The 72,089-nt window shown below is 36.8% G+C and overlaps 1 protein-coding gene and 1 long non-coding RNA gene across 3 annotated transcripts; one reads left to right on the top strand and one right to left on the bottom strand.

Annotated features, from left to right (window-relative positions):
* Window positions 1-35,341: 35,341 nt before the first annotated feature.
* On the top strand, window positions 35,342-36,293 carry LOC107825342 (protein VACUOLELESS GAMETOPHYTES-like). The gene has a single exon (XM_016652189.2). It carries the CDS (start codon window positions 35,397-35,399, stop codon window positions 36,138-36,140), a length of 744 nt encoding a protein of 247 aa, XP_016507675.1. The 5' UTR covers window positions 35,342-35,396; the 3' UTR covers window positions 36,141-36,293.
* Window positions 36,294-40,387: 4,094 nt separating this feature from the next.
* LOC142182721 (uncharacterized) lies at window positions 40,388-46,108 on the bottom strand. Of its 2 annotated transcripts, none has more exons than XR_012711714.1 (2): window positions 45,553-46,108; window positions 40,388-40,632 (listed from the first exon to the last, which is right to left on the bottom strand). It is a non-coding gene; the product is annotated as an uncharacterized LOC142182721 (long non-coding RNA). The 2 variants fall into 2 exon arrangements; XR_012711713.1 differs by having other exon boundaries at window positions 41,544-46,108.
* Between the last annotated feature and the right edge of the window lie 25,981 nt (window positions 46,109-72,089).

Here is a 72,089-nt window from a genome sequence, read left to right on the forward strand (position 1 = left end):
AGTCCAACCATACCAATTTTACTAAAATCCGACATCAACTCGACCCTCAAATCTTCAAATTAAACCTAGAGGGTTTTCAAGATTTTCCCAACTAAAATCACCAATTAAATGCCAAAACTAGTAATAGATTCGGGTAATCTAACCAAAATTAAGTTAAAAACACTTATCCCGTTGTTTTCTCTAAAAATCTCCCAAAAATTGCCTCTCCCCGAGCTCCAATTTGGTAAAAATGGCGTCCCATTTTCAGAACTCAACATTATGTCTAGAATTTCCGTGGTACTGTTCATGCATTGTACTGTTCACGGTACTGTTCACGGGTACTGTATACGGGGTACTGTTCATATGTACTGTACACAGATACTGTTCATGTTTACTGTACATGGTACTGTACACGGATACTGTTCACGCATGTGCGGTTACTGTTCACACATGCGAAAAATGCAAAAACTACCCAGAAAATTGCATCAGCTTTTCTTTTCACTAAAAAGGCTCTAACTCCATCATACGAACTCGGAATTCGATGATTCTTGTTCCTCTGAGTCACAAATAATAATACAAATATAGCCCTTCAGTTGAAACTCAATTTGGAGCTCATTTGCTCAGTTCAATACCCATTTCGCTCGTTAAACAATTAACTCATGTTTCGTGTCAAAAACCCAATCGCGACTCGATGAAATTAGACCAAACTTTCCAGATCAGTCCTATAATTCATTATCAAAATTCTGGAAGTGTCAAAATCAAATTTCGATCTCTAGAACTAAAAATGGACCTTTGGATCATTACATGCTTATGCTCAAAACGGCAAAATCATCCAAAAACTCTTCCAAAACATATCCGAGCCTCATGGGACCCCGACCAAACATGCCAACACACCCCATAACATAATTCAAACTTGTTCCAACCTTTGGAATGCTCAAAACAACATCAAAATATCAAATCACCCTCGGATTCAAGCCTAAGAATTCCAAAACTTCCGAAATCCGAATTTGATCAAAAAGTCGACCAAATGACATGAAATTTTGCACACACATCAAAAATGACATAACGAAGCTACAACAACTCTTGGAATTCCATTCTGACCCTCGGATAAAATCTCACCTATCAACCGGAATTCGCCAAAATATTAACTTTGCCAATTCAAGCCAAATCCTTCCACGGACTTTCAAAATGCATTCCGATCGCGCTCCTAAGTCATAAATCACCCAACGAAACTATCCAAATTATAAAATTTCCGATCTGAGCTCATATACAAATAAATCAACTCTTAGTCAAACCTTTCAAATTCAAAGCTTTCAACTGAGACTGTTCCTTCAAATTCATTCTGATTTTTCTTGAAAACCAAAACTAACGATCTACATCAGTCATAATGCGTTACACGGGGCAAGTCATGCCCGGGAACCGGCGATCAAAGTGCAAAAGTTCAAAACGGCCGGTCGGGTCGTTACACTACACATCCTATACTTGTCATGATATTTGATTCTACATAAAATTGTTACCAAGTAATGTAAAACCGAAATGTATAGCCAAAACTAGAAAAAAGCTGACAACATGCCTCCAATCCAACTCATGAAACATGACTCCAAAACAAACTGAAAACCAATAAATACCAAACAAGGTTCAATTACAATTTTTAATGTAAACCTCAAAATTCAAAGTATAACTCTACTTTAAACATACTATACCAAGAAAATTAAACCAAACAAATAAAGTGGAACAAAAATAAAGAAAAGAGACAGCTAGTAAGAAAAAGAAGGCCTTCATTTCTTCAAGATCATATCAACCATCTTACATAGCTAGAATCAGAGATATATACCTGGAAATTGAAAGGAAAAAGAAGTGAGGAAGAAGTAGAAAAGCAGCAAAATAGTGGCCAGCAGTAACAATGGAACAGTAACTCACAGCAGTTCAAAACCAGCTTTAAAATCCAAAATCAGACCATCTTCAATTCAGATAAGTACTTGTGATTTTTCAAAAATTATAGATAAACAAGAGGAGCTAAGAAAACAGAAATCAGGACTCAATTTTGGATCAGTTTTACTAAGAAAAGAAGAGAATTCAATGTTCTTCTTTTGAGCCAGCAGATTTAGTTTTTTAGGAATTTTTCTCTTAAAAAAAATCCCCCTTGAATGTCAAGTAAGGGTGCCTTTATAGGCAAGTCATTAGGGCTGCAGAAATGAACTATGTTTTGCACTTTGCACCTTTTGATATTTTTGTTTTAGCTCCCATACCCTTAATTCAGAAATTGAACTTTCAAATTAACCCCTAACCCAGCTTCCTAGAAGCTTTCTTAGGCTGTTACAAATGATTCTCTTACCTACAATTCCTAATTTACCCCTCGCACCCTGTTTATTAGCCCCCAGGACCTCAAATAGGTCATGGGTCAAATGACCCAATGGTTAAACCAGGCTTGGGCTAAAAAAAATCGATTCGAATTCCTTGGAATAAATTCTGAAACGAATTCAGAGCCCAAACGGCAAAAATGAATCAAACCAAGATGAGCAAATTATGGCCAGCAGTAGGAAAGCGACTAAACAATTCCACCAAACTTAAAACCTAAACTAAAGGACTAAATTATCATATAAACCTAGTTAAACTAAATAGCCAAACAAACAAAGTGAACTCAGAAATTAATTATGCTGTTAACAAACGAATTAAACAGACCAAGCAAGAAAAATCATAGAACAAAACTTGAAAAAGAAAGACTGAAAAGGAACAAAACAGACAATAATCAATCTTAACTAAAAACTTGTCCAAGTTTTAGTTTATGTAACGAGAGAGAAAGAGAAGAAAAGAAGAGGAAAGGAAGCTAAGAAAAATAGAAGAATAAACAAAAGGAAGTAAAGAAACTCACCGACTCAGGCTCGACCTCAAGATTGACCCTCCGATTTAAATCTCCAAATAATGACAATCGCTTGTTCTTTGTCAAGAACAAGCGAATGACGCTATTTCGTGATAAAATCGGCCCTAAAACTCATGAGAAACAGGAGCATTAACCTTGCATGAATGAATTCGGCTTTGACTTCTAGGTCTCGAACCCTAGATTTGAGATTCGAGAAGCTCTAAGCATATTCGAGGGGAACAGAGTGAGGATTTGGAAAGAGGGGAGTGAGGGGATTCTGGAGTGTTAGTTTGGGGTGGTTTAGAGTGGCGCCGCCGCCGGAGATGGCAAGGTTTTTAAGGGCGGCCCTCTAGGGTTTGTCTCTGAGAGGTGATTGAGAGAGACGAGTGAGATTGGGGGGGGGGGGGTAACACTTTCAGACACTTTTATATTGCCAAGTAAAGCAGTTCCCCACCGTTGATTTGATCGAGATCGAACGGCTCAGAGCAGGGATCACCAAAACGGGGTCATTTTACTCCTGGGCGAGATTGGACCGGGTTAGGGGCGGATCTGGGCTGGACTAGACGGGTACTGGTGTTTAAATCCGTTGGGCCTGGAGGAATTGAATTGGAATTAGCCTAAATTGATTTCCCTCATTTGTTTTCCTTTTTCTTTTCATTTTTTTTTCTTTCAAATTAAAATTAAAAATAAACCTAAATTAATTCCTAATCAAATTATCCTATCAAATTAAATTAACTAACTCTAAATAACAATTACCACAAATAATTAAATACCAAATTAAAGGAAAAACTACCAAAATTCAAGACTAAAATTAAAAAGTAAAAATAAACTATTTTTTCCATTTTTTGTAAAGCAACTAAATTAAAAATGCAAAGTTAAATCCTAAATGCAAATGCAACATATTTTTGTATTTTTCATAATTTAAACAAAATTAACATGCGCAGACAAATGCAAACAATTAACAAAAATGCTACAAAAATCTATGGAGTTTGCAAATAATGAAGGAAATTATTTTGTTTTGAATTTGTGAGAGTAATTCATATAGGGAAAAAATCACGTGCTCACAGCTCCGTATCTCCTTGTTTTATTTTGAAGATGTCTTTCATCCTCTTCTCAACTTTTTGAGCTCCCGAGTGTGCTTTTATAAATGAATCTGCAAGCTCAACAAAAGAATCAATAGAATTTTTTAGTAAAAGAGAATACATGTTAGTGCTCCTTTTGTGAGTGTTTCGCCAATTCTTTTGACCAGCTTTGTTGCTTGGATAAATCATTGCCTTTCACACCAGTTGTAAACGTAGTTACATGATCTCATGAGTTGGTTGTTCCATCATACTTCGGAATATCGAGCAATTTAAACTTTTTTAGAATCGGCAAGGGAGCGGCACTTGGCTTCTAGGGCTGTTGTAAATAATTGTCAATCTCCACTCCTTTAATCATGGGAGGCACACCAGGTATTTGTTCTATGCGATAATTCTGCTCCTTGAGCTGCTTCTGCAAAGTTAGTACTAAATTTTGTAAATCAAAATTATTTGGGGTACCTGACCTTCCATCGCCAGATTCGTTGGGAGTTCCTCCACCACCCGAATTAGCAAGTCCTGAGCGTGGGTTTTTTATGGTTGCAGTGTTGTTTGGAGGTGGGGTTGGTGGCACAATTGGCAATCCACTGACGAAAGCTTGAAGGGCATTGTTGACGTGTTCTGGAATTAGCTGTTTTAATGTGTCCTCGGTAGTTTGTTTGCCCCCTTGTTGATTATTCGTATGTGATGTTGATCTTTGAGCTGACCCCTCTAGAGAGTGTTGAGGAGAATTTTTAGGTGAAGGGATTGGAGTTCCACCCTCTTGTTGGTTCAATTGGTTCAGTTGGTTGTTGTCGTTGGCAGTCGACATGATTGTTTGACAAAAAAATAAATTTAGAAAGTGAAAAGATTATCAGATTCCCGGTAATGGAACCAATTTGTTTAACGAAAAATATATCTTTCGGTCAAAAACTAATTTTAGAAGAAAACGGGCTTTTGATAACTAAGTTTTACTTCACTTTCTCAACAGTATCAAAGGAAAATAACAAAAAAATAAATAAGGAAGTAATTGATTGCAGGATCAAAGCAGAGAATTTCGAGAAAACAGAAAAGTAAAGTGTATATTTCAATATTATCTCAGATGTGTCTTTACAAATAAACTCTGCCTTTATATAGGAATGTACAATAGTAACGGTTTTCCCCCATAATTTGTGCTAATTATGAGCATTAATGATATTGATTGCCCTCTATTTTGGATTCTCATAACCGATGCATTTATTGCTATAAATACCTTACATCTATTACGATTCCCCCTTCCTTATTTCTTTTTGGTCCATGTATCTTTCCTTCTTTCTATTATTTATTCATTCTTTGCCAGCCATTAGGCCCGGTACTGTCTCATGGGTGTTTCTTCCCATGCCTTTTCTTACTCTATCAAATAAGACTGCCACGTGTTGCTATATTATTGCTCTTACGTGTTATGCCATGTCAGCAGTCTAACATTCTATGTGTAGCTCTTTTTCACTATCAATACATACCCAATTATTGAACAACAACAAAGAAAATATTTAAGAATATAAATATGTGAGATAGAGAAAAAAATAGTTGGTAAGTGTCAATATCACTAATGATTTTACAAACATAAAGATCTAAAAGTGAAATGTCATATCAATCTTTTACTCTTTGAAAACAAAATTTATAGTGTATAAAAATATAATTAAGATTAAATATTCAAAATAAGAGATGAACTAATATTAAGATAATCAACATAAAATAAATTATTTTTTATGTTAAAACCAAATAATTAAATCTTTAAATTGATTATTTAGCAAGAGAATCCAATTCAATTACTTTTCTAAATTCATCATATGAATAAAAAGTTTTATTCAAGTTAAAAAAAAATCTTAGGATACATAAATTTATTCTATAAAAGATTGTTAGAACACAAAGTAAAAAGGTTAGTATATTATTAAAAATCAAAAAGCTATACAAGTGTCTAAGGAAGCACAATCAAAGCTAATCCTAACCAAGAACAAGTTTTCAAGACTATATTATAAAGAGTCGACTCTGGTATAACAAGATTGTTCTTTGTAGATACCTCAGGCGGAATCGAAATAATATTTCAATGTCATACATTACTTGCAAATATCATATCAAGAGGCATGACACTGTTATCAACAACATGGTATACCAACAACAATTTTATTATGCCATCCGCTTTAGATTTGATATACTTCTTCAAACAACTTAAATAACCATCATAAATATATCAAAGCAAAGCAGTGGTGCTAAATTTATAAAAAAGCAAAATTGATAATATGGGATGAAGCACTTATGGTAAAGTTCCAAACGATCAAAATAATTGCCCGGAGTTCTTATTAATGAACTGTTTGGTGGAAAATTAATGGTATGGGAGGTGATTTTGTCAAGTACTACCAGTAGTTCCAAAATCAACAAAAGCAGATACAGTAAAAGCTAGCTTTTCAAAGTTATACTTTTGGCCTCAAATGGAAAAAAATTCAACTGACAAGAAATATAAAGTAAGAACAGATCCAGTATTCAGTGTTTCTTGCTTCGTATCAGAAACGGATAAGAGCATCCAATAAAATATGATCTGGTTTTTTCTGAACACTTGGTTATCAATCCCAATGGTAATAGTAGTGCATTTAATAAGAGAAATACTTCTATTATTAGATTAAAACGCAATTTGTGCAAATTGCATGATAGAATTAAAAAGATATCTTAGCTAGCAGAAATGAATATGTTGATCAACTAAATAAAAGGTTGATTGAAAATTTTATACTAAAAATAAAATATTTTTCAGTTTTTGACTCAGCAGAAAATAATACCAATAATTACTACCAAAAAGAATACTTAAATACTTTAATACCAAATGACCTTTTACCATACATATTTGTTCTCAAGTTTATTATTTCTTACGTATGTTAGTCTCACCGTATATATAATAGACTAAGTTAAAATTGATCTTCCATTGTATATAGGTTAATTTTGAAAAAAAACTATGTCTGTCATGCTACTGAAAAACTTAGATACGCCGAATAGCTTATGTAATAGCACACAAATGATATATAGAAGTTTTAACAATAACATCATACATGCAAAATTTATGATAATGGCCAATGTGCTTCTAAGTATATTCTTATCCCTGAATTCAACTTTCGTCTTCTAAAACTAAGGAATATCCTTTTAAATTCGTGTGAATAATTTTTAGTATGTTTATATTTTGCAAATATAACAAATAAAGCACAACCACAAATATCCTAAATATTGAACTATATTTACCGCAATATATTTTCTTACACGAATAATTATATGTTGCACTTTCAAGAGGGATATCAAGACCGACAACAAGAGTTTTGGTTAAGGCAGAGCAACCAAAGCATTAGGAGGAAACATACACAAAAAAAATATTGTCCACAAAGAAGTGTTCGTTAAGATACCATCACATTAAATACTTTTAAACGATAACACATAATTATCTAACTACCATGACAAAACTGACATTTGCGTAAGTTTTGATGATGTCCTTTTATTTTAAATTCATGGATTATGCTAATGTAAATATTTTTTGACATTTAGATAATTGTTGTATTATTATACATAAAATTTCTCTCATTAATTAAATTTTATTATCACGACCCAAAATCCACTAAGGGTCGTGATGGCGCTGGACACCGCTGTCAGGCAAGACAACCATAAATACTTAATTAAATTCTCGTTTAAATAATTACGAAAACTATAATTTTCCTTCAATTTGGATAGTAAAAGATAATCTTTACAAAATAAATAAAAAAAATATTTAGAAGTTAATACAGAATACCCCATAATTATTCCAGAACCCGGTGTCACAAGTGCATGAGCAATTTTAAGGAAATAATGTAATACAACAACTGTCCGGAATACAAATTGGACAGAAAATAAAATACAATATAATACTCTGAAGGAGACTCTGCTGGCTGCGGGTCGTCTCGAGAGATGCAGCTCACCTAAGTCTTCGTATCAATCATGTCACTGCGCCAAACTAGGCCACTAGACATACATGTGCATGTGCAACAAAAATGCACAACAAGTGTAGTATGAGTACAAAAACAACGTGTACCTAGTAAGTATCCCGTCTAACCTCGAAGAAGTAGAGACGAGAGGTCGATTTCGACACTTACTATGGTCCAATAATAATATATTTATAATGCGAATAATCATGAATTTATTAAAAATGACAGTAAACTCAAGTAAGTCAAGAAACAAGTAAACATTCTTTTTTATATTTAGAAGTTTCCAAATTCATAATCAATTATTTATCAATTTATCTCAGACCAGGGAGGCAATATCAATTTGTAAATATTAAGCAAGCATTACAAGCATGCGCAAATAATGTCGAGGTCGTACCGCCCGATCCAACAAATATTTAAATTGTGCACTGCTAGAGGGTCGAATGGCGCGAACCATAGATGCATTTATTACCCCACTCGCAAATCATATGTGCGACGCAGTCAAATATAAATAATAGAGTTACCCCGCTCGCGAATCATACGTGCGATGCAGGTACTCATAGATACACACATTCAAACAGTCAATTAAAAATTCATCAAGAAACATTTATCCAAGGAAAAGTTAATTCTCTTTTAACGATTTAAGAAAATAAGGTTTAACCCTTTTTAGAAATTCCTTTAACTAATTCGATGTGATTTAGGCAATTTCAGTTGTCAATAAGATTACAAATATTTTAGGTATAGCATGCTTTTGGGTCCTAGATTACCCGGACTTAAACATAATAGTAGCTACGCACGAACTCTCGTCACCTCGTGCGTATGTGCCCCTCACAAGTAGGAGCACATAACTAATTATTTCACCTATGGAGACAATTCCCTCTTAAAAGGTTCGAAAAGAGACTTACCTCGCTCCAAAGTCCAATAACCGGCTTCCAAGCCCCTTCAGACGACTCAAACCGATGCCCCAACGCTCCAAAACTAGCCAAATAACAGGCAAACCAATGAAAATACACCTTAATACTCATAACAATTCAATTTATATAAAATCCCAACTTCGCTCGAAAAGTTGACAAAATCACCCTCGGGCCCACGTGCCCGGATTTCAAAAATTTTCAAAGATAAAGTTTACCCACAACCTCACGAGCTCAAATATATAATTGACTCTCAATTTCATGTCAAAAATCGTGGTCAAAATTCAAGAATATAAATTTCCTAGGTTTTCTTCAAAATCCAAAAAATTCTACTAATTTACATGATTTTCCATGTTAAAATCTAGATATAATCCAAGTAATTAACTTGCAATAGGTGGGAATCACTTACCTTGACATGAATGATGAAAATGGAGCTTCAAAATCGTTCCTAGGTCGGCTCCCATGAAGGAAATGAGATGAAATGAGCCAAACCCATTTCTTTACACTTATACACTGCCCAGACAACTCTTCTTCGCGTTCGCGAGACCCCATCGCATTCGCGAAGAAGAAAATTCCCAAAAAACTGTTTTCCAAACTCTTCTCAGATAGACTCTAGTATAATGGACATAACTTTTTGTACAAAACTCCAAATGACAGATGGTTTAATGTTTTGAAAACTAGACACCAAGATCACAACTTTTATGTTTTGGTCATCTCCCAATTTTTTTTTTATAGATTATGAGATATAAGCTGCCAAAGTCAGCTATGTGCAACACAAATTTCTTCTTTATCTTCCCGGAAAGCCTATAGTATACTAGACATAACCTTTTGTACACAAATCCAAATGCTAAATGATTTACTTTTCTGAAAACTAGATACAAAGGGCTACAACTTTTATTTTTGGATCATCTCCAAATTCCTTATAGATTGCGAGATATAAGCCTCTGAAGTCAGACGTGTGCAACAGAGATTTCCTTTTTCGCGAACGCGAGAATCTCTTCACGAACGCGAAGAACAGAATCCTTGAAGCCAAATCCTTCTTCGCGAACGCGGGAGGATCCTCGCGAATGCGAAGAACAACACCAGACACCAGCATCAGGCAAAACAACCCGAAATGATCCGAAACCACCCTAAACACACCCGAGGCCCCCGGGGCCCTGTCTAATAACAAAAACCAGTCCCATAACATAATACAGACCTGCTCGAGGCCTCAAATCACATCAAACAACATCGAAATCATGAATCGCACCCCAATTCAAGCTTAATGAACTTTAGAAGAACTTTAGAACTTCAAACGTTTACATTCGATGTCGAAACCTATCAAATCATGTCCGATTGATCTCAAATTTTGCACACAAGTCACATTCGACATTACGGACCTACTCCAACTTCCGGAAATGGATTCCGACATCGATATCAAAAAGTCCACTTCTGGTCAAACTCCTCAAAAACCTTCAAATTTCTATCTTTAGCCAAATGACTCCAAAATGACCCACGGGCCTCCGAATTCACTTCCGATCGCGCTCCTAACACCAAAATCACCATACGGAGCTATTCCCTGACTCAGAATCCCAAACAGACATTGATAACACTGAAATGCACTTCAACCCAAACTTATGAAATTCTTCCAAAAATACTAACTTCCACAATAGGTGCCGAAACTTTTTCGGGTCTTCAAAAACCCGATCGGGACATACTCCTAAGTTCGAAATCATCATACGCACCTGCTCGAACCTTCGAATCCTGATTCCGAGGTCGTTTACTCAAAAATCCAATTTTAGTAAATTCTTTCAACTTAAAGCTTCTAAAATGAGAATTCTCTTTCCAAATCAACTACGAACTTCCCGAAATTCAATTCCAATCATGTGTACAAGTCGTAATACCTGAAGTGAAGTTGCTCATGGTCTCAAATTACTGAACGACACGCTAGAGCTCAAAACGGCCGGTCAGATCATTACATTCTCTCCCACTTAAACATACGTTCCTCGAGCGTGCTAAGAACTGTTGGAGTTGTCCGAAATCACTGTTTAACACCTCATGCACCTACCCGTGCTACTACAACCTAGTTAAGCACATTAGTTCGATCAATTCTGAAGATATTCCCTTTTTTCAAGCAAATAATCTTAGAGCCCAATTCCAACATCCGGAATTCTCTGCCAGGCCTGCTTCCAATATATGAACACCGTATCAATTACTACACGAGGTACCAGAACATGACTGCATGCCTTTGCTGAATTCTCACCATGCACCACATCATTCAAATGACCATAATAACATTTTCTAATTATAATAACCGACATTCCCCGAATCTGATGCTCACAATGCACGTCATGATATATATTGGTCTTGTTTCAACTCTCGCAATACTTCCACGACAGAAGAGGTGTATAGAAATTCATAACCAACTGCCGAGTCAACAAATCATTGAGTCTATACTTCTGACAAGAACCATTACCTCATTCTGAACCAAATAATGATCTTTGCTCTTTAATATACTTCATATAATCCGAATGCACTGATCCTAGATCCAATAATCTCATCTCACCAAGTACGAACTCCTCAGGAAATAAGCCACCCCGGTCATGATCAAAAGTCCCATATGATGCTATAACATGCCAATATGCCACAAGCGCGAACATGATACATAAGAAAAACGAACTCTGGAAAGGACTACTCAACTCATGCAACTAATATGAACTTTCCTCAGAAAATGGAAAACAAAACACACAAAAACAGATATAGGGAACTGTACTTAACATCACACTGTCGCGGCGTGCAACCTGATCCACACATAAAATTCACATAAGAAGATACACACCAAGCAAAATCGCTCATTACTACAAAATATCGAACATCGGCCACAAGCACGCTAAGTGCATAATACTATCCCTGGGGAGACAGATAGCGCCATAAGCTAAAAAACTCAAGCACAACTGAACTGCGATATATGATCTGAATCTCAAGAGCCATTCTTCTCACATAACACCATCACTACACGGAACCTCAACACACAAGAAATTTATCAAGCCATTTCGCAACTCACACGACACAATATAGCATTACATAAAATAGCCAACGACAAAATAACATCCAACGTCCGAGTACTCCTCCATAAGGAGCGCTATGCTAAAATAAATACATTCGGCCTGATATAGAGCCCATATTCATATTTAAATTCATTCACAAACCTCAAGCCGATTCTGATTGTACCAAACTAGGCCAATAATCTTTCTTGGGTCCATAATAACCCTTTTTTCCCCATAAAACACAAGAACAACCGTCCAATCCGAAACAACCTTCCACATTCCACAGCCAAATGAACCGAGCGCACTTCAAGCATAAATTCTCAATTAGCTATAATACCACAATCTCCATACTTGGTTTAAATCCTCAATCAATTAAGTGACTACATGTCACACATATACAATCTTTCCGTGGGATGTGCTCCCTTGGCCTTCTGCACCAGGTAACTATTCTGCACATCCATACCACTGGCCATACAAATGCTGCAAAGCGAATCAAGGATCCGCAAGTCAGTACACAATACCTCTTACTCATGACACTGATCTCAGGTGACACTGAAGATAATACCAGCTTACTCTAAACATCTAAATTCTTTTCCTGCTCATCCGAGCCCGTGACCTCCTTGTCAACACCGAACCGCAACCTTGATTCTCAACTTCCAAATCCCACGCTACTCACGATACTTAATTATGACAATGCGCAAGAATACAAGAATTTCATCATAGCTCCTGAACCACTAATAGGGTAAACACTTCATCATATAAAAGCCTTTTACTTAACTCATTTCAAGGGAACCATTACAACCCATGACTAAATTCTCATAACCGTAGAAAATACCAACCTCAAGTAGTGGTCTAAACCACTATAACTCTTCCGGGATCCATCTGCACATAATAGGCCATAGAACTCGAAAGCCTCCAAATAAAATCAATTACGACGACCGTCAAACCTCGCACGCATTACTGTAATCATGTGTATAACTTAACACGCTGAAGGAACTAATTGTTGCCACCATTATACCAATTCAATCATTGCTGACTGATTTTACTTCTTCCAATTTACTCTGGGATTGACTTAGAATAATAGTAGCCCCATTCAAAACATCACGAACCCAAATCCGCACTCATCCTGAGTGACCTTATTTCACGAGACCACGCTGTCTCAATTCTCACGAACGATCTCATACCCTCCTTATGCACATATTTGCATCCTTAACATGTACATTTATTCTGATGATTCATCTATGAATCTGAGGTCATTTTTTCCCATTCCTTTCAATTTATACCGCACACCGAAGATAACATAGAACACTCCAATCTCCTTATCATAATATGCTGCAAAAGCTCAATACTCAACCATACTATGGACTCGAAACCCTTAGGCACCACACCTTAAACTTTGAACCCACTAGGACAGTTATTGAGAGTCACCCACTCTGACTTGGTCGCAAATATAATCAACTGCAAGGCTCCGCTAGCACATGACCACCCTCTCAAAGAAGAACCCGGCCGAATCACATTCCTTGCAACTCACTTCTACGCGAAGCATAATTCCTGAGTCTTCCCAAAGCCTGAACATGAATCGATGATGCCAACTATAGAACACATTCCTTAATTCCTTTGCCCAAATTACCACTAATGTTCTCTTTCCTTAGTCATAGTAACCCATCAATATGCCAATAACTAGAAATATCACAAATAGGCAACCAGGCTACCCAACCGTAGGCGGTGGGACTCTCCCACTTAGCTTGAAGCCACGATTACACAACTTTGGAACCCACCAAGATTCTTTATCTCTTATTGACATGACCTTGCGCAATTAAACCGCCAGATTCCTCGAAATCCTTCCGTTAGCATTTCATGAACACTCTGAATCTCTAGCAACATTCACATATTAGACCTCTTACCGAATAGCCAGTAAAATCCTTTGCAGGAGCTTCACCAATCACGCGATCACTGACCTACTCATATGAGATACACCACCTGAGCCCGTGCTCATTCACCGGTAGCACAAGTCCATTCACTCCTCGTGGACATCAACTAAATGTGCGACAATATCTTCCAATTCAAAGTTATATTGTATCCTTCTTCATATCAAGCAGCTTTTTTCCGTCATAGCAAATCTCCTGCCGGAATGCTAGCCAATATTTCAAATTAAGCTCGTAGACCTAGTCACTGTCCACCATGAATCCCAAATCACTCTAAACTTATCGCAAGGAGTGTAGTCATCCTACCATAGAACCCATATGCTACTCTGTCCCAAAGGCGAATTGAAGAAAACCATAACACCAGCGAACTTAACGTATTCAACAAGGACAATGACACCACATCATAGATGAAAATTCCACCACGCTCGAAAATACCAAGTCTTGTTACTCCATCAAACCAAACTTGAACATTCATAGCCCGATTGCCTCTCCTCTCCTGGAAATAAAATTCTAAATCTCTGATTCTTGCATTGAGTAAACATCCTTCCAAGTCATTCACTACTTTAACGCATAGACAAGCATCCTACCATTACACCAATATTGTGCGATAGCAACGCATGAATCATCATAACAATTAATGCCAAATCTCAAAACCTTAGGTAATACTGATACTGAGCAGAAACAACAGAACGACCTTCTGCAAGGCGACGATAGTAGCCCAATCAAATACGCAGGGAGGAACATCCCGCACCATATCTGTAGTACCATTACAATTTCTCAATTCTCGATCGATATAGCAAGCACTTCACGTTGCATAAGATTGAGTTGGAAATAAAAAAAGGAATAAGCCTCAAAGGAATCAAACCGCACGATGAGGAATCAAGAAGGGAAGTTCTCCTAAAAGCCTTGTAGACTCTCGAAGATATGTACAAACATCTCCGTACTGATCTGCAAGACTCTACTAGACTTGCTCATGACTCGTGAGACCTAAGTGAACCTAGTGCTCTGATACCATGTTGTCACGACCCAAAATCCACGAAGGGTCGTGATGGCGACGGACACCGCTGTCAGGCAAGCCAACCATAAATACTTAATTAAATTCTCATTTAAATAATTATGAAAACTATGATTTTCCTTCAATTTGGCTAGTAAAAGATAATCTTTACAAAATAACTAAAAGAATGTTTAGAAATTAATACATAATTGTTTGGTGTTTGTCCAGATTTTCTTACCATAATTGGTTTTCCTATCTCATGAAGGAAAGGACAAAATATTAACCATTATTGGGTTTTTCTTTTCCTAGAGGGAAAATATAATTCTTCCATATTTGGCTAGTCCCTTTTCTTGTAGGAAAAGGTTTAGAGTACTATAAATTGAAGATCTGTCCTTCTTATTCAGCAGCATCCACAATGTAGCCACATTGAGAGTCGTGTTTAGGGGGGGGAGAACTTTACGGGACAAGTGTTAGTGTGTCACTTGTGTTTGCCTCTTCGTGAGGTTGTTCTTGTCACACCTCCTTTTTTCGCCCCCGCGAGGGTGCGTGGGAGTTTTTTCCAATTAAAGGACAGTCGAAACGGGATTTATTTCTTTATTTCAGAGTCGCTACTTGGGAGATTTAGGGTGTCCCAAGTCACCTATTTTAATCCCGAATCGAGGAAAAGAATGACTCTGTATTACAGTCTGCGCACCAGAAATTCGGATAAGGAATTCTGTTAACCCAGGAGAAGGTGTTAGGCATTCCCGAGTTCCGTGGTTCTAGCACGGTCGCTCAACTGTTATATCTGGCTTGATTATTTGATTTTATACAAATATGGACTCATGTGCAAGTTTTATTTTTTTACCGCTTACATTATTATATTTTTTAAAGAATGTGAACATCGTTAACGTGGTGGTTGGTTGTGATACTCCTACTGGGATGGCTTTTCCTTTTCTCCTTCCTTGCTCTACGCTTCACAACTTGTTGGGGATGATATTATTTGCTGGGGATAATCCCTTTCTGCTAGGGATATCCCTCTTCTTTTGTGGCATAGCTCGGAAGCTGGCATTTCCCCGACCTTTTAGTCTAGTATGAATTTCCCCAAATCATGCTCACTGCTCTCCTTGCTTTGTTCAACGGGCCTTGGCCTTGAGGTTTATAACCTTTGATTTCGGCAAGGGTATCCCTCTTGACACTTGTCAATCCTTTTGTCAATTCCCTTTTGCTGGGGATATCTTTTTTGACACTGGCCTCGCGTTTGTTCCTCGCTGACTATACCACTTGGATGTACTAGTCAGATCTTATCTTGCATAATTGGAAAGCTGATGGCATATTTTGAAGTCAATTCACACTTGTTTTGACCAGACAGACTCTATTGGGGAGTTTTTCTATGAAAGGAAAAAGATAAAAAAAGGAACAGAATAAAAGACAAATGAAAAAGATGACTTTGTAACAAAAGAAACTATAAATAAAAACCTATCAAACACAGACACCGACTCTAATGGTCATGGCATGCATTTGTGGCCTATCTTCCGTCGTCAATCGTCTTACAAGACCTTCAATTGGCAATTCCCCATCTGATTCTCAATCTTATTCGACTTGTAGTGCCCGAAGGGTTTTCACTATCAAGTCTCTCTCATTTTGGTTTTTCTCTCAGCTTTCATCGCCTTATGGTGTCCGTGAAGATTTTCACCGATAAGACTCTCTCATTTGTATCACTTTCCAGCTGGGGATTTGGAGTGTTGCCGGTATGACTCTCTCTGCTGGAGATTAGAGTCCTTTCTACTGTGGGACAGAATGTTATGTTCGCCGGTAAGACTCTCATTTGTCTGACTTGGCATCTTTTGCAGACTGGTCAGAAGGTCTTTCTTTGGACCGTAATGTGGGTTTTTTGGATAGGCTTAGAAAGAAAGGGTATTAAAGGCTAAAAAATAAATCAAATTTGGGGTTCAAAATTACAACCTTCGAAATCATATTTGTTTACAACAAGCGCAACCTTTGCCCCAGTTTCTTGCTTGGGGATTATTTATTATTATTATATATTTTTTTTTAAATTTTTTGTTACACTATGCACACCATGCACACTATGCACACTATGCACCCTATGACCGAGCCGTGAGGTGCCTACGTATTCTATATTCAAAACCATGGTCAGTGTACTAGACTGTGTACCCGAGCGGACAACTCGAGTCGAGGAGGGGGCAACTTACCGGGAACCAAAAGGCCATCCGGCTTCGTAACTTGTCCGACCTCTTTCTTATTTCAGGGTATAACACTAACAGAATAGGGAGTCTCAACCAGTAAGCACATCCCCGGAGGTGAAGAGAGAAGGGTTCGGCACAGTTTATATATACAGTCAAATAATATCAAAGCGGTAAAAGCAGCATTTAGCACATTAGGCTCAAACATGTAAAAATCAGATAAAGCCAAATATAACAATTTATCTAAGCTCGAATTTCTAACCCAAACCAGTGGTTCTGGGTTTTCATAAAAATGTCCCCAACGGAGTCGCCAGAGCTGTCACACCTCCTTTTTCCGCCCCCGCGAGGGTGCGTGGGAGTTTTTTCCAATTAAAGGACAGTCGAAACGGGATTTATTTCTTTATTTCAGAGTCGTCACTTGGGAGATTTAGGGTGTCCCAAGTCACCTATTTTAATCCCGAATCGAGGAAAAGAATGACTCTGTATTACAGTCTGCGCACCAGAAATCCGGATAAGGAATTCTGTTAACCCGGGAGAAGGTGTTAGGCATTCCCGAGTTCCGTGGTTCTAGCACGGTCGCTCAACTGTTATATCTGGCTTGATTGTCTGATTTTATACAAATATGGACTCATGTGCAAGTTTTATCTTTTTACCGCTTACATTATTATATTTTTTAAAGAATGTGAACATCGTTTAAAAACATGTCTTTGGATTGGGTCACATAAAATACATCCACGATCCGGAACGTATTTTTATTCAATGTTTTGGGATTTGGATTTGGGTCGCATAAATGCATACCCGTGTTTAAGAATGTATTATTATTATATCGCGCCTAAAGCAATTAGCGATTTATTACTTTGGGGTAGGGCCGTAAAATTTGCTAAAACGACTCCTCCTTAATTCTAAGCAATTAAATGTACATTTATTGAGGGCCCCGCAGTCTATACATTTTATTAAGCGAGGCTCATCTCATTTATTTTCCTAAATGGATAAATCTTAAAGCGACTACATTTTGCTATTTAAAATTAGTCTCTAAAATGAATAAAGAAAATCCTAATTAATTACGTTTTTTTATTATTATTATTATTTAAGAAAACATGACACGCTAATTGCTTGGTTAATACAAATATTGATGAAAAAGGAATTTTATTCTTAATTTCGAAAATTATAAATTAAATAAAAATTCAACAACTAATATTCAAAATAAACAAATATAGCTAGATTAAAACTCAGCATTGTTATTTTTAAAAAAATATTATTGAGATTAATTATTCACAATCATTTGAAACTAAATTTAACCATAATTACTAAAGCTTATTAGAAAGTTTATTAGACTTAAACGTTCTTCTAATATTGTTTAAGCTCAAGTCATGCCTTAATGCCTAATTTACGATGTTTAATTTAAAATCGTGTCTTAGCTAAATTTAGCTACTTGTTCATGATCAACCTATAATCTTGAAGCCTTCATAACTAGTGAATTAACCTATTTTGCCGAACCGATTTATTACAGACTAACTTATGATATTATTTTCTTATTCCAGTTATTATTTAGTAATTCATAAAATAGCTTAAATACAATCAACAAAAGGAACAAAGAAAAAAACGAAATTAAAACTTCAAATTTTCATTCTTCATATGTATTCACGCTTCATATTTCGGATTACAATAACCAGCTTTTCAGTTGTGTACCTGATATTGGAAGCAAAAGAAAATGAATATGAGAATCAGCAGCAGTAGTAAAATCAGTACAACACAGCAACAATAGCCCAGCAACAGTAACAACCCAGTAACAGACCGGTGGAGTAGTAATCCAAAAAAAAAAAAAGCTTCCAGCTTTGATGAAACAACAATTAATTCTGATTTCAAACAAAGAAAGCAGAATGTTTTTTTTAGGTTTTTTTATTTGAAAGCTTAAATATTTTTCGGAATTTTTATCTCTTAAATGTTCAGCCCTTTTCTCTCTCTTATTTTCAGATTTGTTTCTCTCTCTCGTATCTGTGTATTTTTCTCTTATCTGTTCTCTCTCCCCCTTGTCCTGTGTTCAAGACTTCTTCTTATAACTCATCCTGGCGCTCGTTTCAAGTATATGTGTCAAAAGAAGAAAAGCACCGGAAGAAATGCAAGCAGACAAGGAAGCAAGGCAACAAAAACAAATTGTACTCTAGCCTAGCTTCTTGTTTTCTTTTAAGCAAGGTGTAACAAGGAGATCGGTTAGCAGTAGTAATAGCATGCAACAACAGTAACATTGCAGTCTCACGGTATTCCCAGCTACCAAAATTTCCCGAACTACATTGACCTGATTCCTGTTTAGCCCAGGATATGTAGGAAACCTTTGAAGCAAAGGTTCGGTCAAATCTTTTTCAAAAAAATGCTTCACACGGAGTACTCGGAGGGGCAAAAATCGCTCGCTTTATCTTTGCACGAAAACCCTTCGTGTCTTCGGGCAAAGAGGGGCAGCTGTAAGCACGTGATTTTTGCCCTATATGAGAATTACTCCCAAAAAATTCAAAAATAAAATAATTTTCTTTGGTGTGCAATTTTGTGATATTTTGTGATATTTTGAATAATTATTTGTATTTGTCTATGCGTGTTTATTTGCTAAATTAATAAAAAATACAAAAATATGTCGCATTTTGCATGTAGGATTTAATTCTACAATTGTTAGTAATTAAATTTGTTTTACAAAAATTAAAAAACTACAAAAATAGGCATCGTTTGCATTTTTAGCATTTAATGTCCAAATATACAATTTTATGCTTAATTATTACTTAATTGGGCGTTAATTGATATTGGGAGTTAATTTGCGCTTTTATAACTTAATTTAATTCTTAATAATAGTTTAAGTATTTTTATAATTTAGTTTTAGAGAAATAAAAGAAGAAAAGAGAGCGAAAATATAAAGAAAGTCGGAATTGGGCCTCTTCTTCGATTTCAAGCCACAGGCCCAAAAAATGGCCCAACCTTCCCTACGACCCAGTCCATTTCGAACTGGGTCGACCCAGTCCATAACCCAACACCCCTATTATTTTACAAACAAAATAAAAAAAAAGGAAGAAAAAACCCTAAAAAGACCTAAGTCATCCCCCCACCCACTTTTGCTTCTTCTTCTCCAAAGTTTCTCTTTAGCATCAATGGCTTCCCCCTAAAAGCTCAACCATGGCTGCCCTTTCCCCCTCACCCTCATGCCACACACACACGTCAACACATACACACACATATACAACGGAAAAAGCACACACGCAGCGGCTGCTCTTCTTCGTTCTTCACTCCAAACGACTATCGTCGTCATGCCACTGTTGCTTCGTTTTCTTCCAGCTGCTGCTGGCACGCGTCGACATTGCTGCTGCTCGACACCCCACTGCTGCTGCTGTTCAACGTCGACCAAACGCCATTGCTTCACCATAGTCCGTTGACAAAGCTCCTTCGTCGCCGCTGCTTCTCCTCCTTCCTTCGCCGCTGCTTCTGCTTCTCGATGTCGTGCTGCTGCTGCTCGTCGCAGCAGGTGTTGGACGGACTGCTGCTGCTGCTCGTCGCGGCAGTAGCTGCGGGCTGCTTCTACTTCTTCTTGTCTTCGTCGTCCTTCGTTCGAGCTTTGATTGAGGCTCGGACAGATTTGTTTACAATCAAAGTTCGTCGTTGTTCATCTTAGGTTAGTTGTTCTAAGTTTTATTTTTGTTCATATTTTTGTTGGATATTTTCCGGATCCAAAATCGTTAAATGATAATCCTTGTCTTGTTCGTTGATTCATCGTTGAAATAATTTTCTAGTGTGTTCATGTTGTTTTGTTAAATTAATTTTCAGATTTCAAAATAGAAGTTTAATTAGTTGTTTTCATATTCATTTCATGTTTGTATTATTGTTTAAGTAAATATTTGTTAGTTTGATGTTTGTTAGATTCAAATTGAAATTTAATTAACTATTTTTTCAATTTGTTTCATGAGTTTATGTATTGTTAGAAATTGTTAATATTGTTAAGTTCAAGCTTAAGTTCATAATTGTTTATTCGTCGATCTTGTTATTTGTCTAAAAGAATTTAGTTGTGTTAAAGGAAATATATTGATTTAATCGTTTAATCCGTCATGTTTGTTGTGTTAAAATAGATTCATTCATGTTCATACTTTGTTTGGATGGTCTTGAATCCGAATTTTGTATAGTTTGATTTCTTGTTTATCATTTATGATTATTTCTTGAATTTGTCTCGTAATCTTGTTTAAGTTTAATATAGGAATTGTTTGTTGTAATGTTGTTAGAATTGATTTTAAGTTCAATATGATTGAAGTTAGAAATCTAAATATACTTGTTTGTTGTAGTTGTTGAATCCGAAAATAGGATTGTTTGTTGCTAAAATATTGTTCAATCAAATTTTAGTTGTTCTTTGTTGTTCAATTTGTGTTCATGTGATTTGTTGTTGAAATGTTGTTAAAATCGTGTTCATGTGATATTGTTGTTATGATGTTCATCCGTGTTCATATTGTTGTTTGAACATTGTTAGAAATTGATCATATTGTCTAGCCTAATGTGCTAAATGCTGCTTTTACCGCTTTGATATTATTTGACTGTATATATAAACTGTGCCGAACCCTTCTCTCTTCACCTCCGGGGATGTGCTTACTGGTTGAGACTCCCTATTCTGTTAGTGTTATACCCTGAAATAAGAAAGAGGTCGGACAAGTTACGAAGCCGGATGGCCTTTTGGTTCCCGGTAAGTTGCCCCCTCCTCGACTCGAGTTGTCCGCTTGGGTACACAGTCTAGAACATATACCCAGGTTATAAACCTAGTATAACGAAACCTCATGCCGGATCCCTAGTAGGAACGCTTATTTGCATCACGTTGCATTTGACTTAGGGGACTCAACACAGGGGTTGGGTCCGTCTAGGACTAGCAACCTGAAATGAAAAGACCATTCTGATGCATCCTACTTGCTCTGTACATATATTTGTTTCGAACTTGCATGTTGACCGGTTTCTGAATCTCGGGAATGTTGGAAAATTGAAGGAAAAAAAAAAGAAAAAAAGGGGAAAAAGAATATATCAGTTAGGGAGTTAATTGATTATTTTAGAAAAAATCAATGACCAATTACTGGCGAAACTCTGCCGAAATTTTGAAAAAAAAAGAGGAAAATATTTTATTTTGTTTTACTAAAAAATATAGAAAAAAAGAGTCTTTTATTTTTGGAAAAATAGATTGTTTTATTGAAAATGAAAAAAAAATCGTTATTTTGTCTTTTTCAAAAATAGAAAAGGAAAATAGATTGTCTTGCCAGGAAAAAATAAAAATGGAAAAGAGTCATGTTTTAAAATAGTTCGGTTAATTTACCCGAACTACGCGGGTTTGATTCTCACCGGATGTGAGATACGTAGGCAACCCTCATCGGGTCCAACCCCCTTTTTGCTAAAAAAGCCAAAAACAAAAAAATAAATAAAAAACGTGTCAAAAATTTTTATTTTGTCATAAATAAGTCTAGTGGTGTCCAACCTCCCCTTTTGCTAAAAATAGCCAATAAAAACATGTCAAATTTTAATTTTGTCATAAATAAGTCGGGTGACGCTGTTTTATCAAGACATAGCCGAATGTTCCCGAAAGGGACGCCGGAAGGCTGACTTTGCATAAACAGCCACCTTTTGGGTCATGTTTAGGATTTTTGGTCTAGTTGACCCACACAGCCTTAAAAATCTTCGTCCCCGAGGTGCTGAAGGGCCGTGTTTACAACACCCGGTTTTTATTGTAATTTGAAAAAAAAAAACAACAAAGAGTCAGCGGTTAGGTGAATACCATTTGAATTTTTGGTCAAAATAAAGCCGAGCCAGCTTCGACCGCGTCTTAAAACCGTTCTTGCCGAAATAGCCTTAGAGTATCTTTCAATCGTCAAAAGGTTATTTTCGTAAAAGAACGGACAAGTTTGTAAAGTGTCAAAATAATCCTCCCCGGCCTCAAAATTCATGTGAGATTTGGAAGGGGGCACATTTGCAAAAATAGCCGTTTGGTTGCATTTGTCAAATGGGGAAAGGAAGCTGGCCTTTTTGTTTTGAGGTTATAAATCTTTTGGCTAGAATATATGGGTTGTTTGATTTTTGAGTTTGTTGGTCATCTTTCAACCTTTGAAACCCAGTTTATTTTATTATGAAAATTGATAAATAACCATATCACAACCCACCCCATTTTATTTGGTCCCCCATGCTTCATATAAACAATTACAAAATGTACAATTCCTAAACTACCCCTCTGACCCTATTGCAAATTACTATTTTACCCCCGAAAGTACTATAAATTACCAAACTACCCATCAGCTATAACACATCAATTAATCAAACTTAACCAAAATATAGACAATATGATCAATTTCTAACAATGTTCAAACAACAATATGAACACGGATGAACATCATAACAACAATATCACATGAACACGATTTTAACAACATTTCAACAACAAATCACATGAACACAAATTGAACAACAAAGAACAACTAAAATTTGATTGAACAATATTTTAGCAACAAACAATCCTATTTTCGGATTCAACAACTACAACAAACAAGTATATTTTGATTTCTAACTTCAATCATATTGAACTTAAAATCAATTCTAACAACATTACAACAAACAATTCCTATATTAAACTTAAACAAGATTATGAGACAAATTCGACAGTATCGATGCAAAGCTCAGTGGCTAAGATGCCAGTCTTGATAAAGTGGAAGGACGCTCTGTTCCTTGGTTAACAAGAGAGAAGCTTGTGGTGGCTTATTTTGTTGACATTTATGTTGTTTGGATTATTAGGGTTATAAGTCGGATATTGTCTTGTCCAGTTTGTTTTAGGATTTTGTTCTGGATTGTTTTGTTTGTTTTGTTATTTAAACCATTTCACCGGTAGTCTAATACAAAATCCGGTCTTTCTTTATTTCCAGTCATCTCTTTGTTTGGTCCTTTTATCATTTTTGTTCAGTGCCGATTCTAGTGACATGACATGCGCACACAGTTTGGGCTTAACCTTAAAAGTTAATCATAAAACCCTGGGAAGGTGATCAAAGCATTTAAAGGAAATAAGAACGGTTTGAGATTATTTGAAGCCCGAGTCATGTGGAACTGGGGCAAGTAAAACATAAAGAAAACCGTTAAATGCAAGATTCGCCAAATTGGCATGAGGATCGTTCATGAGAGTGAGAGTGTCACCCAGCAGTGCTTTAGAAATGACAAATGAAAAAGCAAGTGTTTAACATAATTGTCAAGTCCAGCACCATCGGAAGAGACTATAAATCTATGTTCAATTGTGTTGTTTGCACTTGACATGTTTTGAGGACTGGAATGACGAAGGCATTTTGTTCTGCTACCTAAACACTTTATCCTTTGTCACCCCTTTTGAGCCTTATTTATTTTTCTTTCATACCCCTCATTCGGAATCAATAACAACGACTAGGAAATACGAGCTTGGAAGGTAAAGAAAAAAAAATCAAAAAAAAAACGAAAAAAGGAAAAGAAAAGAAAAATGATAACAAAAAAACAAAAGAAAGTCAAATGAAAAAAGAGGAATTGGGAACTACGTTTGACCTGATTCCTCAAAGAGGATACGTAGGCGCCTCACGGCTCGGTCATAGGGTGCATAGTGTGCATGGTGTGCATAGTGTAACAAAAAATTTAAAAAAATATATATAATAATAAATAATCCCCAAGCAAGAAACTGGGGCAAAGGTTGTGCTTGTTGTAAACAAATATGATTTCGAAGGTTGTAATTTTGAACCCCAAATTTGATTTGTTTTTGAGCCTTTAATACCCTTTCTTTCTAAGCCTATCCAAAAAACCCACATTACGGTCCAAAGAAAGACCGTAAAACAGAGGACTGAAATGCCTTTATATTTTCGCTCTCTTTTATTCTTTTATTTCTCTAAAACTAAATTATAAAAATACTTAAACTATTATTAATAATTAAATTAAGTTATAAAAGCGCAAATTAACTCCCAATATCAATTAACGCCCAATTAAGTAATAATTAAGCATAAAATTGTATATTTGGACATTAAATGCTAAAAATGCAAACGATGCCTGTTTTTGTAGTTTTTTAATTTTTGTAAAACAAATTTAATTACCAACAATTGTAGAATTAAATCCTACATGCAAAATGCGACATATTTTTGTATTTTTTTATTAAATTAGCAAATAAACACGCATAGACAAATACAAATAATTATTCAAAATATCACAAAATATCACAAAATTGCACACCAAAGAAAATCATTTTATTTTTGAATTTTTTGGGAGTAATTCTCATATAGGGCAAAAATCACGTGCTTACAGTTCTCTCGATATTTTGTACTCTCTTTTATATAGTGAATTGCTCATCTCCGTCGTGGATGTAGGTCAGTTGACCGAACCACGTTATATGTTTGTGTCTCTTTTGGTATATTTCTCTTTGTTGTATGATTTATCGTCGTTCAAGGTTTGCTTTGCTAGCTTTCGGATGACACCTAAGTTTTTCGGTCCTAACAAGTGGTATCAGAGCAAGGTTCAAGACAGGTTCATCTTGGCGGGTTTAGTTCTACCCGCAACCTATTTGACGATAATCATGATTTTTGTCTGAAAAATTTGACCGGTGTACTACGCACGTTGAGACAAACTTTATAGTGGAGATTTGGAGATGTGACATGCTGAAGGCTATGTGAAGAAGGTGGATCAAGTTTATTTTGTCAGAAAATTCTGACCAAGGGAGAGAATTGTTAGGTGTTTGTCCAGATTTTCTTACCATAATTAGTTTTCCTATATCACGAAGGAAAGGACAACATATTAACCATTATTGGGTTTTTCTTTTCCTAGAGGGAGAATATAATTCTTCCATATTTGGCTAGTCCATTTTCTTGTAGAAAAAGGTTTGGAGTACTATAAATTGAAGATTTGTCCTTCTTATTCAACAGCATCCACAATGTAGCCACATTGAGAGTTGTGTTTAGGGGGGAGAACTTTACGGGACAAGTGTTAGTGTGTCACTAGTGTTTGCCTCTTCGTAAGGTTGTTCTATCGATATTTTGTACTCTCTTTTACATTGTAGATTGCTTATCTCCACCGTGGATGTTGGTCAGTTGACCGAACCACGTTATATGTTTGTCTCTCTTTTGGTATATTTCTCCTTGTTGTATGATTTATCGTCATTCAAGGTTTGCTTTGCTAACTTTCGCATGACACCTGATTTTTTTGGTCCTAACAAGAATACCCCATTATCATCCCAGAACCCGGTGTCACAGGTGCATGAGCAATTTTTAGGAAATAATGTAATACAACAACTGTCCGGAATACAAATTGGGCAGAAAAGAAAATACAGTATAATACTCTGAAGGAGACTTTGCTGGCTGCGGGTTGTCTTAAGAGGTGCAGTCACCTAAGTCTCCGTATCAACCATGTCGCTGCGCCAAACTAGGCCACTAGACATACATGTGCCCGTGCAACAAAAATGCACAGCAAGTGTAGTATGAGTACAAAAACAACGTGTACCCAGTAAGTATCCCGTCTAACCTCGAAGAAGTTAAGACGAGAGGTTGACTTCGACACTTACTAGTGGTCCAATAATAATATATTAATAATGCGAATAATCATGGATTTATTAAAAATGGCAGTAAACTCAAGTAAGTCAAGAAACAAGTAAACATTCATTTTTATATTTAGAAGTCTCCAAATTCATAATCAATTATTTATCAATTTATCTCAGACCAGAGAGGCAATATCAATTTGTAAATCTCAAGTAAGCATTGCAAGCATGCACAAATCATGCCGAGGTCGTACGGCCCGATCCAACAAATATTTAAATTGTGCACTGCCTGAGGGTCGAATGGCGCGAACCATAGATGCATCTGTTACCCCGCTTGCGAATCATACGTGCGAAGCAGGTACTCATAGATAAACACATTCAAACAATCAATTAAGAATTCATCAAGAAACATTAATCCAAGGAGAAGTCAATTCTCTTCTAACGATATAAGAAAATGAGGTTTAACCCTTTTTAGAAATTCTTTTACTAATTCAATATGATTTAGGCAATTTCAGTTATCAATAAGATTACAAATATTTCAGGTATAGCATGTTTTTGGGTCCTAGACTACCCAGACTTAAACGTAATAGTAGATACACACGGACTCTTGTCATCTCGTGCATACGTAGCCCCCACAAATAGGAGCACATAATCAATTATTTTACCTATGGGGACAATTCCCTCTTACAAGGTTAGAAAGGAGACTTGCCTCGCTCCGAAGTTCAATAACCGGCTTCCAAGACCCTTCCGACGACTCAAATCGATGCCGTAACGCTCTAAAACTAGCCAAATAACGGGCAAATCAATGAAAATACACCCTAATACTCATAACAATTCAATTTATATAAAATTCCAACTCCGCTCGAAAAATTGACAAAATCACCCTCGGGCCCACGTACCCGGATTCCGAAATCTTTCGAAGATAAAGTTTACCCACAACTTCACGAACTCAAATATATAATTGGCTCTCAATTTCATGTCCAAAATCGTGGTCAAAATCCAAGAATACAAATTTCCTAGGTTTTCTTCAGAATCCTAAAATTTCTACTAATTTACATGATTTTCCATGTTAAAATCTAGATATAATCCAAGTAATTAACTTGCAATAGGTGGGAATCACTTACTTTGACATGGATGATGAAAATGGAGCTCCAAAATCGCTCCTAGGTCGGCTCCCATGGAGGAAATGAGATGAAATGAGCCAAACCCATTTCTTTACACTTATACACTGCCCAGACAACTCTTCTTTGCATTCGCGAGACCCCCACCGCATTCGCGAAGAAGAAAATTCCCAAAAAGTATTTTCCAAACTCTTCTCAGATAACCTCTAGTATAATAGACATAACCTTTTGTACAAAACTACAAATGACAAATGGTTACTTTTCTGAAAACTAGAAACAAAGAGCTACAACTTTCATTTTTGGATCATCTTCAAATTCCTTATAGATTGCGAGATATGAGTCTTCAAAGTCAAACCAGTGCAATAGAAATTTCCTTCTTCGTGAACGCGAAGAACAGAGTCCCCGAAGTCAAATCCTTCTTCGCGAACGCGGGAGGATCCTCACAAACGCGAAGAACAACACCAGATACCAGTATCAGCTATTGCAAAATAGCCTGAAATGATCTGAAACCACCCCGAAACACACCCGAGGCCCCCGAGGCCCCCTCCAATCACACAAACCAGTCTCATAACATAACATGGACCTGCTCGAGGCCTCAAATCACATCAAACAATATCGAAATCATGAATCGCACCCCAATTCAAGCTTAATGAATTTTAGAAGAACTTTAGAACTTCAAACTTCTACATTCGATGTCGAAACCTATCAAATCACGTCCAATTGATCTCAAATTTTGCACACAAGTTACATTTGACATTACAGACCTACTCCAACTTCCGGAATTGGATTCCAACACCGATATCAAAAAGTTCACGTCCGGTCAAACTTCTCGAAAACCTTCAAATTTCTATCTTTAGCCAAATGACTCCAAAATGACCCACGGACCTCCGAATTCACTTCCGATCGCTCTCCCAACACCAGAGTCACCATACGGAGCTATTCCTAGACTCGGAATCCCAAACAAACATTGATAACACTGAAATGCATTTCAACCCAAACTTATGAAATTCTTCCAAAAATACTAACTTCCACAATAGGTGCTGAAACATTTTCGGGTCTTCCAAAACCCGATCGAGACATACGCCTAAGTCCGAAATTATCATACGAACTTGCTCGAACCTTCGAATCCCGATTTCGAGGTCGTTTACTCAAAAATCCAATAGTAGTCAATTCTTTCAACTTAAAGCTTCCGAAATGAGAATTCTCTTTCCAAATCAACTCCGAACTTCCCGAAATTCAATTCCGACCATGCGTACAAGTCATAATACCTGAAGTGAAGCTGCTCATGGTCTCAAACTGCTGAGCGATGCGCTAGAGCTCAAAACGACCGGTCGGGTCGTTACATTTATTGTTCCTTTATATAAATAAATATTTAAATCATCACGTACCATTATTAACGTGCAACACACGTTCATAGATATTATATAATAATACATACGAACCGTGTAGCAATTTTTATCAACTTGACATCCACGTCATGGTCAACGTCTTTTAGTGCTTTAGATTTCCATTACAGCAACAACAACAATATAAAAAAAAACCTAGTATAGTCCTACAAGTAGGGTACGAGGAGGATAGATAATATGCAGACCTTACTCCTACAGTGGATGTAGAGAGGCTATTTCCAATAGACCCTTGACATGAGGAAAAATGAGAAAAGAGCAATATCAACAAGCAATAACGAGAACAAGATAAAAGGAAACAAGGCAAAAAGGAACAACGTGTAGTGATAGAAATCTACAATATCAGAATACTAGACTGCCACTAGTAACATTGAAAATATTCGGAAACACAACACATCTACCTACTAACCTACAACCTTAATCCTCGACCTGCACACCTTCTTATCAAGGGTAATGTCCCTCAGTCAGCTGAAGCAAAGCTACATCTTGCCTAATCACCTCTACCCAATACTTTTTTGGCATACCTCTACCTCATATAAGACCCACGAAAGACAACCTCTTACACCTCCTTATTGATGTATCTGTACTCCTCCGCTTCCCGCATTTTGTCCTCCGTTGAGCACATAAAATCTTCGACTTTAATTAGACATACTATGAAAGTTGTCATGGAAAGTAGAGTATTTACATCAAATCTTTAACTTTCAGCTTTTAAGAATTCTGATCAGAAAATTGTATTAATGAGTTAATTGATTGTTTGTTTTTACCTTTTACACTTGCATCACAGAAAATTTTAAATGCGCATTAAAAATAAAGGAAAGTTATGTTGTGCGCAAAATTGAGATTAGAGGACTCAAATGCACGAGTCCTGTAACACAAGGGTTTAAAGTGCAATTTTCCCTAAATAAAAGATGAAATCAGAAAAGCTAAATTAATGAATATATGGGATTCGATGGGCAGAAAGAAGGAAATAGCAGTGAGCGCATAAGACAGTGCTCGTCATTCCATCCATCCTTTTAGCCTAAAACTGATAGACAGTGCTCGTCATTCCATCCATCCTTTCTAATGTGTATACGATCAAAATAATGAATTCAGATGTCCACTCGTTTTGTAAGTTAGTTTCAACGATCCAATATATAATCAGAACTTCAACGTCCAGAAGAATGAAAGAGATTTATTTGAACTGGTCTACATGAATTATTAATCGGTGAACGTATGATAATGAAGATCGAATGCCAACCTGATAAGGAGCAAAAGTCAGCAGTGGACTCAGTGCCGCAACTTCCATGAACTTCAATATAAAATTGACGTTCCAATTGGTTATTAAGTTGCCCAAATTGGTGGATTTAACTTTATTTATAAAGTTTAACTTTGATACACTTGACAATGTAAAATAGATTTAACCATTATGAGGTCAGAAAAAAGATTACTATAGGTAGTTGCAGATAATAAGTAAAACTAGTGGGCGTTTGGACATAAAAATTGTAAAATTCCAAAAAAATGTGATAATTTTTTTCAAGTGAAAATGGTATTTAAAATTTAGAGTTGTGTCTGGACATGAATATAATTTTGGGTTGTTTTTGAAGTTTTGTGAGTGGTTTGAGTGAAAATTTTGAAAAATAGTTATTTGGAGTTTTTTAAAATGCATCTTCAAGTGAAAATTGGAAATTTTATGAACAAACGCTGATTTTGGAAAAAAAGTGAAAAATTTTTGGAAAAAAGAATTTTTTATTTTATGTCTAAACGGGCTCGTAGTAATCTGGAAAATAAAAATAATTACAACCTGCTACAACCACGAACACTAGCCAGATAGAAAAACGGAAATTAGCACTGCTAGCGCATCTCTGTAATCCTAGCTCCCTCACACCTACCAATATGTATAAAATTTAAATAAGTTATACATGCTATATGTAATGGCCTTATAAATGACTTGATTATATAAATATTTGTTACACTACCGTCGATTCATAGAGCTTAAACTCTAATGGAGTAATGATTTAAAAACCTTCAAGATTTAAACTATAAAAACAAACAAGAAGGCTACGTTTAGTAAAAGTCAAAATGCCGAGATGCTTGCCATTTTAGTTGACATTGGATAATGGATAACAGCTGAGTCAGTCAAAATTCTACAGCTGGTTAGACAGAAATTTAGTATAGCAATTGGCCTAAATGTTGCCGGAGATGAGTTGAGAAAAGAATAAAAGAGTTCAATATTCCAAGTTGCTATAGTCATATACGGTAAAATAATAGCTATAAAGACTAGTACTACGATTTAGTGTAATCTCACTGAAAACTTGCTCGCTCTCTGTTAATTCTATCGTACACCCTTTATTGATTACTTATCTAACAAAGTTAAAAGGAAAATGGGAAGAGAGAAACGAACAGGTGCAACATCTGAAGGTAAACAACATTTCAGCCATCCCCACAACTTGAAAATTGTGAATCCAACAGAATCTGAAACTCTCACTTGCAATGCTTCTGAAAAGCCAAATAATAATAACCAGCCAAATTTCTATGGCTGCAATAGCTGGAGCTCCTCTTCGGTTCTCCTTACAATGATAAGGATATCACATATGTTTGTGATATTTGCAATGTCATAATGAATAGGGACAGTTGGTTGTACTATTGCGCTGGTTGTGATTTTGCATCGCACTAACAGTGTGCAACTACTCCTGAAGTTGGCATTTTCCCGAGACAGCAACGTTCAAATCCAAATCCAAATGCAAACGTCCCTTTTGAACTACCCTCAACACTCCTACAACATATTCTCAATATATATATCCCCACTCACACTACAAACCCTTACTCTTTTGCCTGGACTCTAGCTTCCGGCGGAACCTTCAACACAAAATAAGTCGTTTCATTGGATATGAAAACTCCGACTCCCGCAAAAAATCAAACACTTCCTCTGGCTAATTAGCCATAACCGCCTCCCTACTGCCAGTCATTATCACCACATAGGTTTCCTCCCTAATGACACTTGCGCCATCTGCCTCACCCACCCTGAAACAACGATTTATTTATTCCTTCAGTGTCTAGCTGCTGTCCATCTTTGATTACAGTTATCCATGCTACCAACAACTACAGAACTTCTGCACAACTTTGGCTCTCCAATCTTTTTGCTTCATCAACTTCTTTTCCAAACTCACGTGCCGAATCCCTTAAATATCCCTAACGACATCCTTATTCCCTTTGCTCTTTGGCACATTTGGTTGGCCCGTAATAGTAAGCTTTTTCGAAACCATCACCAACCCCTCTCCGCGTCTCTCATCCTTAAAATGGCTGCGGAGTTCTACTATCTCGCGACCCCCCCCCCTGCCCTACCTCCTCCCGAACCCCTATGCATATCAAGTGGCATCCTCCTCGTACATGTTACTTTACACTTAATACTGATGGCTCCTCCTCACAACACACTACTCATGGGGGAATTGGTGGAGTCATCCGGGACCGCTCGGGTAATTGGCTTTTGGGCTTTGCGGGACATCGCTTAGTACATGGAAGCATGGAAGCTGAGCTCTTAGCACTATATCACGGCCGCTTTTACTAACGGCTACACACACTTGGAAGTCAATTTAGATGCTAAGGCCCTTCTTCCTATACTCCATTCCTCTCATCCACTTTATGCTAACATTATCCTTGATTGCAGGTATTTGATCGCTCGACTGCATGATCCGAATATCCTTCACACGTACAGGGAACAAAATCGGGTAGCTGACTCCTTAGCTAAACATGGTTTGCAGATGGAGGCTTCACCAAACATCACTGTTTTTGCTCAACCACCGCACTTTGTACAGCAGCTGCTTTAAGACACCGTTTGGGAAGTCTTTTTGTTAGAAAACTAACCCCACACAGTCAAACTAGCACCCGCAACGGGGTTGTTTGTTACCCTCCAGAAACAGTCACTACTACTAGTTTACCCCCAGAACCCCCTTTTTGTTACGACCCATCCAGAGGTCGTCCCCCCTAGAATGTTGGTTTTAATGCCTTCTACTCCTTGTAACGAACCACCTTAATATTATATAATATGCATCTTTTACACCAAAAAAAAAAACTCTGTACTAACTTAACTCTAGTTACTTAACTACTGGGTCCTACAAACCACTATAATTGACTAACTAACTCTTCTCCTCAACTAACAATAACTGACTATAGCTCACATATATTAGGTAAGTTCAATAAGTTGTCAATGTTCACTCTAAAAAATAATAAATTTCTGATAATTCAAATAAAATAGTAGGCAACAAACCGAATTTTAGATAACAAAGTAAAAGGAACAAAATAAAGTAGGAGAATTTGAAAATGGGCGTAGATAATAAGAATAATTTCAAAATTTAATCATGCACAGCAGTGAAAATAAGTTCTTCCCGATCTTTAAGCCTTAGTTTTTTCCTTCTAAACCCCGTCATTGCAACAGTGTTCCACACATAATTTGTGCACAACAACTGAGACTGGGACTAATATAGGCACTAGCCCTATAACACAAGGGTTAAAGCTGCAGTCTTGCCAAAATAAAAGATCATGAAACCAGAAAAGCTAAAAGAAGGGAATTTGATAGGTGGGAGGGAGGAAATTAGAGTTTAAGGTTACTGACGTATGTTTCAGAAATGTGGGAATATTTGGAGGTATAGGGTATAATACTTTTTGAATATTTGATATAATCGTGAAAGTGAGTCTTATATTATGAAACTTTCCCAATTATTTTTCTCCTTCTTTTTTTGAGTTTTTTACATTGTCAGTTACTTCTTAAATAATATTTAAATAAAGATCATTACTTTTGTTTTATTCCAAAAAGAACACATTCATTTACAATTACAACATTTTCCCGAAATCATGTACGTTTAGTGCTCTTCAAAATTTTAAGAGGAAAAAACATAATTAGCCAATATTCAAGAAAAAATTTCAGATTCCTAGCAGGAATTAGTGATTAACAAACTAGCACCTAATTAATTACAGTCCTGACCAAAACATATAATGCTGGACCAAAAATCAAGTTTCCATGAACAGATTCTAATTAAACAAAGGACCCAAAATCAGCCCTATTAATTACCGAAAATTAGTCATATTAATACTCATCTCTACCAAAATGTTTGATAAGATTATACAGCCCATTTAATTACCTTCAACACACATCTCTCTTCTAACATTAATGCCACAAACCAAAAGGCATACATGTACGAATCCTCCAAAGGAAAGTATCACTTATTTTAATTTTTTTAGTTGTTATTTTCACATATAGTAATAAAAATATAATTAGATGAGTGAAATATTATAAGTATTTTATGAATCTGTAAACTTAAAATTATTTCCATAGTAAATGTGTGTGTTTCAATATGCTAATAGTATATTTATACACTTATATGTTATTGTTCATAATGTACATCAAATATAAATTTAAAATATATCATATATACGGAGTATATATTTCAAATGTCAAATATACTTAAACTATATATTGATCTCATCAAGTATATGTAATTATATACTAAATATACATAAACATATATTGAATATGTATATTTTTTTATACGTTATGCATGCAAAATTATACGTTGAATAGACATAAACACGTTCGGTATAGGCAAATATACATAATATATTCATTACATATGTATATATTTAAAATTACATTGTAAAAAGTTAATATGTATGTATACACCTTCAAACATGGAATAAAAATGTGAATTTACTAAGACTGTGTTTGATACAATAATGAAAAAGTGTATTTTAAAAGCGGGAACTTTCATAAAGATAGTAAGTATAGATTAATGATGGGAAAGAAATATGGATAGACTAATATGGTTCAAAATTAATTCCTTAAATTGTGGACTCTGTTTAAAAAATTTCTATTATTTAATCTTTATATTTATCAATTAGTATTAGGCGAAATCACGAATCTTTAAAACCACATTATAAGTTTAATTGTTATAACAAATATCATTCCTCTCGTTGTGTGTAGGTATTAGTATGAATGATGTAAGTCAACTTGAATTGCGAAATTGCGGTGGATTGAACTTACGATTCATATCACACACGACTACCTATAAAGCCAGAAGAAAAATGAAAAAGGAAATTAAGCACCGATGAATACATCCTCCTTCACAAATCATGCTTCTTCGGGCGTTGGCTTCAAAAACAAACAAGAAGGCAGTGTTTTAATTAGTCTAATTCAAAATACGACGCTCTGCATTTTATTATCCGGTGGTTAATTACAGCAAAGTCAGTCAATATGCTACAGCTATTGAGATAATACTTTTGTATAGCAATTGGACAAATTATATTGTTATCACAGAGAAGACTTAGTAAAGGAATATGAAAGCAAAGTCGTTGAAGGAAAAAAACGCGGCCAAGTTGCTATTATCATAGTCGCTATAAAAACAAACACGAATTAGTTTAATCACTGAACTTGCTACCTCTCCAATATATTGATCCTTATTAGACAAAATTACAAGGAAACTCAATGGGAAGACAGAATCAGAGTAGAGATTCGACTTCTCAAGGTAAACAACACTTCAGTCATCCCCACATCTTGAAACCTGTGAATCCAACTGAAGCTGAAACTCTCACTTGCAATGCTTGTGAGAAACCAAGCAATAGAAATAAGCCATTCTATGGCTGCAATAGCTGCCAGTATTTCCTTCACGAAAACTGCTTCAACGCTCCTCGTTTTCTCAATCATTCATCTCATCCTTCCCACCCTTTAACCCTTCTCCCAATGCCAACTTACTCGAGTCGTTCTTATACTTGCAAGGCTTGTGGCTCTGCTGGCAATGGATCTTGCTTTAGCTGTGCTTGTTGTGAATTTGATATTCACTTGCAATGTGCTTCTTGTCCAAGCTCAATAATTGTTGACAAACACCCGCATCAATTGGGACTCCACTTCGGTTCTCCTTACCAAGATAAAAATATCGAATATGTTTGTGATATCTGCAATGTCATAATGAACAGGGAAAGTTGGTTGTACTATTGTGCTTGTTGTGATTTTGGGTCGCACTTACAGTGCGCAATTAGTCCTGAAGTTGGTGTTTTCCCCAGACAGCAGCGTCCGAGTCCAAATCCAAATCCAACAGTGGAAACGATAAATTCAGTAAATGAAGCTCATGAGCAGATTATTGCAGCTCAACTTCGCGCTCAGATTGAGGCACGAGGAAGAGAGGCAGCTCTGGACTTATTCAGGACACCAAGAAGATACAGTTACATCTAATTAACTGTATCGTGATCATCATTTAATGCATCCGCTTTTACGTTCTGTTTTTATTGCAAAATAAATGGTTTGTTGTGTTATTTCAATTTCGAATACTCTTCTTTTTAACATTTGTCCTTTGATCATCGATGATCAATTTCTCCGTTTTCTTTACGGTTTCTATGTTTATTAATACTACAACATGTTTGATTTTCGCGTTTTTTGTTCTTTTTGTTAGGCGAAAATTAGTGCTTTTGTCAGATATAACCGTATCATTCCTCACGTTATTATGGAGATCCAAAATATGAAAAAACATATTCATTGGATCCATTTAAAATCAAAGCTCACTAGCAGCGATCTGTCATCACGGAGGAAGGAGTGGATGGGCAGAAAAGCTATCAATGAACATTTAAACACAAGCCTTGATCACTTGAAGAAATATTCGTTCAATGAGGAAGAATCTAATTCTTGCATTGATGCCGTAAATTTAAGAGCGCGATGCTCAAATTTTAATAGGATAACTAATAAAGAACAAAAATATAAATCTAAAGTTGCTTAAATACACGTTCATGTAAGAATTAAATTATAATCACATATTTAATGATTTTGTCACGCTGGAATACTAATCAAGGAAACTTATGCTATATACCTAAGTTTTAGCCGAAGATTATGGGTTTACAAGGCACCCGTAGGTGTTCACCATTACTTCACGTTACAATCTCTTCATTATTAATCAGCATTTAACAATCCCTATACAATTAATCATTGCATAACGAATCTCTATTTATCCCCACCATAAACAATTCTACAGGATATGTTACATCTATGTTTATTTTAATGATGCAAAATAGCACATCTTTTATGGGCAGAAACGCTCTTGAAGCAATGGAAAGGAGTTATCGAAGATTTGAGACGCAAAATGAAGGGTCAGGATCCCAGTGATGTTTGGTCCAGTATTATTCAATAGGGTGTTGATTTTCTGACATGTGACGTACTAACCAATCAATGGACAAGATTTCCTTAGCTAAAAACTAGTTTAACCATGGTTCCATTCTCCTCTCAGTTGTTCTTCTTTAACCCTTTTCAAGCTATTCTTTCATTCTCTTTCTTTTTTCTATGTAGTATATAATTATTATTTTTCTTCTAAATTTAGTTGAGATAAAAGAGAAAATCTTATTTATATGCATACAAAATTTAATCCTATGAATTGATTATATTACTACTATAAATTATTTTCAATTACAAACCAAGTGCCCAATTTCCATACTTCAAGCCCTATACATGTTACAACTTACAAGATAGAGGCATCCAAATGTTCCAACACAATACTTCAACAAATGCTTTAAATACTTTAAACGACTGATAAAATACGACTGTTGATTTGTAAGGCATAAAAATAAAATAAAATCCCTCTTTTTCTTCCTAATTTGGTGATATATATCTCTTTTCTCTAAATAAGTATAAGAAGTGAGACGAAAATTGCATTGACTGAAATGATGTTTGATGTTGCCGTAAGTATAAGAATATTGCACGCGAGTGTATGTTCTAAACCTCCAGAATCTATCAAATAGATCATGAAAGTATATGCTTGTGAACCTGCAAAGAGAAAATTAAAATAAATAGTAAATGATATACTTGAAAATAAAAAGGGAAATAGAAAAAACTCAGACTCAGTAGTTTAAAATTATACTATTCACATAATTATTAGACATCTTTAACTATCTTTGACCAAAAAAAGACATCTTTACCTATCTTGAGTTTTAATAATAACTTCCCCAATTTTTATAAATATAGATTTTTGTAAAATAAGTTACTTGATTTTTAATTTTTGTTCTTTACTTTATATCAATATAGAAATTAAAGAAGAGGAAAAAATGCGATCAAAAGTGATTCGCAATTCGAATTTTCTGCAGTTGTTTTCTTTCCGTTCTCATTTCTTTCTTCCTTTCCTTATTTTTTTCTTTACTTTTTACTGTTCTCTTTCTTTTCCTTTTAATTTCTCGCACCCTCAAAATTTGCAGCCCTCTCCATGGCATACTGAATCCCGCCAAAATAACTACTTAAACAAATCCTTTTTTTAACCCAGTTTTTCTTTCAATTTTTTTTATAGTTTTGATTATTTCCCCAAATAAATATTTCTACTGTATCAACATCTTATCACCCTCTCTTATCAGTTTAGCACAGAGGGGAGTCACAGAGGATACCATTGAAAGCGATAAGATCATAGAGATAAGAGCAGTTGTATCACAAAATTGGAATGATTCTCTGAGAACTCAGATGAATATTGATCACCATATTATTTTGCGTTGAGTTGAAAAGAAAGTACAAAAAAAAAAAAAAAACTAAGTAAAGCTTTAAAGATGAAAACGAAGAAAGGAAAAGTCCCGCAATAAAATTACAGAGAGATTATAAAGAGAGACTATCACAAACGTATAGAATACCTTGGGGAAGAGTTCGTTCGTAACCGGAAAGTCGTCATCGCGAAGTTCGAATACTGGAAATTTCTGTGTTCTAGCAAATCGACAATTTCACAAATTTTTGCTGACATCTCGCTTTCGAAGCTTCGTATATATAATGCAAACAATTCATATGTCCTTATATAAGAATCAACTTATTTAGTGGATAATGCTTTGGTTTCTAATCTAGGAAGTTAGTTGATTGAAATGAAGAACTCGAATAGGAAATTCAAGAGAAACCACATTATAATATCAATTTTATAGTCTCCAATTTATCTAGTGATAGGCTTTTCAAATTCTGATGTGTTTTAATTCTGGTTAGTTATTATAGGTCTTGATGATGAGTAACCAAAACGTTTCTTTGGTTCATAAAAGCTGGCAGAACGTAGGTTATTCCAAGAGAAGTAAAGAAGTGTCGTTTGAGTTTTTGCACTTAAAACTAAAATATATAAAAAAAAAAAAAAAGGAGAAAGCAAAATAACCACGGAAAAGATAAATAGGAAAGTTGGTATTTGGGATGTGCCACGTCAGCTTTCTCATTCCCACTTTTATATATAGATATAGATTGGGTGGTGGAGAGAGGACTCTTCTTAATAAACATTTGCACTTGCCTCACCTTATTCAAATTAGTCCAGGAAAAAAATAAGTAAATAACAATGTCTCAAAAGGATATCTAGCGATTCAAATAGGGCAAGTAGAAGATAATGTTTCATGCTTCAATCGCCCATTTTTTATTCAATTACACAAAGAGGCTGAGGCAGTAAATTTTGTTAATCAAAAGGGTTACACCATTACCATTCCTTGCTATGTCGAAGACTTTGCTGCGTTCAAGCCAAGACTGATAAATACCACCACCACCCTCTTCATGTCTGATGTATATTGTTTTAGATCCTAATTTTTTTTCTTTTCGATGGTATGGTTGATATGAAAAGTGGCATCCTAGAGGAATTCGTTTTGCGGCTATGCATTGAATTAAAATGGCTTCGAACATCACTAAACTCAATCCTGATATCGCAGAAAGAAAGCATCTCTAGGTGATTTCACCTCCACTTTACAGTGTCGAGCTAGAGAAGTAAATGCGGGTTCGAACGAACCCGGTAAATTTTGCTTAGACTTTGTATTTGTATTAAAATGTTCAAAAAAATATGTATAAATATTAATTGTGAACCTAGTAACTAAAACGAGTTATGAGTTCAGTGACAAATTCAGAACTCATAGATTTTAAATCCTGACTCCGCCTCTATCTTTACTTATGCTAAAATGAACTTGAACATATCCATAAAAGAACAATAATTCACTAGCATCAAGCGAAAGAAAATATAGGTAGTCTTGACCACATAGACGTAGAACGGGAGAGAAGAGAAATTGAACCATGGTTAAACTAGCTTTCTAGTTAAAGAGATCTTGTCCATTAATTAGTATGTAGGACACGTGTCAGAAAATCAACACCCTATTGAACAATACTAGACCAAACATCACTGGAGGGGATCCTAACCCCAAAATGAAGGAGTAACGGAAATCCGAAGGGAAAATCAATCAAGGTTTTGGTAGAAGATTAATGGATGATATTATAGGAAGGACCTAAATTAAAGGAAGTCAAGATCGCAAAATTATGTGTCATGACCCATTTTCTGAACAAGCCATGACCGGCACCCAATCACAACATGACCGAGCGAACCATGTGCGCTTATCAAATCTATTATAACTTCAAACTTTATATGAACAAGGCAATACTTTAACCAAATACTTTTAATTAATTTAAATATCTAATATAAATCGATTCCAAAACTTTATTTGTAGTAAACACTGAAATATTGTTAAGTTATTATCAAAAACATCTGAATCTTAACTCATCGACTGTGTCTATGAGGCCTCTGCTAATAAACTGACGCACTGCTTAGGACATGAGATTACCTGGCGAATTCTCCAAGTAAATAAAGAAATAACTAAATAAAGATGACTCAAAGGAATACTCCACGAACAAAATTGGAGCTCACAATAGCACTGGAAGAGAAGAAAGTCCTAACCAGTAGCCTGCTCGCCTGCAAAATCGGTTCCTACGTTGTACCGCAGAACAACGTAGGTTCCCAAAAGAGAACATCAGTACCATTCATTCTACTCAGTGAGTCTGAACGACAAGGGACGAAACTTTAATAAAATATATATTATGAGCAAACATTCTAAATGCATGGAAAACATAAAGCTTCTACGAATAATTCTAAAATAATTGCATAATATCAGTTGATGAATATTCTAAAAGAAATTCTTTTCTTTTTCTTTCTTATAAAAAAATACTTCACTTTATACTTCGGGAGTTCCAACTATCCTGACCTATTTCTGTGTTAGTCACCGTGTGATCGGCACGGTGCGATCCTAACCTGATCGAATAGGCCATATCCACGAGGTGTCACTAACTTCACGGTTCTCAGCGCTCATGTATCATAGGCTAAGTAAAATTCTCAGCAACAAGACCCTCGGCTCGTGTGCTCCCGACTTTGGCACAAGTAGTTTCAAGAAGTCAATGCCTTAGTCAGGACCCTCGGCCTGGACGATGACTCCTTCTCAGAATAGAGAATACTGGCAAAAATATTTTTTTCTAAAACTTCTTATTGTGATTTTTCAAGTCTAAATCTTTTCTGGAACATCCTATACATACTCATACTGGTATCCTTAAATGTAAAGCATGGCATAATAATGAAATAAACATTCAAAAGTATTTCTAAATATTCTTGCTTCTTCATGAATTTTCAACATGAAAATGGCATATAAGAATAACATAAAAATCTGAAAAATTTATGCACATATATCATAATAAATCATCTAAACTTTAGCTAGAACAATTCTAAGTTAATAAGTACTCACTCACTCCAATTAAGTACATATTAACTCTTTTAAGCAATTCATCAAACACCTTGTATGCATGCTTTTGTGAATTAAACCACTTTAGTAAAGGGTTATATCAACTCACCTCAAAACTCCTCGAAACAATACGTAGGCCCCAGTCCAATTTATACTCGTCAAACAATCGATTCTACAACAACCAATATATTTTAATTAAATTTAAAATTTCACACTTAAACATGGAATTTCCTGTTGATACAGAGAAAGAAGGGAATTAACTATCCAATTCTTATATTGTAGGATAATTGAGAATATAGAATTTTATATACCTGAGTTCAAGGATTAGTGATTTATAAAAAAAATTAGAATTTTCCGTTGCCGACGTGAGTAAGCCGCCTCTGTTTCGTGGTTCTCTGTTCGTGAGAATGAACAGAATGCTTTTCTATTTTCGTATAAGGATTTTCAGTCCTTTTTGGTTCCAACAGCCCTTTATGGGCTTTTAGGTTTGTCCCCCCCCCCTCCATTTTTGTTTTATTGCTTCTTTGGTTTTTCTTTTCACTCAACTAATAATTAATGATACCCAATTTTAATAATTAATAATATTAAAATTATTTATATTCCCCTAATTGTATATCCAATTATTTAAGTATAATTATTTTTTGCACTCTAGGCAAGATGTTAAAAAGTTAATTCTATATTTAGTGTGTCTTGAAAATTTTATAGATTTGAGGAGTGTTACAATATTCCCTCCTTAAAAACATTCGTCATCGAATGTTACTAGGACCTTATGCTTAAGCTAACAATTATTTCTTAAGCCCTTAAACTTCTTAATTTTTTCTTAGCACTACTCACTTTCCCAGGGGACTCAAAATTTTGGCTAACTCCCTAAATTTTCAAAAATTTCGGTAGAGTCTTTCCTGTAAATTGGACTATCCAAAAAAAGTACCTATCACCAATACCACAACTACACCAATAATAATAAAATATACCATAACAGGCCATTCATAGGCATCATACACAGCTTATAAATTAATTACTCACACTCCGGCATGGAGGTACTACAATAATCAACAAGAATCTAAAGTACAATACTTCAGCAAAAGTAAATCACTTTAATGAATTAAATGTACTCTGGCATAAAATTACTTCAACAACTAAGTATAATCTAGGAAGGACATAAACACTTGCTAACTAGTATTTAACAAATGAAATATAAATCCCAAGCCAAATCTAGGTTCACATACCTTGTTCCTCAAATAAATAAGGATACTTCTTCCTCATATCTTCCTCGACCTCCCACGTAGCCTCTTTTGAATTATTATTACTCTACAAAATTTTTACCGATGCTATATCTTTTGTTCTCAACTTTCTTACTTGCCTATCGAGAATTTTTATAGGTACCTCTTCATAAGTCAAGTCTTCTTTAATTTCTATTGTATCGGCAGGCATTATATGTGACTTATCATGAATGTACTTTCTAAGCATAGACACATGAAAGATAGGATGAATAGAGGACAATTCAACAGGCAACGCTAGTTCATAAGCCACTTTTCCCTTCTTTTCTATAATCTCATAAGGTCTGATAAACCTAGGACTAAGTTTCCCTTTCTTACCGAACCTCATAACTCCTTTCATTGGTGAAACTTTCAAAAACACCTTGTCACCAACCATGAATTCTATGTCACGATGCCTCTTGTCAGAATAGGACTTTTGACGACTCTGAGCCGCTTTCAGTCTTTCTCTAATTAGCTGGATTTTCTCTAAGGCCTCACAAACGAACTCTGGACCAATCAATAACACCTCTGCTGGTTCAAACCAACCCACTGGAGACCTATATCTTCGCCCATACACGCTTCATAAGGAGCCATACCAATGCTGGCCTGATAGCTGTTATTGTAAGCAAATTCTATAAGTGGTAAGTGATCATCCCAATTACCTCCAAAATCTATAACACATGCTGGCGCATATCTTCGAGTGCTTGAATGGTCTTTTCTGCCTGGCCATCGATCTGTGGATGGAAAGCGGTGCTTAGATTGACCTTGGTACCTAATATTTTCTGAAATGTCTGCCAAAAATGCGCTGTGAACTGAGGGCCTCTATCAGATATGATTGAAACTGGAGTACCATGCAATCGGACTATTTTTTTGATGTACAACTGCGCATATTGCTCTACAGAATCTTCCGTCTTTACTGATAGAAAATGCGTGGACTTTGTCATTTGGTCTACAGTAACCCAAATTGAATCATGCTTATGGTATCTACGGGGCAGACCTACTACGAAATCCATATTAATCATCTCCAATTTTCACTGTGGTATCTCTATATATTGAGCTAGGCCACCAGGCCTCTAATGCTCGGCTTTGGCTTGCTGGCAATTCAAACATTTGGCCACATGATCTGCTACTTGCTTCTTTATGCCTTTCCACCAATACAACTCTTTCACGTCCATATACATTTTGGTAGCACCTGGGTGGATAGAATACCTAGAACTGTGAGCTTCTTCCATTATGGCCTTCCTAAGACCATCTACATCAGACACACATAACTGATCATTCAACTTCAAAACTCCATCACTTCCTAGAGTGAAAGCAATGATTTCATTGTTTCTAACTCCTTCTTTTAACTTCACTAAGTACGGATCTTTGTCTTGCTTAGCCTTAACATGCGCAACAAGAGAGGATTGCGCTAAGGCATTAGCAATTATATGTCACGGCCCGGATTTTCCGCCCTCGTGAGTCGTGATTGTCACGCCCCGAACCCGGGGAGGCGTGACTGGCACCCGGTGCCATTGTGGCCCGAGCGTACCACTCTGCCACTCTTTTTTTTCTTTGTAAATATCATGGGCCCATATGGCCACAACTCATAATGTACAACTGTAAGGGGAAACACTGTATCACTGAACCATTTTTCTTAATACATGAACACATATGGGCCATAAAGGCCTCTAACATACTATACAAAATGAACCTCTGTCTACAAAGCCTTTAAGATTATTTGGCATAAAATAGGACATGGTACTGACCTACCCATAAGTATGTAGCAAAATTTTGACATGATGACTCAGCTGCACTCCAAATGAGATGGAGTCTTCTTGATCCTTCGCTGAATACCAATTTCATCTATTATGAGGGCTCGTCAAAACTGATTATCTATACCTGCAGGCATGAATGCAGCGTCCTCAACAAAAGGACGTCAGTACGAATAATGTATTGAGTATGTAAGACGGAACTGAAACATAACAATAAGTTAGCATTAATTGAAAACATATAAAAGTTAACCTGAATCTTTGAAGTGCCACCGTATATGCATACGTATTATATATATATATATATATACTGCTTCTCCTTGAGACTACCTCTATTATTCATATCGTATGATGCATGACTGCCCAACTGATCAGTGGTAACTGCCCGACCTGCCTTAGCTCGGTGGTAAACATATAACTGCCCAACCGGCCGTAGCTCAGTGGTAAATGAATATGCATGACTACTCAACCGGTGGTAAATAATTATACTTAAGTGCCCAACCGGTAGTAACTGCCCGACCGGCCGTAGCATGGTAGTAAATACATGAAGATGCATGTATCACTATATTATAAACATTAACATCTTTATCAAATACCTCAACCACAAATATGTTGTCAATGTCCACCATCCATTAGAATCACAATCAAACACTAACTTCAAAATGCAAGTTTTCCTTTTCCATAATATTTCAATTTAATACTTTTTGGCTAATTGTCACAGCTTAAGTTAAAAATATTATTTTTTTTAATATTAGAAAATTCAATATCATCTGTATACATTGTAAGCTTCACCTTTTTCTTTTTATAGATAATTAGTTCGGGAGATATATCTTCTTTCCTTAAGTCAATTGCTTGTGAAAGTCACTGAAAGGCAAAATATTTTTGCAAGAACATATTACTAGCTGAAACTATCTTTGGACATTAATATCTTTATCATATACCTCAATAGGGAACTAGATACGTACTTAGACATGCTTGAATATTACTTTACGGGAATAAATAACATGGACATCCTTAACTGCTAAGAGTAGAACCACTTATGGAATATCATTACGTTTACGTATCGTCACTTGGAACATGCCAAAAGAAAGAAGGACTAGCCTTAACATACCTGATCCGGTTCTCTTGATAATCCCTCTAACACATATCTTTGCGAAAAATAGGTAACGGTGGATCAAAGTTGCTGCTTTCACACTTGAGAACGCTGAAATTTTCCAAGTCGAATGCAATAAACAATATTTGCCAAATTTCAAGGATGAAAATGGATTTTTATTCCAAAAGGGAATTAGCAAACAAAATTTGGAGACGGAAGTACCCTTAACTTTGCTGGAAAATTGGCTCTTTGATGATTCTAATGTACAAACACAAGAAGAGCTAATGGGAATTGGAATAGGCATGGAATGGCTTTGAGTAGAACTGCCGATTTGTATAGTAACGTTTTTTTGGGTTGAAACTCTCTAAGAGATTACAAAATGATTTTTTATTTTTTACCAAATGCATGAGTTTGTGACTTACATATTAATGAATATATGACTCTTCCTTTTTAAAAAGTGACTCACGTACTTAATGTTTTGCCACATAACAATATGACTTTAGGAGTCATCTTGCTTAATCTTATATGCTTGCCACGTGAATCTTCATCCCAAATATTTTAATTTCCTAGTTAATCTTACCACCAAAATCATTAAGTAGCCCAATTATTCATATAATTAAGAATTATCTTAACTTACTTAAAATACTACTCATTTTAATACACATTATATAACTTACTATAACATACAAAATAAATAAACACACTATTATTTATATACGCGTATATATGTAAATATATATATATATATATATATATATATATATATCAACTTACAATTTTTCTAATCTCATATAAAGAGTAAAAATTTTGTACGCTTAATTCTTAAAATAATAAAAAGATAACCTTCTTTTCTTTTTGAGAAAATAATTTCTATCTTTACAATTAAGAAAATCTCATAAACTTTCTCATATTATGTGTATAATTTAAAACATATTCGAAAATAGTAATATTAATAACTATATAAAATCATATTTTTCAAACCTTTCTTTTTTTCTTTACCAAAAACATTTCACTCAAAATATCATATCAAATATATATGACACAATATCAAGGTTGTTAAACTTACGAGGTGTAACATCCTTCCCCCCTTTAGAACATTCGTCCTCGAATGTTAACTCTTACAGATTTACAAAATTTTTACTAGGGTCTCCTCTGTAACTTAAACAAAAACCCAAACTACATCTGAAGTCTTGACTTTTCACAACATTTTATACTTGAGTATCTCGCATCTTTTTCAACTTTATTTTACTTACTTTTCCATCTCGCTTCGTATCTTCTGTTTCTTTAATAACCTCCCATCCACATTACGCCCTAAAGCTCTACTGTGATACTTGCACCTCTGGTGTATACAAAACCTGGCGTAAACTTCATACTAACTTCTTACGGCTTAGTTCTATGGCACGATCTAAAAATAAAAGAAGGGTAATATTTCTAAAATGCCCTATAGCCTCTCAATTATAAATGTGGCGCACAAAACATCCATAAGTGAGACTCTACTAGGCACGGCTTTGTAGACTCCCTACGACACGACCCGCTCCGATACCTCTTTGTCACGCCCCGAACCTGGGGAGGCGTAACTGGCACCCGGTGCCATTGTAGTCCGAGCGTACCACTCTGCAACTCTTTTTTTTTTCTTTGTAACTATCATGGGCCCACATGGCCACAACTCATAATATACAACTGTAAGGGGCAACACTGGATCACTGAACCATTTTTCTTAAAACATGAACACATATGGGCCATCAAGGCCTCTAACATAATATACAAAATGAACCTCTATCTACAAAGCCTCTAAGATTATTTGACATCAAGTGGGACAGAGTACCGACCTACCCATAAGTATGTAGCAAAACGCTGATAGGATGACTCATAGACTCGGCTGCACTCTGAATAAGTAGAGTCTTACTGATCCTTTGCTGAATGTCAATCTCGTCTATTATGAGGGTTTGTCAAACTGATTATCTACCTGTAGGCATGAATGCAACGTCCCCAACAAAAGGACGTCAGTACGAATAATGTACTGAGTATATAAGGCGGAACTGAAACATAACAATAAGTCAACGTTAATTGAAGACATATAAAAATTAACCTGAATCTCTGAAGTGCCACCGTATATGTATACGTATTATACACACACACACACACACAGATATATATATATATATATATATATATATATATATATATATATATATATATATATATATATATATATATTGCTTATATTGAGGCTATCTCTATTACCCAACCGGGCGACCGGCCGTCGCACGGTGGTAAATGTATGACTGCCCGACCGGCCTTAGCTCAGTAGTAAACGTATAACTACCCAACCGGCCGTAGTTCGGTGGTAAATGAATATGCATGACTGCCCAACCGGTGGTAAATAATTATATATAAGTGCCCAACGGTGGTAACTGCCCGATCGGCCGTAGCACGGTGGTAAATACATGAAGATGCATGTATCACTATATTATAAACATTAACATCTTTATCAAATACCTCAACCACAAACATGTTGTCAAAGTCCACCACCCATTAGAATCACAATCAAACACTAACTTCAAAAGGCAAGTTCTCCTTTTCCATAATATTTCAATTTAATACTTTTTGGCTAATTGTCATGGCTTAAGTTAAAAATAGTGTTTTTTTAATATTAGAAAATTCAAGATCATCTTTATACATTGTAAGCTTCACCCTTTTCTTTTTATAGATAATTAGTTCGGGAGATATATCTTCTTTCCTTAAGTCAATTACTTATGAAAGTCATTGAAAGGTAAAATATTCTTGGAAGAATATATTACTAGCTGAAACTATCTTTGGAAACCAACAGTTAAACAATAATAGCTGAAGACTATTCTTTTTGCGGACATAGTATAGCAGTTGACAAACACTTTCTTGTATTTTAACATCTTCTGTTAGAAGAAATTTGTTGTGATTGTAGTTGCATATGTCACTTATATTATGAACATTAATATCTTTATCATATACCTCAATAGGGAACTAGATACGTACTTAGACATGCTTGAATATTACTTTACGGGAATGAATAACATGGACATCCTTAACTGCTAAGAGTAGAATCACTTATGAAATATCATTACGTTTATGTATCGTCACTTGGATCATGCCAAAAGAAAAAAGGACTAGCCTTAACATACCTGGGCCGATTCTCTTGATAATCCCTCTAACACATATCTTTGCGAAAAATACGTAACGGCGGATCAAAGTTGCTGTTTTCACACTTGAGAATGCTGGAATTTTCCAAGTCGAATGCAATAAACAATATTTGCCAAATTTCAAGGATGAAAATGTATTTTTATTCCAAAAGGGAATAAGCAAACAAAATTTGGAGACGGAAGTACCCTTAACTTTGCTGGAAAATTGGCTCTTTGATGATTCTAATGTACAAACACAAGAAGAGCTAACGAGAATCGGAATAAGCATGGAATGGCTTTGCGTAGAACTGCCGATTTGTATAGTAACATTTTTTTGGGTTGAAACTCTCTAAGAGATTACAAAATAATTTTTTATTTTTTACCAACTGCATGAGTTTGTGACTTACATATTAATGAATATATGACTCTTCCTTTTTAAAAAGTGACTCACGTACTTAATGTTTTGCCACATAACAATATGACTTTAGGAGTCATCTTACTTAATCTTATATGCTTGGCACGTAAATCTTTATCCCAAATATATTAAATTCCTAGTTAATGTTACCACCAAAATTATTAAGTAGCCCAATTATCCACATAATAAAGAATTATCTCAACTTACTTAAAATACTATTCATTTTTAATACACATTATATAACTTACTATAACATAAAAAATAAATACATACACTATTATTTCATTAAAACAACACACACACACACACACACACACACACACACACACACACACACATATATATATATATATATATATATATATATATATATATATATATATATATATATATATATATATATATATGTGTGTGTGTGTGTGTGTGTGTGTGTGTGTGTGTGTGTATGTATCTAATCTCATATAAAGAGTAAAAATTTTGTACGCTTAATTCTTAAAATAATAAAAAGATAACCTTCTTTTCTTGTGAGAAAATAATTTCTATCTTTACAATTAAGAAAATCTCATAAATTTTCTCATATTATGTGCATAATTTAAAACATATTCGAAAGTAATAATATTAATAACTATATAAAATCATATTTTTCAAACCTTTCTTTTTTTTTTCCTTACCAAAAATATTTCACTCAAAATATCATATCAAATATATATGACAGGATATCAAGTTGTTAAACTTACGAGGTGTAACAGTGATGGCGCCTACTAGTGAAAGCTAGGCAAGCCAACCGTTTGAACAAATTACCTTTTTACCATTTTAATCCTTTAAAAATTGTGAATCAATAGTTTATAAACATCGAAACTTAAACAAGCGGAAGAAACAAATAAACCATTTAAATAATTCCAATACGATTTCTTGAATAAAGACTACCCAGAACTAGTGTCACAACTTCACAGACGGTCTAGGAATACTACAAACAAGGTCCAAAAAATAAATGCAACACTATTTCTGAATTACATAAATGAAACAGGAAGAAAGGATAGAGGGAGACGCCAGGGCCTGCGGACGCCTACAGGACTACCTTGGATCTCCGTATGGACTGAAGGCAGCCACCCAAGCTAAGGTCCAAAAGCTGTTGCTCCAGGATCTGCACACAATGCAGAGTGTAGTATCAGCACAACTGACCCCATGTGCTAGTAAGTGCCTAGCCTAACCTCGGCGAAGTAGTGACGAGGTTAGGACTAGACTACCAAATAAACCCGTGCAGTCAAATCATATACAACAGAAAATAAAAGCAGGAATGTACAGTTTAGAATGGGAGGGGGAAAACATGTTGCGGGGAAACATTATATGATAATAGAAAGACAGCAGGTAAATACAAGGAACACCATAACTCAAGTATCAACAAGAATTAGAAATCAAACAAGTGCACGACATCACCCTTCGTGCTTTTACTCTCGTCCTCACCATAAGAATCAATATAATCTGCATGGCATCACCCTTCATGCTTTTACTCTCGTCCTCACCACAAAGTCAATATAATCGACACGAAATTGTACATCGTGCGGCACGTCATCACCCTTCGTGCTTTCATACTCTTCCTCACAAAATCATACACGACATCACCCTTCGTGCTTTAACACTCTTCCTCACTCAAACAACAAGCACAAATAATAAGGGCAAGAAAATAAATGAAATCACAATAAAATCCCGGCAAGAGAACAATAGTTCAACAACCAAATCCCGGAAAAGGAATAATATCATAGGCATAAACATCCCGGCAAGGGAGATAGCATTAAAAGCAACAACATCCCGGCAAGGGAAACAATATCATAATCCTCTTCTCTTTTTCATATTTACTTCACAACTTACTTCACAACTTGAGCCAATGATTGATAAGGCTCAATTGCCAATTTTACTTCCACAATTCGTTTTACAACTTGAGCCAACACTCCTCAATATTCAATTACCAACACTACTTCCACAAGCTTTGCTCAACATAGAAATCATCACTAAAGGCATGAACAATACAAACGAAGTCATAATAATCATAATATAAAACTCACGGGCATGCTTGACACCAACGTATAGATACTCGTCACCATGCCTATACGTCGTACTCAACAAATAACACATAACAAATAGGACACAACTCCTAATCTCTCAAGCTAAGGTTAGACCAAACACTTACCTAGATGCCATGAACACAATTCAAGTCTCAACTATCGCTTTACCTCTTGATTACACCACCAATTCGCTCGTATCTAGCCACCACTTACTTAACTATACCAATAAATGCTAAATAAATCAATTCCAATGTATGAAAATAAGTTTTCTAAAGTTTTTCCTAAAAGTCAAAAATCGCACCAGGCCCACATGGTCAAAACCCAATGTTCGAACCAAAATCCGATTACCCAGTCCCCTATGAACCCAAATATATAATTTGTTTTGAAATCAGACCTCAAATCAAGGTTCAAATCCCTAAATTTTGAAAATCCTACGTTCTACCCAAAACACCCATTTTTTCCCATGAAATCCTTTGATTTTGAGTTGAAATAATGAGAAAAGATGTTAAAGATTAATAAAAACAAGTTAGAAATGACTTACAATCAATTTGGAAGAGTACTTGCCTTTGAAAAATCACTCAAGAGTGTTTTGGTTTTGAAAGGGTTTGAAAAATGGTTGAAATGCGTCTAAGTTATGATTTTGCAGGTTGCAGGTGTCACAATTGCGACTAGGGTTCGCAATTGCGAACCCCTCAAACTGCTACTCTCACTTTTGCGATGGAATTTGTCGCAATTCCAGGCCATTTCGCAAATGCAATTGGCCTTTCGCATTTGCGACATCGCTTTTGCGATGACTACGTCGCATTTGCGACCCCAAGGCAGACCAGGTCTTTTCGCATTTGCGAGCCAGGCTTCAAATTTGTGAAGCTTGCAGACCTGCAACATACCAGCTAAAAACCTGCAATATCCTAAGTTAAATTCCACTTCGTGGCCTATCCAAAACTCACCCGAGCCCTCGGGGATCCAAACCACACCAACCTAAAAACATCATACGAACTTGCTCGTGCAACCAAATCATGAAAATAACATGTAAAACTATGAATTAAACCTCAAAACACATCATTTTCATCAAGAACACTTTAAAATTCATAACTCTTCGACCGGAGGTCCAAATTACGTCAAATAAACTCCATTTTTCACCAAATTTCATAGTTATCATTTAAATACTATAACAAGTTTGTACCGGGCTGCGGAACCAAATACGGGCCCGATACCAATGGTTTCAAACATTAATTCTCTTCTTTATTTCATAAATAATTCAGCAAAATAATTTCTTTTAAAAATTAATTTCTAAGGCTTGGGACATCGGAATTCATTTCCGAGCATGCGCCCAAGTCCCATATTTTATTGCAGATCTCTCGGGATCGTCGGAACCCAGATGCGGGTCCGTTTGCTCAAAATGTTGACCAAAGTCAACCATAATCAGATTTTAACTTTAGAAATTTCTATTTCTCATATTTTCACATAAAAGGCTTTCCGGATGTAGGTCCGAACCACGCACGCAAATTGAGATGAGGTAAAAAGGAGGTTTTAAGACCTCGGAACACAGGATTTATTTCTAAAACAAGTGATGACCTTTCGGGTCATCACATCCTCCACCTCTAAAACAACCGTTCGTCCTCAAACGGACATAAGAAAGAAGTACATGAGTTGGGGAAAAGATGGGGATAACGGCTCCGCATATCGGACTCAGACTCCCAAGTCGATGCCTCAGTAGGCTGACCTCTCCACTGAACACGGACAAAAGGGAAACTCTTCGATCTCAATTGCCGAACCTGCCGGTCTAGAATAGCTACCGACTCCTCCTTATAGGACAAGTCCTTGTCCAACTGGACAGTGCTGAAATCTAACACGTGGGATGGATCACCGTGATACTTCCGAAGCATGGACACATGAAACACTGGATGCATGGCTGACAAGCTCGGTGGCAACGCAAGTCTATAAGCCACCTCTCCCACTTGATCAAGAATCTCATAAGAACCTAGGGCTAAGCTTGCCCTTCTTTCCAAATCTTATCATCCCTTCATAGGTGACACCCGAAGCAATACCCGCTCACCGACCATGAAGGCCAAATCACGAACCTTACGGTCGACATAACTATTTTGCTTGGACTGATCTGTACGAAGTCTATCCTGAATGATCTTGACCTTGTCTAAGGCATTCTGTACTAGATCCGTACCCAACAATCGAGTCTCCCCTGACTCAAACCATCTAACCGGCGATCGAAACCGCCTACCATATAAATCCTCGTAAGGAGCCATTTGGATACTCGACTTGTATCTGTTGTTGTAGGCAAATTCTACTGAAGGCAAAAACTGATCCCACGAGCCTCCAAAGTCAACGACACAAGCTCAGAGCATATCCTCCAAAATCTGAGTAGTCCGCTCGGACTGCCCGTCCGTCTGAGGATGAAACGCTGTGCTCAAATCAACTCGTGTGCCCAACTCCCGCTGAACTGCTCTCCAGAAATGTGAGGTAAACTGCGTACCTCAATCCAAAATGATAGACACAAGCACACCATGAAGACGAACAATCTCCCGGATATAGATCTCATCTATCCTCTCAGAAGAATATGAGACTGCCATAGGAATGAAATGTGCTGACTTGGTCAGCCTATCAACAATAACCCACATTGCATCGAACTTCCCCTGAGTCCGTGGGAGTCCAACAACGAAGTCCATAGTGATATGCTCCCACTTCCACTCATGAATCTCAATCTTTTAGAACAAACCACCAGGCTTTTGATGCTCGTACTTAACCTGCTGACAATTCAAACACCGAGCTACGTATGCAATAATGTCCTTCTTCATTCTCCTCCACCAATAATGCTGTTGCAAATCCTGATACATCTTAGCGGCGCCCGGATGAATAGCGTACCGAGAACTATGGGCCTCCTCTAAAATCAAATCCCGGAGCCCATCCACATTAGGCACACAAACTCGACCCTGCAGCCCCAACACTCCATCATCTCCTAAGGTAACCTGCTTGGCAACTCCGCGTTGCACCATGTCCCTAAGGACACACAAATGAGGATCATCATATTGCCGATCTCGAATACGCTCCAATAATAAAGAACGAGCGACTGTGAAAGCTAGCACACGGCTGGGCTCAGAAACATACAACCTCACAAACTGATTGGCCAATGCCTGAACATCCAAAGCAAGCGGTCTCTCACCGACCGGAATATAAGCAAGACTGCCCATACTGGCTGACTTCCTACTCAAAGCATCGGCCACCACATTGGCCTTTTCCGGATGATATAAGATGGTGACATCATAGTTTTTTAATAGCTCCAACCACCTTCTCTGCCTCAAATTGATCTCCTTCTGCTTGAACAAATACTGCAGACTCTTGTGGTCCGTGAACACCTCACATGACACGCCATATAGATAATGCCTCCAAATCTTCAATGCATGAACAAGGGCTGCTAACTCCAAATCATGAACTGGATAGTTCTTCTCATGAATCTTCAACTGACGCGAAGCATATACAATGACCTTGCCATCCTTTATCAACACCGCACCAAGTCCAATACGAGATGCATCATAATAAACTGTATAAGGCCCTGAACATGTGGGCAAAACCAACACCGGCGCCGTAGTCAAAGCTATCTTGAGCTTCTGAAAGCTCGCCTCATACTCGTCTAACCACCTGAACTGTGCACCCTTCCGGGTCAACCTGGTCATCGGGGCTACAATAGACGAAAACCCCTCCACAAACCGATGATAATAGCTTGCCAAACCCAAGAAACTCTGGATCTCTATAGCTGATGCTGGTCTAGGCCAGTTCTTGACTACTTCTATCTTCTTCGGATCTACCTAAATACCCTATGCTGATAAAAATCAAGGTCCAAATCCCCAAAATTAAAAAACCTAGGTTTACCCAAAACACCCATTTTCCCATGAAAACCTTTGATTTTGAGTTGAAATTATGAGAAAAGATGTTAAAGATTAATAAAAACAAGTTAGAAATGACTTACAATCGATTTGGAAGAGTACTTATCTTTGAAAAATCGCCCAAGAGTATTCTGGTTTTGAAAGGGTTTGAAAAATGGTTGAAATGCGTCTAAGTTATGATTTTGCAGGTTGCAGGTGTCACAATTGCGACCAGGATTCGCAATTGCAAACCCCTCAGACTTCTAATCTCGCATTTGCGACTGATGTTCGCATTTGCGAACTCGCTTTTGCGATGGAATTTGTCATATTTGCGACACTGGAGAATTCCAGGCCATTTGGCAAATGCGATTGGCCTTTCGCATTTGCGACATCGCTTTTGCGATGACTACGTTGCATTTGCGACCCTAAGGCAAATCAGGTCTTTTCGCATTTGCGGCGATTTTCTCGCATTTGCGAGCCAGGCTTCGCATTTGCGAAGCCTTCAGACCTACAACATACCAGCTAAAAACCTGCAACATCCTAAGTTAAATTCCACTCTGTGGCCTATCCAAAACTTACCCGAACCCTCGGGGCTCCAAACCAAACATGCACACCAACCTAAAAACATCATACGGACTTGTTCGTGCAACCAAATCATGAAAATAACATGTAAAACTATAAATTAAACCTCAAAACACATCATTTTAATCAAGAACACTTTAAAATTCATAACTCTTCGACCGGAGGTCCAAATCACGTCAAATAAACTCCATTTTCACCAAATTTCACAGTTATCATTTAAATACTATAACAAGTTTGTACCGAGCTCTGAAAATAAAATACAGGCCCGATACAAATGGTTTCAAACATTAATTCTCTTCTTTATTTCATAAATAATTCAACAAAATAATTTCTTTCAAAAATTGATTTGTAAGGCTTGGGACCTCGGAATTCATTTCCGGGCATGCGCCCAAGTCCCATATTTTACTGCGGACCTCCCGGGATCGTCGGAACATAGATCGGGGTCTGTTTACTCAAAATATTGACCAAAGTCAACCATAATAAGATTTTAACTCTAAAAATTTTTATTTCTCATATTTTCACATAAAAGGCTTTCTGTATATAGGTCCGGACCATGCACGCAAATCAAGGTGAGGTAAAAAGGAGGTTTTAAGGCCTCAGAACACAGGATTTGTTTCTAAAATAAGTGATGACCTTTCGGGTCATCACATTATACCTCCTTCTTCGGTATCATCTAATCTAATTCCATCATTTGCCAGTTTTTGAATTTCTCGACCCAAAGTTCGCCTTTGTACTGCAAGATGGGCTAAGACACCCATTGACTTCCTACTAAATACATCTTCTACCATAATAGCTTTTCCCGAGTGATAAAGAATATTGATGTCATAATCCTTCAATAGCTCTAGCCACCTTCTCTGTCTCAAATTTAATTCTTTCTACTTGAAAATGTACTGGAGGCTTTTGTGATCTGTAAATACTTTAGAATGCTCTCCATAAAGGTAGTATCACCGTATCATTAATGCAAACACTACTGCTACAAGCTCCAAGTCATGTGTGGGGTAGTTCTTTTCATGATTCTTTAACTACCTGGCAGCATAAGCAATAACTTTTCCATTTTGCATAAGAACACAACCAAGACCAACTTTGGAGGCATCACATTATACTGTGAACCCACTCAAACCTGTTGGCAAGGTTAACACAGGTGCAGTGGTCAACCTCTTCTTTAACTCTTGAAAACTCTGCTCACAAGCGTCTGACCACTGGAACTTAACTGCTTTCTAGGTTAACTTAGTTAATGGAGTTGCAAGTGAGGAGAATCCCTCTACAAACCTTCTATAGTAGCTAGCTAACCCCAAGAAACTCCTAATTTCAGTTGGTGTTATCGGCCTTGGCTAGTCCTTGACTGCTTCAGTCTTCTAGGGGTCTGCTTTTATGCCTTCACAAGATACCACATGGCCTAAGAATGCCACTGAATGCAACCGGAACTCACATTTTGGAAATTCGGCATAAAGCTCATTCTTCTTCAAGGTTTGCAAGGCTATCCTGAGGTGTTCTACATGCTCATCCTTGCTCTTAGAGTATACCAAAATATCCTCTATAAACACGATAATAAAGGTATCAAGGAATGGCTTGAAAACTTTATTCATGAGGTCCATGAATGCAGTTGGAGCATTTGTCAACCTGAAGGACATTACTAGAAATTTATAGTGCCCGTAGCGAGTTCTAAAGGCTGTTTTAGATATATCCTCTTCTCTGATTCTCAATTGATGGTACCTCGACCTCAAGTCTATCTTTGAAAAGTACTTTGCACCTTAAAGTTGATCAAATAAATCATTAATTCTTGGCAGTGGGTACATGTTCTTAATGGTAACTTTATTCAATTGCCGATAGTCGACGACACACATTCAGTGAGAACCATATTTCTTCTTGACAAACAGGACCGGAGCACCCCATGGTAAAATACTTGGCCTGATGAAGCCCTTGTCAAGAAGGTCTTTCAACTGTTCTCTCAACTTATTAAGTTCTGCTGGAGCCATCCTATAAAGAGGTATAGATATGGGCTGAGTGCCTGGCATGAGATCGATGCCAAAGTCTATGATTCTTTCAGGAGAAATTCTAGGAAGGTCATTTGGGAAAACTTATGGAAATTTTCTAACAACTAGCACAGACTGAAGAGCTGGTGGTTCTGATTCGGGACTAATAATGTGAGCCAAATAGGCGAGACACCCCTTACCGATTATTCATTGTGCCTTAAGGTAAGAAATAAACTTACCTGCAAGCGATGCTGAACTACCCTTCCACTCTAAGACTTCTTTATTTGGAAATTGAAACCTGACTATCTTGGCACAACAATCTAACATGGCATAGCAGGAAGACAATCAATCCATACCCATGATCACATCGAAATCCACCATTTCGAACTCTATGAGATCGGCTTCGGTGTTACGACCTTGGACTGAAACTATACAACCTCTATAGACTCTTGTGGCTTCCACTGACTCACTAACTAGAGTAGATACTAGGAATAACTCACTAAGTTGTTTAGGTTCTAGCCCAAGGTTAAATGCAAAGTATGGAGCCACATACGAAAATATTGAACCTGGATCAATTATGGCATAAACATTATATGAGCAAACTAGAAGTATACCTATAATAACTTCTGCAGATGCCTCTGCACTCTAACGATCAAGTGTAACAAACAAATGGGGTTGTCCCCTTTCTTGAGTAACACGATCTGCACCTCTGCTTGCCCCATGCTCAGTCTGATTATGAGAACCACAAGCCTGAGGTGGTGCATTTCTAGTAGCTGAGGAACTAGAAGGACGAGTTGATCCCCTACTGAAATTACGTTGCAATTTTGGGCAGTGCGCTTATCAAATCTATTATAACTTCAAACTTTATATGCAACAAGGCAATACTTTAACCAAATACTTTAAATTAATTTAAATATCTAGAATAAACCAACTCTAAAACTCTATTTGTAGTAACCATTGAAATACTACTGATTTATTATCAAAAACATCTGAATCTTAACTCATCGACTGTGTTTATGAAGCCTCTACTGATAAACTGAACCATTTCTCAGGATATGAGATTGCCTGGAAATTTCTCCAAGTAAATAAAGAAATAGCTAAATAAAGATGACTCAAAGGAATACTCCACGAACAAAAGAAGAGGTTACAAATAGCACTGGAAGAGAAGGAAGACCTAACCAGTAGCCTGCTCGCCTGCAAAACCGGTTCCTACGTTGTACCGCAAAACAAAGTAGGTTCCCAAAAAAGAATGTCAGTACCATCTATTCTACTCAGTGAGTCTCAATAACCGGGGATGAAACTTTAATAAAATATACATTATGAGCAGATATTCTAAATGCATGGAAAACATAAAGCTTCTAAGAGCAATTCTAAAATAATTGCATAATATCAGTTGATGAATATTCTAAAAGAAATTCTTTTCTTTTTCTTTCTTATAAGAAAAATACTTCACTTTATACTTGGGGAGTTCCAACTATCCTGACCTATTTCTGTCTTAGTCACCATGTGATCGACATGAGTTCGATCCCAACCTGATCGAATATGCCCTATCCACGAGGTGCCACTCGCCTCATGGTTCTCAGCGCTCATGTATCATACCTTAGCCTGACTAAGTCAAATTCTCAGCAACGAGAACCTCGGCTCGTGTGCTCCCGGCTTTGGCACAAGTAGTTTTAGGAAGTCAACGCCTTGGTCAGGACCCTCGACCTGGACGATGACCCCTTCTCAGAATAGAGGATACTTCCAAAAATCTTTTCTTTCTAAAACTTCTTCATGTGATTTTTCAAGTCTAAATCTTTTCTGGAACATCCTATACATACTCATACTGGTATCCTTAAATGTAAAGCATGTCATAAGAATGAAATAAACATTCAGAAGTATTTCTAAGAATTTTTGCATCTTCATGAATTTTCAACATAAAAATGGCATATAAGAATAACACAAAAATCTGAAAATTTATGCACATATATCTTAATAAATCATCTAAACTTTAGCTAGAATAATTCTAAGTTAATAAGTACTCACTCGCTTCAATTAAGTACATATTAACTCTTTTAAGCAATTCATCAAACACCTTGTATGCATGCTTTTGTGAGTTAAACCACTTTAGTAAAGGGTCATATCAACTCACCTCAAAACTCTTCGAGTCAATACGTAGGCCCCAGTCCAATTTATACCTGTCAAACAATTGATTCTACAATAACTAGTACATTTTAATTACTTTTAAAGTTTCACACCTAAACATGGAATTTACTATTGATACAGAGAAAGAAGGGAATTAACTATCCAACTCTTATACTGTAGGATAATTGAGAATAGGAAATTTTATATACCTGAGTTCAAGAATTAGTGATTTGTAAAGAAACCTAGAACTTTCCGTTGCCTGCATGGGTAAGCCGCCTTTGTTTCGTGGTTCTCTGTTCATGCAGAATGCTTTTCTATTTTCGTATAAGGATTTTCAATCCTTTTTGGTTCCAACAGCCCTTTATGGGCTTTTAGGCTTGTCCCCCCCTCCCCACTTATTTTTGTTTTATTGTTTTTTTGTTTTGTTTTGTTTTGTTTTCACTTAACTAATAAATAATGATACCCATTTTTAATAATTAATATATTAAAATTATTAATATTTCCCTAATTGCATATCCGATTATTTAAGTAATTTTTTTTTGCACTCTAGGCAAGATTAAAAACACTAATTCTTTATTTAGCGTGTCTTGAAACTTTTATAGATTTGAGGAATGTTACACTATACACTAAAGATTCCTTTATCAAAGGGCAACAATTAATAGCCGGAATCAAGGGATCTGATTTGATTTTTCAAATAACGAGAATATCTGCTCAGCAAAGGAAAAGTTCAATCAAGACCACAAGTCAATGCAAATCAACAGAAATAACATCTTATTCTTTGAAAGAATTACTCTACGATTTCTTTCACATATCAACTTCCTTGGCTTTGCAATATCTCAAGATTCACAAGACAAGAAGACCGTGTGTGTGTGTGTGTGTATATATATATATATATATATATATATATATATATATATATATATATATATATATATATATATATATATATATATCCACTTTTGAAGACATATACTTTGATCATACCAAATTCATACTCTTTGTTGTACTCTAAACAAGCATTATCATCTTAGCAAAGTTTACTGTGTAATCAAAAGAGAGAAGAAAGAGAGAAAAATATTGGTGAGGCATTGTATTGAAAATATCACAAGCGTACTTAGATTCAAAAATGAGTTGGTGTTCAGAGATAACATCAAAACAATTCTACGATATTATTCAAGGAGCTTTGAAGAGAGAACATCCTTGTAAACCAAGGAGACTGGAGTAGGATTCACATTGAATCTCAACAAGTATAAAATCCTGGGTATCTTTAATTCCTGCACTTTACTTTTGCTTTCAGTTATATTCTATCTTTATTTTTTAGTTGACTAATTGGTAAACTAGTCAACTACTTAGGATACAAAAAGAAAAATCGACAATTCACCCCCCCTTGTACTTTCGGGATAGTCCTCCATAGCCAGTATGTGAACCAAATGACCCCTAAGATGATTTGATGGGTAGAAGGGAGGAAATTAGACTTAAAACAAAGTAGACTGCTTGTCACGACCCAAACCGGCCCGGTCGTGATGGCGCCTCTCGTGAAGACAAGGCCAGCCGACACAACACTCACCTTAACCCTTTAAGCATTAACAGTCATTTTTATGTCTTTAAATCAAACAATGTTTCGTAATAAAATCATGGAATAACAGTGCGGAATAAAGTACCAGCCCGACATCGGGGTGTCACTAGTCATGAGCAACTATCAAGGTCTGAATACAACAAAAGTCTAAAAATGTACAAAATATAGTAACAACAATGAGGGGAAGGAAGCGGTGCTGCGAACGTCATGCAGCCACCTTGCTAACTCTGATGACTTCATGGCTGAGCTATCAACACCCGCTACCGGGTTCCGATATACCTGAATCTGCACACGAGGTGCAGGGAGTAATGTGAGTACTCCAACCTAGTAAGTAATAAGAGTAAATAAAGGCTGAGCAGTAGAAACAATGAATCCACATTTATGTTGGGTTCAATAAACACAACATACTTTCAAATCATAATACGAGTCAATCTTCCCTTTTAAAATCCAGCTTTTAGTAAAAATCATTTTTGAAATACCTTCCAACAGTTTCAGTAGGGGTTCAATACCATTTAAAATAATAATAGAGATTAAAGTCATAATCGGCCCCTCGGACAAAGTATAGTTCGTAAAACAGCCCCTCGGGCAAAACAATGATCACAAACACTTCATAACTTGAAAATCTCGGTGGAAATAACCAATGTCAAATCAGTGATTAATTTCTGAACATCTCATAAACCCCAGTTTAAATAAAAGCTGTTTTAAAACATTTGTGCAACTTTCCGACAGAGGCTCAATATAAAGATGAGTGAAAACAGTCAATAAATTAACATATTCGATAGAAACTCATTTTAAGAGAAGTGAAATCAATAATTCCATAAACAAGCCTCTCAGGCAAAACACCACTCATATGCATGTATATATCTATCGCCCCTCGGGATAGCCTCTCTGTCACTCGGGACTCAACTCTTACCAATCAGTACTCGTACTCAGTATTCACGCTCAATTGGTACCATATAGTAACTGCTGCGGCGTGCAGCTCGATCCGTATATCTCTCAGAATAACTGAAATCAAAGTTACCGCTGCGGCGTGCAGCCCGATCCATGCATCGTTGTGGCGCACAACCCGATCCATATAAATAGTCGACTGCGCTCACTGGGGGTGTGCAGACTCCGGAGGGGCTCCTACAGCCCAAGAGCTATATTGTTGTGGCGTGCAGCCCGATCCATATAAGTACCGCTGCGGCGTGCAACCCGATCCATATACATATATATACACATTGCTACGCGCGTGCAACCCGATCCATAGATTTATAATCCTCACAACTAGGCCCTCGACCTCTCTCAGTCATTAACCTCACCATCAGACTCTCAGTCTATCTCAGTCATCAATATCACAATCAGACCCTCGGTCTATCTAAGTAAAACAGGGAACTTAGCCCAAAACAATTTCCACATGTTAAGAATATAGTGATAAAGCCAGAATTGAGCAATAAATAGGTAAAACATGACTGAGATATGCTTTCAAACAAATAGAGTGAGGAAAGATAGTCAAAATGTCCCTAAGGGTCTCAACAAGTCGGCACAAGGCCCCAAACATGGCATACATCCCAAAAATATAATAATGTCAAACAATTAACTATCAAATACGCATTAAAATATTCGTTCGGGATGGACTAGGTCTCAATCCCCAGCGGTGCTCTACCCCACGCTCGTCATCCAGCGTGCAAGTCACCTTAAAGTAACACAACGACGTATAATCCGGGATTTTAAACCCTCAGGACAATATTTACAATCATTACTTACCTCGAACCGGCTAATCCTCTAGCTCGCGATGCCTTTGTCTCTCAAATCGACATCCGAATGCCTCGAATCTATCCACAATAATTCGATTCAGTAAATAAAAATTATAGGAATTAATTCCATATGAAATTCTACATTTTTCATTAAAATCCGAAATTGCACTCAAAATTCGCCCGTGGGGACCACATCTCGGAACCCGACAAAATTTATGGAATATGAAACCTCATCCAACCACGAGTCCAACCATACCAATTTTACTAAATCTGACATCAACTCGACCCTCAAATCTTCAAATTAAACCAAGAGGGTTTTTAAGATTTTCCCAACTAAAATCACCAATTAAATGCCAAAACTAGTAATAGATTTGGGTAATCTAACCAAAATTAAGTTAAGAACACTTACCCCGTTGTTTTCTCTGAAAATCTCCCGAAAATTGCCTCTCCCCGAGCTCCAATTTGGTAAAAATGAAAAATGGGATTCGTCCCATTTTCCAGAACTTAACATTCTGTCTGGTACTATTCACACTGTTCACGACTATTCACGGGGTACTGTACACGGTACTGTTCACGGGGTACTATTCACGGGGTACTATACACGGTATTGTTCACGCAGGTGCGGTCACTGTTCACACGTGCGAAAAATGCAGAAACTTCCCAGAAAATTGCAGCAACTTTTCTTTTCACTAAAAAGTCTCTAACTCCATCATACGAACTCGGAATTCGATAATTCTTGTTCCTATGACTCAAAAATAATAATACGAACATAGCCCTTTAGTCGAAACTCAATTCAGAGCTCATTTACTCAGTTCAATACACGGTACTGTTCACGCAGGGTTGGTCACTGTTCACACGTGCGAAAAATGCAGAAACTGCCCAGAAAATTGCAGTAGCTTTTCTTTTCACTAAAAAGGCTCTAACTCCATCATACGAACTCGGAATTCGATGATTCTTGTTCCTATGAGTCAAAAATAATAATACGAACATAGCCCTTTAGTCGAAACTCAATTCGGAGCTCATTTGCTCAGTTCAATACCCATTTCGCTTGTTAAACAATTAACTCATGTTTCGTGTCAAAAACCCAATCGCGACTTGATGAAATAAGACCAAACTTTCCAGATCAGTCCTATAATTCATTATCAAAATTCAAAAAGTCTCGAAATCAAATTTTGATCTCTAGAACTAAAATTGGATCTTTTGATCATTACATGCTTATGCTCAAAATGGCAAAATCTTCCAAAAACTCTTCCAAAACTTATCCGAGACTCATGGGACCCCGACCAAACATGGCAACACACCCCATAACATAATTCAAACTTGTTCCAACCTTCAGAACGCTCAAAACAACATCAAAACATCAAATCACCCTCGAATTCAAGCTTTCAGTAAAAATCATTTTTGAAATACCTTTCAACAGTTTCAGTATGGGTTCAATACCATTTAAAATAATAATAGAGATTAAAGTCATAATCGGCCCCTCGGGCAAAGTATAGTTCGTAAAACAGCCCCTCGGGCAAAACAGTGATCACAAACACTTCATAACTTGAAAATCTCAGTGGAAATAACCAATGTCAAATCAGTGATTAATTTCTGAACATCTCATAATCCCCAGTTTAAATAAAAGTTGTTTTAACACAATTGTGCAACTTTCCGATAGAGGCTCAATATAAAGATGAGTGAAAACAGTCAATAAATCAACATATTCGATAGAAACTCATTTTAAGATAAGTGAAATCAATAATTCCATAAACAGGCCTCTCAGCCAAAATACCACTCATATGCATGTATATATCTATCGCCCCTCGGAATAGCCTATCTGTCACTCGTGACTCAACTTTTACCAATCAATACTCGTACTCAGCATTCACGCTCAATTGGTACCATATAGTAACCGCTGCGGCGTGCAGCCCGATCCGTATATCTCTCAGAATAACTGAAATCAAAGTAACCGCTGCGGCATGCAGCCCGATCCATGCATCGCTTTGGCACACAACCCGATCCATATATATAGTCAACTGCGCTCACTGGGGGTGTGCAGACTCCGGAGGGGCTCCTGTAGCCCAAACACTATATTGTTGCGGCGCGCAGCCCGATCCATATAAGTATCGTTGCGGCGTGCAGCCCGATCCATATACATATATATATACATTGTTGCGGCGTGCAGCCCGATCCATAGATATATAATCCTTACAACTAGGCCCTCGGCCTCTGCGTGTAGCCCGATCCATAGATATATAATCCTCACAACTAGGCCCTCGACCTCTCCCCGAGCTCCAATTTGGTAAAAATGGAAAATGGGATTCGTCCCATTTTCCAGAACTTAACATTCTGTCCGGTACTGTTCACACTGTTCACGACTATTCACAGGGTACTGTTCATAGGGTAGTGTACATGGTACTGTTCACGGGGTACTGTTCATGGTACTATTCACGGGGTACTGTACACGGTACTGTTCACACATGTGCGTTCACTGTTCACACGTGCGAAAAATGCAGAAACTGCCCAGAAAATTGTAGCAGCCTTTCTTTTCACTAAAAAGGCTCTAACTCCATCATACGAACTCGGAATTCGATGATTCTTGTTCCTATAAGTCAAAAATAATAATACGAACATAGACTTTTAGTCGAAAGTCAATTCAGAGCTCATTTGCTCAGTTCAATACCCGTTTCGCTCGTTAAACAATTAACTCATGTTTCGTGTCAAAAACCCAATCGCGACTTGATGAAATTAGACCAAACTTTCCAAATCAGTCCTATAATTCATTATCAAAATTCTGAAAGTCTCGAAATCAAATTTTGATCTCTAGAACTAAAAATGGATCTTTGGATCATTACATGCTTATGCTCAAAACGGCAAAATCTTCCAAAAACTCTTCCAAAACTTATCCGAGACTCATGGGACCCCGACCAAACATGGCAACACACCCCATAACATAATTAAAACTTGTTCCAACCTTCAAAATGCTCAAAATAACATCAAAACATCAAATCACCGTCGGATTCAAGCCTAAGAATTCCAAAACTTTCGAAATCCAAATTCGATCAAAAAGTCGACCAAACGACGTCCAAATGACCTGAAATTTTGCACAAACATCACAAATGACATAACGAAGCTACAACCACTCTCGGAATTCCATTCCGACCCTCGGATCAAAATCTCACATATCAACCGGAATTCGCCAAAATGTTAACTTTGCCAATTCAAGCCAAATCCTTCCACGGACTTCCAAAATGCATTCCGATCGCGCTCCTAAGTCATAAATCACCCAACGAAGCTATCCAAATCATAAAGTTTCCGATCTGAGCTCATATACAAATAAGTCAACTCTTAGTCAAATTTTTCTAATTCAAAGCTTTCAACTGAGACTGTTCCTTCAAATTCATTACGATTTTTCCTGAAAACCAAAACCAACGATCTACATGAGTCATAATACGTTACACGGGGCAAGTCATGCCCGGGAACTGGCAATCAAAGTGCAAAAGTTCAAAACGACTGGTCGGGTCGTTACATCCTCCCCCACTTAAACACACGTTCGTCCTCGAACGTGCCCAGAGTTATTCCAGAAGCCAACCAATTGCTGAATAACTTTACCATGCATATACCCGGGGGTGATCCCACATTACCCTACCTCATATAGGTTCGATAACATAATATAACTGAAATTTCACAATCCATCCTAGTCCATAAACCATAGAACCACATTTCTGCTTCTAAAATCCTCAATACGATCAGAACCTCACACCTATACTTTGAATAGACCCGAACTAGCTGTAGTAACCCATGCCTGCAACCTCAAGTGCAGTTATCCGATATACCACGTAACTCAAACACATGTAGCGATAACTTCCATTCACAGCAGCTGCACACAACACCCGAATACCGGTAGAAACCTCTTATCAACTAAAGTCTCATTCCAATACTTCCATATACTGCCAATGATAAATGAAACACGCAATAAATTATAACCATCTCTCAAATCAGTTATCCATAAGGTTACTTCTCCTTTGGCAAGGACCATAGCAAATTTCTGAACCGAACCTCGATATTTACCCATCAAACATGCTGAAATCGAATCTGTTTGTATTTATTAATGATCCCCAACGATCTCCTCTAATCCAACACATTACTCTAGTGACATGACACATCTATACAGATCTAAGCCACAACTTGCACAATACACGCATCAATACGCAACAATCCGAACATACTCAAATTATGAAAATGACTCAAATGAAATAGCTAAACCTCAAGTTCACTAGTACCACCACAACACAATACTGAGAACCCGTCTCACATCATAGGAACAGAACACACGAATCTAACCTGCAAGGTCATACCTCCACATATATTCACTACAATGCGCGACCTTATTTAAACACTGCTCCACATGGAACCACCTTAAGTCACTATGCTCGAAATTGACAACCATGCACAATTTGATATCTGGAACCCAAGCAATTCATCATACTCACGATGAAGCAAATAACATACACCACGCACACCCGATAGGACATGACCGATATGTCGTTCACCGAGCAACACCAAATTACTCCTCCCGCTCGACTTCCATTATGAAACTCCTATAGAACCGCACCATAGGTGCATATAAACAACAGATCGTATCATCTCACAACACAGAAAGGCAACTCATAGATCTCCCCAGATCACTAATAAGCTCAATAACGGTCGAATCAACCTATCCCTCAACAATACAATTCCGGGCCAACCAAGCAGACTCGAGCTAGAACACGCATCCACATTGGCCTGCCAACGAACTCCTTACCAAGGAAGCCTAAAGTTGCTCCTTCAACTACCATAACTCCTGCAGGAGCCATACGATACGGTGCCCGACATCACATAATACCGAAATCCACAACCTCTAATACCCAATCATTCCACTATAGATACTCTAAAATTTCCTTGTGCCACCAAGCAAACCCGAATATCACCAGTTGATCTAAAAAGAAGGTGCCTCAATACTACCGAAGTGCTATAAACTTAATAACATTGCCCTTTTACTAAAACATAGACTCTCGTCAAATCATTTCCAATTAGCAGTACCATTCCTTAATCATCTGAGGCTACCCGCTGCCTAAGAGTTTTATGAACTTCCTTTCAGAACTAAACTGTAACTCATCTAGCCAAGAACTTCCATTGATCCCATCTAGAAGAAAAATCATTACATATCCTATGCTTCTCACACTCAAAGAAATTTCACCTCTCCAACCATGGTAGAAATCAATAAGAACTCTCCCAATTCCATTTGCACAAATTCAACTGCCAGGACTGAATCCTTCTAACTAGATCAAGCTAAGCAAGCCATCAAAACCCAAGAGCATTGTTGCAAAATAGCTGTAGGAACTCATTACCTCGAACACACACAAGGAATTAATCATATCCTTACCATACCGATTTGGTCTACTATCAAAATACCCTATCTATCTAAATTCCTTCTGATTCATCTTCAACTTGATATTCCTTCTTGCTATAGCACCACAATTTCCTCAACCTAGGCTTATCATACGAAACCCAAGCATAAAGCTACACCGTCTAAGGCTCCTAAGCCGCTGAATACTCTTTAAGTGTTCCCCAAAGCCATTACCTTCACCTTCCCGATACTGATATATAGAATCCCATAATTAATATAGAAAATACCACAAGTCTTGCCATCTTCCACTGAAAACTCAGTTTATATCCATAAGTACAACTTAGAAGCCTCCAATTATTGCATGTAGAGTTTTGAACACAATAAGACCATTCTCTAGAGTCATCCACACTACTCAAACCGTAGTTAGATTGATTAAACGAACCGAACAACCTGTGCTTCATTAGCACTCCGACACTGCAGAATATGACCTCATTCCAATATAACCAAGCAACTTCTTGCCCTATGCACCGAGCATTCCTTACCAACCATAACTCAAGTCATTCCCCGATTCTCGTACACCCATAAAGCATAATATAGCCTTTATTGAAATTTCCTTTACTCGAGCCATAACTGATTCACAAATGCGCCTCGAACTAGGACCATTAGAGCATATAACCGTGCAATCAACTATTCAATAGCGGACTCCCCCACTTGGCTCAAAGCCATAGGTCAAACACACACCATAACTCATAACACATGCGCTTTATTGCTGCCATAATACCATAGTGAGATTAACTCAATCCTTCATAAGCTCGTGGAACACAGACCATCCGGTACTTCATATCTTCAACAAATCTCGTATTTACTCTCATAACAATTAAACCCACTCTCTTAAGAGCTCGTGGAACACAGACCATCTCGTACTTCATATCTTTTACAAATCTCGTATTTACTCTCATAACAATTAAATTCACTCTCTTAAGCGACCCAAATTAAATTCACATATATATTTCACTTGTAAATGGGATCTTCTAACAGACAACATAAAGATCACACAACTCCAGAACACTTTGCAGGAGATAACCCACCTGCTCCGCCTTAACTAACATTTATGTATACCTTGCACCATCATAAACTGTATGCAGTCACTTAGTCTTCCTGAGTCTGAACTCATACCGCAACATGATTTTTTTTAATTCACTCACAACTGGGAAACATGAAAAGATTCTTCACACACCTATAACTCGGGGCTATACCTCGAATCAAGATGGAATTCAAGTACCTAATAGTTCTTCTATCCTCCAGCAGACCCTTTTTGTCGTTTCCAAATCATATGAATACATCTCGCAGTACTAACATACTCATTACGTAGTTACTCAACCGTCACTTCCACTAATAGGGACAATACCAAACATATAAGTTCAAAACACTTGCTCACACAATCAGCACCTCGGTGCTCAAGCCATAGGCAAAGATCCGGCCTCAAATCCTTCAGACTGGCCCAACATCAACTTACAGAGATCACACCTCGCCCCTCGATCGGAAAATCACAAACCATTAAGGCACATCTGATACTGAGCGATCATGCGTGCATACGAATGCGTGGAAGGAATTTAAAGAGTTACATTTCAAGATGAATCAAAGGACGCACAATAAGAATTCAAGAATGTGAAGTTTTTCTAAAGGTTCTGCAGCCTCTCGAGGATAAATACAAATGTCTCCGTATCGATCCGTAAGACTCTACTAAACCTGCTCATGACTCGTGAGACCTATGTAACCTAGGATCTGATACCAACTTGTCACGACCCAAACCGGCCCGGTCGTGATGGCGCCTCTCGTGAAGACAAGGCCAGCCGACACAACACTCACCTTAACACTTTAAGCATTAAGAGTCATTTTTATGTCTTTAAATCAAACAATGTTTCATAATAAAATCCTGGAATAATAGTGCGAAATAAAATACCAGCCTGACATCGGAGTGTCACTAGTCATGAGCAACTATCAAGGTCTAAATACAACAGAAGTCTAAAAATGTACTAAATACAATAACAACAACGAGGGGAAGGAAGCGGTGCTGCGAACATCATGCAACCACCTTGCTAACTCTAATGACTCCACGGCTAAGCTATCAACACCCGCTACCGGGTTCCGATATACCTGAATCTGCACACGAGGTGCAGGGAGTAATGTGAGTACTCCAACCCAGTAAGTAATAAGAGTAAATAAAGGTTGAGCAGTAGGAAACAATGAATCCACATTAAAGCTGGGTTCAATAAACACAACATGCTTTCAAATCATAATACAAGTCAATCTTCCCTTTTAAAATCCAGCTTTTAGTAAAAATCATCTTTGAAATACCTTCCAATAGTTTCAGTGGGGTTCAATACCATTTAAAATTATAATAGATATTAAAGTCATAATCGGCCCCTCGGGCAAAGTATAGTTTGTAAAACAGCCCCTCGGGCAAAACAGTGATCACAAACACTTCATAACTTGAAAATCTCAGTGGAAATAACCAATGTCAAATCAGTGATTAATTTCTGAACATCTCATAAACCCCAGTTTAAATAAAAGTTGTTTTAAAACATTTGTGCAACTTTCCAACAGAGGCTCAATATAAAGATGAGTGAAAACAGTCAATAAATCAACATATTCGATAGAAACTCATTTTAAGATAAGTGAAATCAATAATTCCATAAACAGGCCTCTCAGGCAAAACACCACTCATATGCATGTATATATCTATCGCCCCTCGGGATAGCCTCTCTGTCACTCGTGACTCAACTCTTACCAATCAGTACTCGTACTCAGCATTCACGCTCAATTGGTACCATATAGTAACCGCTGCAGCGTGCAGCCCGATCCGTATATCTCTCAGAATAACTGAAATCAAAGTAACCGCTGCGGCGTGCAGCCCGATCCATGCATCGCTGTGGCATACAGCCCGATCTATATAAATAGTCGACTGCGCTCACTAGGGGTGTGCAGACTCCGGAGGGGTTCCTACAACCCAAGCACTATATTGCTGCGACGCGCAGCCCGATCCATATAAAAACCGCTGCGGCATGCAGCCCGATCCATATATATATATATACACACACACACACACATTGCTGCGGCGTGCAGCCCGATCCATAGATATAGAATCCTCACAAGTAGGCCCTCGGCCTCTCTCAGTCATTAACCTCACCATCAGATTCTCAGTCTATCTCAGTCATCAATCTCACAATCAGACCCTCGGTCTATCTCAATAAAACAGGGAACTTAGCCCAAAACAATTTCCACATGTTAAGAATATAGTGATAAAGACAGAATTGAGCAATAAACAGGTAAAACATGACTGAGAATATGCTTTCAAACAAATAGAGTGAGGAAAGATAGTAAAAATACCCCTAAGGGTCTCAACAAGTCGGCACAAGGCCCAAACATGGCATACAACCCAAAAATATAATAATGTCAAACAATTAACTATCAAATACACATTAAAATATTTGTTCGGGATGGACTAGGTCAAAATCCCCAGCGGTGCTCTACCCCACACTCGTCATCCAGCGTGCAAGTCACCTCAAAGTAACACAACGACGTATAATCCGGGGTTTCAAACCCTTAGGACAATATTTACAATCATTACTTACATCGAACCGGCTAATCCTCTAGCTTGTGATGCCTTTGTCTCTCAAATCGA

The sequence above is a fragment of the Nicotiana tabacum genome, chromosome 7, assembly GCF_000715075.1.
Source record: "Nicotiana tabacum cultivar K326 chromosome 7, ASM71507v2, whole genome shotgun sequence".
NCBI classification, from domain to species: Eukaryota; Viridiplantae; Streptophyta; class Magnoliopsida; order Solanales; family Solanaceae; genus Nicotiana; species Nicotiana tabacum.

Bases quoted from the DNA above. Each gene is read 5' to 3' on its own strand.
- LOC107825342 (XM_016652189.2), top strand. From the start codon at position 35,397: ATGGGAAGACAGAATCAGAGTAGAGATTCGACTTCTCAAGGTAAACAA.